At 39.7% G+C, this 69,442-nt stretch overlaps 9 protein-coding genes and 1 pseudogene across 11 annotated transcripts in view; 5 read left to right on the forward strand and 5 right to left on the reverse strand.

Moving 5' to 3' along the window:
• Window positions 1-1,858: 1,858 nt before the first annotated feature.
• On the reverse strand, window positions 1,859-3,229 carry LOC121764049. Its single transcript, XM_042160138.1, has 2 exons — window positions 2,720-3,229; window positions 1,859-2,461 (listed from the first exon to the last, which is right to left on the reverse strand). The coding sequence occupies exons 1-2, from the start codon at window positions 3,227-3,229 to the stop codon at window positions 1,859-1,861; spliced, it is 1,113 nt and encodes a 370-aa protein (XP_042016072.1).
• Window positions 3,230-9,401: 6,172 nt separating this feature from the next.
• On the forward strand, window positions 9,402-10,614 carry LOC121764654 ((-)-isopiperitenone reductase-like). The gene is made up of 2 exons (XM_042160675.1): window positions 9,402-9,697; window positions 9,768-10,614. Exons 1-2 carry the CDS (start codon window positions 9,440-9,442, stop codon window positions 10,434-10,436), a joined length of 927 nt encoding a protein of 308 aa, XP_042016609.1. The 5' UTR covers window positions 9,402-9,439; the 3' UTR covers window positions 10,437-10,614.
• Window positions 10,615-17,728: 7,114 nt separating this feature from the next.
• Window positions 17,729-18,885, forward strand: LOC121764656 (annotated as a pseudogene).
• Window positions 18,886-20,817: 1,932 nt separating this feature from the next.
• On the forward strand, window positions 20,818-21,993 carry LOC121764655 ((-)-isopiperitenone reductase-like). Its single transcript, XM_042160676.1, has 2 exons — window positions 20,818-21,194; window positions 21,256-21,993. The coding sequence occupies exons 1-2, from the start codon at window positions 20,934-20,936 to the stop codon at window positions 21,904-21,906; spliced, it is 912 nt and encodes a 303-aa protein (XP_042016610.1). The 5' UTR covers window positions 20,818-20,933; the 3' UTR covers window positions 21,907-21,993.
• Window positions 21,994-31,036: 9,043 nt separating this feature from the next.
• Window positions 31,037-34,825, reverse strand: LOC121763614 (FT-interacting protein 7-like). The gene has a single exon (XM_042159673.1). The coding sequence runs from the start codon at window positions 34,393-34,395 to the stop codon at window positions 31,231-31,233; it is 3,165 nt and encodes a 1,054-aa protein (XP_042015607.1). The 5' UTR covers window positions 34,396-34,825; the 3' UTR covers window positions 31,037-31,230.
• A 4,120-nt stretch (window positions 34,826-38,945) lies between these two features.
• Window positions 38,946-46,095, reverse strand: LOC121763711 (chaperone protein dnaJ GFA2, mitochondrial-like). 2 transcript variants are annotated; one of them, XR_006042464.1, is made up of 19 exons: window positions 45,933-46,095; window positions 45,753-45,846; window positions 45,584-45,661; window positions 45,199-45,281; window positions 45,033-45,116; window positions 44,899-44,937; window positions 44,331-44,426; window positions 43,096-43,140; window positions 42,933-43,020; window positions 42,751-42,815; window positions 42,526-42,600; window positions 41,893-41,965; window positions 41,055-41,146; window positions 40,875-40,946; window positions 40,337-40,393; window positions 40,071-40,119; window positions 39,857-39,923; window positions 39,501-39,673; window positions 38,948-39,273 (listed from the first exon to the last, which is right to left on the reverse strand). XR_006042464.1 is itself a non-coding variant. In XM_042159771.1 (18 exons), the coding sequence occupies exons 1-18, from the start codon at window positions 46,005-46,007 to the stop codon at window positions 39,559-39,561; spliced, it is 1,347 nt and encodes a 448-aa protein (XP_042015705.1). In that variant the 5' UTR covers window positions 46,008-46,094; the 3' UTR covers window positions 38,946-39,558. The 2 variants fall into 2 exon arrangements, 1 of the variants encoding a protein (XP_042015705.1); XM_042159771.1 differs by having other exon boundaries at window positions 38,946-39,673; window positions 45,933-46,094.
• A 790-nt stretch (window positions 46,096-46,885) lies between these two features.
• Window positions 46,886-59,716, reverse strand: LOC121765806 (clustered mitochondria protein-like). 2 transcript variants are annotated; one of them, XM_042162048.1, is made up of 29 exons: window positions 59,561-59,716; window positions 58,748-58,969; window positions 57,723-57,784; window positions 57,331-57,520; window positions 57,092-57,232; window positions 56,825-56,981; window positions 56,517-56,710; window positions 56,311-56,412; window positions 55,902-56,037; window positions 55,667-55,795; window positions 54,842-55,235; window positions 54,461-54,565; window positions 53,916-54,034; window positions 53,426-53,534; window positions 53,188-53,334; window positions 52,160-52,288; window positions 51,914-52,084; window positions 51,656-51,742; window positions 51,297-51,431; window positions 50,798-50,953; window positions 50,645-50,713; window positions 50,028-50,186; window positions 49,611-49,667; window positions 49,486-49,526; window positions 49,219-49,338; window positions 48,244-48,553; window positions 48,039-48,146; window positions 47,857-47,928; window positions 46,886-47,598 (listed from the first exon to the last, which is right to left on the reverse strand). In XM_042162048.1, the coding sequence occupies exons 2-29, from the start codon at window positions 58,959-58,961 to the stop codon at window positions 47,176-47,178; spliced, it is 4,236 nt and encodes a 1,411-aa protein (XP_042017982.1). In that variant the 5' UTR covers window positions 58,962-58,969; window positions 59,561-59,716; the 3' UTR covers window positions 46,886-47,175. The 2 variants fall into 2 exon arrangements, with proteins under 2 accessions (XP_042017982.1, XP_042017980.1); XM_042162046.1 differs by having other exon boundaries at window positions 52,160-52,294.
• A 3,223-nt stretch (window positions 59,717-62,939) lies between these two features.
• LOC121763922 (nucleolin-like) lies at window positions 62,940-64,476 on the reverse strand. The gene is made up of 2 exons (XM_042160014.1): window positions 64,078-64,476; window positions 62,940-63,846 (listed from the first exon to the last, which is right to left on the reverse strand). The coding sequence occupies exons 1-2, from the start codon at window positions 64,223-64,225 to the stop codon at window positions 63,050-63,052; spliced, it is 945 nt and encodes a 314-aa protein (XP_042015948.1). The 5' UTR covers window positions 64,226-64,476; the 3' UTR covers window positions 62,940-63,049.
• Window positions 64,477-67,981: 3,505 nt separating this feature from the next.
• On the forward strand, window positions 67,982-68,642 carry LOC121763608 (histone H3.2). The gene has a single exon (XM_042159667.1). The coding sequence runs from the start codon at window positions 68,065-68,067 to the stop codon at window positions 68,473-68,475; it is 411 nt and encodes a 136-aa protein (XP_042015601.1). The 5' UTR covers window positions 67,982-68,064; the 3' UTR covers window positions 68,476-68,642.
• Window positions 68,643-68,750: 108 nt separating this feature from the next.
• LOC121763607 (non-specific lipid-transfer protein 3-like) overlaps window positions 68,751-69,442 on the forward strand; it is a 783-nt gene continuing 91 nt past the window's right edge. The window contains exons 1-2 of the mRNA XM_042159666.1: window positions 68,751-69,251; window positions 69,335-69,442. The exon at window positions 69,335-69,442 is cut by the window's right edge and continues 91 nt beyond it. Coding sequence (XP_042015600.1) covers window positions 68,867-69,251; window positions 69,335-69,351 — 402 coding nt within the window. The 5' untranslated portion in view covers window positions 68,751-68,866 and the 3' untranslated portion in view covers window positions 69,352-69,442. The remainder of the gene's footprint in view (window positions 69,252-69,334) is intronic.

Raw genomic sequence — 69,442 nt, forward strand, 5'->3', positions numbered from 1 at the left:
GATCACAACTATATATATATATATATATATATATATATATGAAAAAAGAGAAAATATGCAAAAAGGAAATGAATATATCCCTATATATATATATTTTGTATATGCAAACGTAAAATTACATGAGGATTAGGTAGCGTAGTTGGTTGGAATTAATGTCTCTTGTCCACCATGCCATCATAAAATTAGTTGGTTGGAATTAATAGTAATTTGGGCCCATCGTAAAATTTCTGGCTTTGCCACTGTATATACTCTAAGGCTATGTTTGGTTGTCAGAATTCTGTCTGGGAAAGTAATCTGATTCTTTAAATTTTAAATTCATGTGTTTGTTTCCGTTTTTAATCAAACTGAGAAAGTAATCAAAATCTTGAAACAAGGAAAGTTAGTACAACTTTTCAGGATTCTGAATCCTAACTTTTCTTAGGTATTCTTTTTCTCAGTTTAAGGATTCTTACATATTTAATGTAATATAGTACAGTTTATTATTATTATTATTATTATTATTATTATTATTATTATTATTATTATTATTATTATTATTATTATTATTATTATTATTATTATTATTATTATCATCATCATCATCATCATCATTATTATTATTATTATTTATTACAATGTTTTAAAAATAATTTGAAAGTATAAATCATACTTAATTTCAGGATAATAAATAACTATAATTCAAATTATCATAATTATAACTATATTATTAATATTTATATTTATTTTTTATAATAATAATTTATTAAATAATTAAATATAATTATAAATATATAATGATTATTACTTTATAAATTAGTAATTAACAATAAAATTGTAGTGAAATTTTAAATTATAAAATTTATTCGATTAAAAATTTAGTAAATAATAATAATAATAATAATAATAATAATAATAATCTTATTTGTTATTATATTATTATATATTATGATGTATAATCCATATTTAAACTATCCATCGTAATAATAAATAAAATAATATAACTATTATCATTTGTAATTAATAATTTATTAAATAATATGTATTATTATTTTTTATAAATAAAAAATGATAAGTATATTTTAGTTTAGTGTTTAAATCAAATATATACTTTCAAATCTTGATATTTTCCAAACACGGGAAAGTAAAGTTATTAGGAATCATATTCCCGGGATTCATTTTCTCATGAATCATTTTCCTTGTCAACTTTACTTTCCCACCAACTAAACATGGCCTAAGGTCCTTTTTGAAATGATAGAACAGAATGGGGAATGAGATATATTATTTCTATTTCAATTCCATTTCTACAATTTTACGAGAAAAAATTAAACCCTTAGGGCTGAAATGATATTTTGGTCCAAAAAAAGTCTAAAAAGTGCGAAAATTCTTCCTTTAATACTATATATTGATTCAAAATTCAGAGCCATGACGATATTTTTTAAAAAATAAGACCCCCAGATTATATTATAACAAAATTTAAGAATTAAAAAATTGATTCTCTCTATAATAAAAGTATGATTAATATTTTTATTTATGTGAAGCATGCATTTAGATTTACTCGCCTGATTTTTGACTGTTATGTTTTTTTTTATAACAAAAACGCTCTTTGTGGGCGGGAGGTTTAGGCAGACCTCTAACCCGTAAATAATATCAAAATAAAATGTTCTAACAATATGATCTTAGCCCAAAAGTGACTAGGATCTAAGCAAGAACATGAAGAAGCCAAATAGAGGTCCCACAAGTCGGGATCATCTGTGCTATCAAGTGGAAAAAGCTGACTAAATACCTATGAGTGAGAAACGAAAAATTATCAAAACTAACCACCAAAGAAGTTGGGTCAACCGACATCTCTACGTCGGAAACGGAAGTTAGGATATCCCAGCTAGTCCATCCTAACCAGCACCTGCAGAAACCGAGGCGCAGAGGTTGGATCATAATAAGTAAAGGCAGGGGTCTGAACCCCCCTACCTGCAAGAAAGTCAGCAGCTCGGTTCCCTTCTCTGTAGATGTGTGAGAACCGAACATGCCGCTGAGCAGTCATACTCCGGATCAAAGCCATGTGATGTCTGAAATCCGCAGCGTCAAGCTGTCCAGATGACAACAAGGTAACCAGAGCCGCTGAGTCAAGCTCAATCCAGATGTGTGTCGAAAGCTCCATAGCCATCTCGAACCCCCGAATCAGAGCCAACAGCTCCGCCTCAAAGCTCAATGATACAGCTATTGGAGCACAGAAGGCACGCAGAAGTCCTCCATCAGGGCCTCGAACCACTCCTCCCTCCCCCGCCTCCATTGTCGATGTAGAGAAGGCACCGTCAGTGTTTAGCTTTACCCAAGGGGCATTAGGGGGATGCCATAGGACCATGAGTGACCGCAGAACACGCTGTCTGGGGGAGAAAGGCATGAAATCAACCAACGGCGAACATCCCCTCCAGTGGGTCGAGGTGATCTTGCCAGCCAAGACAAGCACGTGCAGGTGGTGAGTGACCTGCCAAATAACATGAGAGTGACGAAAAGGACGACCGCCATGCTTGCAGTCGTTCCTCTCCGTCCAAAGAAACCAAGCAATCAAACAGGGTACAAGAAAACTAATATGTAAGGCGGGAGCCCTCTGGAAAGAGGACCTCCGCCAGTGACCTAGTCTAAGTGCAAAATCAGTGCTCGTGTGAATCGGTGTGTGCGAGGAAGGAAACCAGGCATCAAAATACTCCCATGCAGAAAACGCCGACTGACTCAAGAAAAAGACATGGCTAAGAGACTCGACTGAAGGAGACCGACAACACTGACACCTAGACGCTAACTCAAACCCCCTCCTCTGCAGCTTCTCATCCACCGGCAACCTACCAAATAACAACCTCCAAATGAACACAGAGATGGCAGGGGTCAACCCTTGGTTCCAGATAAGCCAAAAAATCTCCTTCTTTGGCAGTCTAGTCCGAATGCTCTCCCAGGCTGAGGTTACAGAGAACTCGCCATGGCTAGTCAGACTCCATCGCCTCACATCCTTCGCCCCCAACTCAATCGGCGTGGCTCTGATCTGGTCTATCACATCTGGAGGTACGCCAAACCTGAAAGATAAACTCTGCAGCATATCCTCATCCCATGCATGCTCATGCCAATATGATACAACGGCCTGAGATTGAGGAGGATCATTTCCCGGGACACACAGACTCCGGATGGGGTTAGCCCCAAGCCAGACATCATCCCAGAAGCTGATCTTCCCCTCACCCAAGGACCAACGAATATAATCATGCATGTATGACCAAATACGACGCAAACGACGCCAAGTAGGACTATCATGTGACCCACAAGAGGAGGTATGCTGATGACAGGGGAGGATACTGTACTTCTGGATCATGAACTGAGCCTAGAGAGAATCCTGTGCCAGAAGTCTCCACTACAGCTTGAAGCCAAAAGCCACTGCCACTTCCCTGAAGCGGCGAATGCCCAAGCCACCCTCATCAAAAGGCAAGCAGATCTGTCTCCAAGAAATCCAGTGCAGCTTCCTCTTCTCCCCAACTGTGCCCCAAAAGTATCTAGCCAGTATCTGCTCCAACTCGTCCAGAAAGCCAAGCAGAGGGTTCATGACCTGTAAAATATGAAGCGGGATGGCGGCAAGGGTGCTCTTAATCAAAGCTAGACGACCCCCAAAGGCAAGGTGACGATGGGACCAACTGTGTATCCTGTCCATGAGTTTCTGCCTAAGGGGCAAGAGGTGATCTGCCTTCCTCGCTCCTCTAAAGATCGGGACCCCAAGATATGTGAAAGGCATCACCCCTCTCTGAAATCCTCCCACCTCCTCAACACTGCTAGCGAACTCCATGTGCTCAGTCGCCAGATAGAAGTGTGTCTTTCCATTATTCACCTTCTGACCAGAAACAGCAATGTAGTGATCTAGGCATCCAACCAACCTTCCCACTGCCTCCCTATGCGCCCTAGAGAATATGATGATATCATCCGCGTAGGAAAGATGAGTAATAACGGGAGCCTTTTTCCGGCATCTGTAGACCATCTCTCTATCCCCCTTGATCAGTCTATCAAGACATCTCGAAAGGTAATCTGCTGCCAAAACAAAGAGGGAAGGCGATAGGGGGTCCCCTTGTCTCAGCCCCCTGGAGGATTGAAAAAAACCTGCCGGACCACCATTCACCAAGACAGAGAACCAGCATGAAGAGATGCATCTACTAATCATACCCACCCAAGCTGGTGAAAATCCCATCATTTCCAAAACCTTGAGTAAAAACGGCCACTGGACTCTATCATACGCCTTTGCCATATCCAGCTTGAGGGCCAGATTGGGCGATCTCCCTCTACTTGAAAGTTCTTTCCCCAGGTCATGTATCAATTCTTGGGCTAGAAGAGCATTGCCACTAAGCAGGCGGCCCTTGATGAACCCACTCTGATTCGGTGCAATGACAAGGAGAAGTAAAGATGCAAGTCTCGAAGCAAGGATCTTTGTGATGATCTTGTTCGTAACATTGCAAAGGCTGATCGGTCTATAATCTCCCCACGTGACCGGGTTAGGCTTCTTCGGGATGAGAATGATCATGGTCGCCGTGAAACTTCGGGGCATAAAAGCCCCACTGAAGAAGTCTCCAACAGCAGCAATCACATCATTCCCCACAGTGTCCCAGCAGTGCTGAAAAAACAACGAAGTGAACCCATCCGGCCCGGACACACTATCACCACTGATCCCAAAAACTGCATCTCTAACCTCCTTATCCTGCGGCGCCTAACACAAAGCCTCCTGATCAACTGAGACTGGGAGTGTATGGATAAGAGATAAGTCAGGCTCTGCAAGTTCCCCAACATCCGATGTCAGAAGCTGCTGAAAGAAGGCTGTCGTCGATTCCCTGATCTCGGTCTCTGTTGTCAGTGCATGCCCCTCAAAATCAACCGTATGTATCCTCGACTTAACTCTCTTCTGTCTGACCCAGCCATTAAAGAATTTGGAGTTTCTTTCTCCATCACTAGCCCACCTAATCGCCGCCTTTTGTCTCCAAAATTCTTCCTCCATTTTGGCTGTGATTATGAGCTCTGCAGACACTCTACTAAATTCGGCTCTATGTGCTGGGGTCGGGTCAGTATCATATAAAATCTGTGCCTCAAGAACTGCCTGCCCTGCATTCTTTAGGTTCTTGATGATGTTGCCAAATACCTCTATGTTCCAGACCTTTAAGAACTTCTTGGTCCTGATGAGCTTGAGCTGGAGGTTCACCATTCCATTATACCCCGTGTCTGCTTCCCACACTCTAGCAATCTCGTCCCTAAACGTCTCATGTTTCACCCACATATTCTGAAATCTGAAGGCCGGTCTCGTGGTCTGGACAGAGAACTGACTTCTCACCAAAAGTGGTGCATGATCAGAGCTAAATCTCGTCAGATGTGTCACTCGCGTCGTGGCAAAAACAGATGTCCAAAGCTCTCCAATCAATATGCGGTCCAACCGCTCCCAAAGTCCCCCTCTGTGCCACGTGAAGATCGGGCCATCAAAACCCAGGTCAATCAGCTGACATTCGGCAATAGCATTGGCAAAATCCATCATATCTCTGTGTCTGTCTGTGTCACTCCCCTGCCTCTCTTCATTGGTCAGGAACATGTTGAAGTCTCCTCCCACTAGCCACGGCCTGCCCTCAATAGTCAGCGAGATGTCTCCTAACTTTTCCCACAGTTCCTGTCTCGTCTCTCTCGTATGCCGCCCATAGACAATGGTGATGTAGATCGGAAATGGTAAAACTGCGGCAGAGACCTTAACGTGTAGAGCCTGTCTAGAGTTATCAACCACTTCCACTGTCCAATCATCATGAGCAAGTATCCAAATGTGACCACTTTCATTAGATCCCACAAACCGAAGGCCATGAAAGTTCCTTCCTAGAGCTGGCGGTGTCCTCTGTGGTTCAATCACTGCTGCAAACAAAATCTTGTGTTCCCGAATCAGATATCTCAGATGCCTCTTGGTGCGGGCATTCGCCACACCCTGCGCGTTCCACACTAGGAACTGGCTCGTCATGAGAAAACAAATCAGTTTATGCGCGAGGTAGAAACCCTCGCCTTCTTCGTTGGTGCTTTGATCTCAAGTCGTCGATCCCCATCACTGGCGATCTCCAACGGCAGGCTCCCATTTCTGGCAGCCTCATTCCTTACACCCTTTGCCCTTCTAGCCTCATGAATAATCTGAGCGTCTGCAGTCCCGTCGTGCAGGACCAAGGCCATGGACGTCTCTGTCTCGAGATCATCATCCTCCAAGATAGGGACACGGTTCTCCCTAACGATAGGTGAAAGTGATCTCGGTCTGTTCCCTGATTCACCCCCGTCGTCAGTCCCAAACTCTGATCCCTCGGTCTCTGACATGACTCGACCCTCAGTCTCCTCTAGCCTCCTCGACCTTCTTTTCTCTCTATATCTCGCTCTACTTTCTGGGCTTCTCTTCTTCTTTTCCTTGCCCTTTCCCGAAGTGGGTTGGTCAAGCATGCCCGAGTTCGGAACAAAAAGAGGCTTTCGAACTTGTATGCTGGTACTAGGGTTGTCATTTCGGTTTGCTACCACTCAGTATTCATACCTTGCTGCCTGACCTCCCTTGTTCTGTCCCATCGCCACTGAGTCCCTCACAATATTGTCGTTCTTACCCACACGGTTCCAACCTAATTTTGTCTCTGTCTACGCATTTGGTTGCTCTCCCCGGGGCTGATCTCCTTGCTCTCCTCTCATCTCATTCTGCTTCTGTTGTGCCGGTCTGGAGAAGTTTTTCTTCGGTGGGGCCGGTCTCTTTCCAAGTGCATAACAGTGGTCCTCTGACTGGCCCACATGTTTGCAGGCTGAACAGTAGTGTGGGATCTTATCCCATCTCACCAGCAAAGTCACATCTTTTCCGCCAAGTCAAAGCATGTATTTTTCTGGCACAGGCTTTGAGATATCTATTTCAATGCAAATGCGTGCATATGACAAGCGTGCACGTGTGATAGTGTCATGATCAATCTGAATAGGTTCACCAAACAATTTACTAATGGAAAACAACATAGATTCCTCAAATAGATGAATGGGTAATGCATGCAAATTGCACCAAACAACAGCAATCGGAGTCTCAAAATACAAATCAAAATCAGCAGTCCACTTAAACATTCTCATCGGATGATGATCAATAAACCAAGTATTGTTGTTATTAGCACCACTTAAAATTTTCACATAATCATCAATCTCAGAAAGGGTAATGAGGATATGCTTAGCATTGATGAAGTTCCAATTTAGCATACCTTTCAGTTTGAAATTCGTAAGGGCCTTGCGAATCGAGTGGGGGGTTGGGATGGAGTGTGAGAACTTTCCAATCAGGGCGAGCCCCATGCGACCTGCAAGCTCGTTATTATCAGTGTCAGGAAGATCAAGGCAAGGGATACCGTCGTGCTGGGTCGTCGTGCCCCTTTGCTTCACTTTATTGGGGTCCAAGATGAATGGTACATTCGATGGCTTTGGCTGACCCTCCTTAAGCATATCCGCCATGGTCTTATTTCCCTTTACCCAAGGATTTGTCTTATCATTCTCGGACCTCTGCGAAGTATGGGAAGGGCCTTCTTGGCTAGGTTCCTGTATGACGTTGCGATCCATCATCGCCATCCATTCCGGGGAGGGTGTGAGAAGATTATCATTCTTTTTGGGTTTTTGGCTATGTGATGGGGGTTTGAGAGTTCGGGTGTTTTTGGATGGCCTAGAGGACCGGGTGGAATTAGGATTGGACATGGGTTGTTTTGTAGGTGAAGGTTCGGAAGAAGGTAAAAAGAGGTGGGTATTTTTGGGGTTGATTATGGTTTTCCATGGTTTGGGTGCAGCTTGGTTGGAAGATTTGTTGGTATTTAGGCTTTCTTGGGTGTGGATTTTGCGGAAATCACGTACCTTAAGTTTAGAAGCCGGTCTAGATGTGGGTACGATTTTAGCCACCGGAATGGATGAAAGAACTAGTTCAATTTTTTTCCACGTGCCAAAATGTCTTTCAATTGAGCCCGATCCCGCCACGGTTGTTCTAGCACGGCTGATCTCGAAGTTCGCAAATTTCACATCTTCAGTTTGTAGTGCACGTGACTCCTCCAAGTCAAATGAAGCATGTATTTCATGAGGAATAATAGTATTACGTAAGGTTATTATTTCTGATACCTCCAAATTCCCCGAGCTGTCATGACGTTCAGTACCAGCCCTTATCTCATCTTTCTCCATGGATTCCGGCGAAGCAGCCGGCGGTTCGCGGGAGAGGTGCGTCAAAGTAAGCACCGTGCCATCGCAATCTTCCAGCGCTCCCTCAGTCCGGGACGGCGTATCGCCGTCAATCCCTTCACCACCACAATTCAGCCGTGCTGGTCGCTCATTCCTCACCGCCAGCACGTCGCTGCGTTCAGCCTCTCGACCAAGCGGTTCCGCCATGGAGGAGCCCTAAAGAAAAAAGGGCAAGCCGCCACACCACCCCAGCCGCCGCCCCACCCTTGAGCTCCGACCTCGTCCGAAAACCAGACTCCCAAAAACTCCGACTTGACCAAGAACAACCGGGTCTGGTCGGACAAACCAGGTCCGGCGACCAACGAAAGAGAAAAAACGAAAATCCTAGAAAAACCCTAGATTGCGCCGCCGGCCACTACCGCCGCCACAGGCCTCCGCCGCCTAAACCCCGGTCACCACCCGAACCAGGAAGACCTCCCCTACTCAACCACGACGACCCCTCGCCGGAAAGGCTGCCCGGCGACCAGAACGAAGATGAAACCTAAAACCGACGAGAAACCTAAAACCGACGAGAACAACTCTAAACCTAATCAAAACAGAAAAGGGAAACGGTAGACTCAAAGAAAAAGACACGAGGAATCCGATGAAACAAACGGGACCGAATTCCGACGGGTAAAACTCAAGATATCAGCGATTTCTGCATGGCAGAAAGCGAAAACATTTCTTTTCCCTCAAGTCTGATTTTTTTTTCACTTTTTTTATGGTTGTGTTTTATATTGATAAACAATTTTGACTGTTATGTTTGTCGATGAATCATTGCATCATATGTTAACAAACACGCACACAGTACAAGTGTAATAGAAAATGGTAGTAACATTTTGGGAATTGGAAATTTTTTTATTGATTTTTTATTTAATTTTTTTTTCAAAATTTCCGAATTTTTAAAAAAAATAATTAAATCCCAACTGTACATGGTGGGGGCCTGTGGAGCACTGCGTCGATAATCTCCTCTGTCTCCAACATTATTGAAGAAATTATTTACATGGCTACAATTTCATAGTACTGCTACTATATGTTCCTATCAGATATAGGTAACAGGTTCTGTCTAAAATTATGAGTTTTTGATAGATATGAATAGGCTGGGGGCCTTATCTAAAATTATTGCCTCACCCGAATTCCTTTGCTACATATATAGTATGTTTCTGAAATCTCATCAGAGCCACAAAGCAAAAGCAAAATCTCATCGAACTAACTAATCTCACTATCAATGGCAGATGCAGGTTGCAGGTATGCATTAGTTACCGGTGGGAACAAAGGAATCGGATTGGAGATCTGTAAGCAGTTAGCTTCCAAAGAAATTAAGGTGATTTTAACTTCAAGGGATGAGAAGAGAGGCCTTGAAGCACTGCAAACCCTCAACCACTCCGGCCATGTGGATTTTCTTCAACTCAATGTTGTCGACACTGCAAGCATCGCTGCTGCTGCCCAATTCGTCACCACAAAATATGGGAGGCTTGACATTCTGGTATCATTGTACTATCAATAAATTAACACCATATATCTTCATATTCATTTTGAAAGCAATTTTTGTGCAGGTGAATAATGCAGGAATAATAGGAGCAGGAGTGGAGGGAGATGTTTCAATTCTTCAAGAGCTAGTAGAAGCAAATACTGCTACAGTCTTTGCTAACTCAGAGGTTGAGACTCCACCGCAGCTGAAAGCAAAAGGAACTATGATTCAGACATACGAGGCTGGAGAAAAGTGCATAAAAACAAACTACTACGGTGTAAAGAGAGTGACAGAAGCCCTCATTCCTCTCCTCAAACTATCTGCTTCACCAACTATCGTCAATGTCTCCTCCATCTTAGGCCACCTTCGCCTCTTGCAGAACGAGCGCGCAAAAGCCGTGCTGGGCAACGAGGCGGGCCTGACGGAAGAGAGCGTGGATGAGGTGGTGCGAGAGTTCCTCAGCGACTTCAAAGAGGGGAGATTGGAGGAGAGCAAGTGGCCGAGTCATGGTGCGGCGTATAAAGTGTCTAAAGCGGCTTTAAATGGATATACGAAAGTGTTGGCTAAGAAGCACACGGATTTCATCATCAACAGCCTCTGCCCTGGCTTTGCAAGAACGGATTTAACCGGCAATCTCGGCGCCATCAGCGCCGAGGATGCTGCTCAGAGGGTGGTTAAGGTGGCGCTGCTGCCTCGTGGTGGGCCATCGGGCGCCTTCTTTTATGACGAGGATGTGTATGGTGTTGCTACTTGATGGACAGTGACTGTGGTGTGTGTGTGTGGAAGACTTGGCATCACCATTATAGTAAAGGATGCAAATGCCTCTCCCTGTAATAAAAACTACTATTACATGCTTATGTTCAAGAATCAAAATATTACTCCGTATTAAGTTGGTCTTTAGTATTGGATCCAAGCATGTACTATTTTCTACATACCAGCATCCTCTGCCCAATAGACACCATTATTTAGCAGTCTTCTGATACGCCTCATACAAATGATCTAATGAATAAGAAAAACACAGATATCCTAGTTTTTTAAACTCAAAATTTTATTACTCCCTCCCTCCGTCCCATAAAAATATATGCACTTTACATTTTCATCCATCCCACGAAAATATGTGCATTCCATTTTTAGAAAGTTATATCAATTTAATAATCACTATCAACCAACACTACTTTAGTTACCATTCTCCTCTGCTTTCCAGCGGCGGATCCAGACTTTTTGAATTGGGGGTGTGAATTATATAATAAAATAAATGCATACGAATTAAAAATTAAATAATATTAAAAATAATATATCTAAAAAAGTAATGTAAAAGTTTAAAGTCCCATAATCATCTAATATCTAAAAAACCGGATGAAAAATTGAATATTTTGAATTCACGCCAAAAAAAGGACGGAAAATTGAATATTTTGAATTCGCGGCATGTTTTTAATGTTAACTAACATAAATTGAAACTACTACCTAATATCTAAAATATAAATAGAATAATAAAAAAATACTCCCTCCGTCCCCGATTAAGAGTCACTCTTTTCCGTTTTGGGTCGTCCTCCATTAAGAGTCACTCTTCATTTTTACCATAAATGGTAGTAGTCTCACATTCCACTAACTCACTTCACTCACATTTTATTATAAAACCAATATAAAAAAAGTGGATCCCACGTTGCACTAACTTTTTCAACCAACTTTTCTTTACATTTTTTAAAACTCGTGCTCGATCAAAGAGTAACTCCTATTGGAGGACGGAGGGAGTAACGGCTGCCTAAAATCTGCATAAAATAGAATAATAAAAAAGTAACATTAAAAAACTGCCTAAAATCTAAATATAGGTTGATGTGATGTAAAATCTGCATAAAATAGAATATAAAAAGAAACATTAAAAAACTGCCTAAAATCTAAATATATAGGTTGATGTGATGTAAAATCTGCATAAAATAGAATATAAAAAAGTAACATTAAAAAACTGCCTAAAATCTAAATATAGGTGATGTGATGTAAAATCTGCAAACACACGTGCAGGTCTCGAACTCGGGTCTACACTGCGTGGAATGGCTTCACTACTGCTAGGCTATCAACGCGCTATTTGTAAAATTCTTCTCAATAATAGTAGCTAGATCAGCCGGCGGCCCGGCGCCTATCTTTTATTTTATCATATCATTCTCCTTCTTTCTATTACCTTATTAATTTAATCTTAATTCTTATATCATATCCAGTATCCATATTTTTATAGGACAAAAAAGGTATTAATAATATTCATTTCAAACTAAATACAGCAGATTAAAATTCACTATTTATAAATAGTTTAAAAGCCCTTAAAACTCAAAAATATCATAAATAAAATTATAAAGATAAAAAAAATAAAGCCAGAAACTATACAATAGCAATTTTACCCTTTATATTATGTCAGATGGTCAAATTTAATCATAAATCATAGTGTATCAATGTCTTTAAATCTTTAGTTCATTTCGCAGATTCAATGCGAATATTAAGTTATTGTCACACAGTTGACGATTTCGGCATTGTCAGCATCGTCTACTGGACATAGAATTGTCAAACAGGCTGCCCGCCCCCAGGCCCACATCGGGACATACAATTTTAGGGCTTGACCCAACACTAGAGCGGATTGTGTTGGACTAAGTTTTGTTTCATAAATTCTGATTCAGGGCAGGCCAGGCCCATCCCATCTTACGGGTCAGGCTTAGGCCAACCATATTGGACTTGAGCCGCCTTGGGATGAGTCAACTCGAGCCAATTGACAACTTTAGTTGAACTACATCACTAAGATCCCAACAAGGTGAAAGACGTGATCAACAAAAAACTAATGAAATATGTAAAGCTTACTCAATATTAAAAACTAAATATGTGGGTGTGAGTTGACCAAGTGGTAGAGTGGTAAATTATCACTTATAATCAACGATTCAACTCCTGCCCTATTCTCTAATATTGCTCAGATTATCTATCGACGTTTTTACCCAGAGACGGAAAGTTTGAGCACCAACTTCTCTACTATTTTGTCTACAAAGGTTGGATTATTTATCTGCGGATATATTTTCCCTCTTGTAGATTGGTGAACACAAAATATATGATCTAAAGATGATTCATCTAAACAAGTGAAGAAAAGCGAAAACAAAGTGGCAAGCAACAACTTAAAATTTTCCTTATTCCTATACAACACAAATGGAAAAAAACACAACACTAACAAACTGAATCTCAAAGCATAGAGTCAGTCCTGGCAGTCAACCTCCTAAAAAAAGTTACTAGGAACCGAAGGCAGCTTGCTCCTAAACCTGGGATGCCTCATCACATACAACCACCCTCACCGGCGTAACATCTCTATCATTTTAACTAGTTAGATTAGTTAATCCAACACAATGTCTATCATTTTTGTACACCATGTTGTACAATTGATGATGGTATTGATTATTTATCATAATTTCAGACTACAAAATATTCGGTGGAAAACAAGAAAATAGAGAAGAGAATACGTAATTCTATGGGTAAAACACCGTTAGATATCTTGGACGACAGCCCTCCTAGCACAACTAGAAGCTTTTCGGAACACATTAGAATCTTGTTAACAATCATCATTGATGAGTTTGATCGTATGTTACGAGCCTATTATTATTATTATTTAGTTTAGATATATTAGGGATTTGCATATCTTCTTTTCTTATGTTTGTTTCTTATTCCGTAAGTTAGGGTTTAGATTATTATAAATAGGGTAGATTGTTATCTTTCTATTCATTGGAAAATAATGAAGAAATAATTTGCCCACATTACTTGTGCAATACTCCTTATCAAACCTTGAAGACTGCCGACGGAGGAAGTTCTCCGCGCCAGCCACGAATTGAGCCGTCGACCCCAACGTTCGGGGCGCCGGATTGGTGTGTTGCGAGTGTAATCGCAGGATTTCTTCGTTAAGAGAATTGCGCTCTTAACAACTGGTGCTTTCATCCCGTACTCTTCCTCCGCATCACCACCAACTCCACCTACCAAACCAAAATCCACATTATTCAATCCATTATTCGATCCCATCACCATAGCTAGCCTTTTTTTTGTAATCTACAAAGTGGAAGGACATCGGCATCCAATTTTTTCCCATTATCAGCGCCACTGTATTCTCGCCATAGCTCTTCCTACATAATGTCACGCACCTACATCGATACAGCGTGGACGGGCGACCCCTTGTCGCTAGGGTTTGAGAAGATCATGGCTCGATTCGATAGATTGGAGTTCCTGTTGGATTTGATGGATAGGCGCGTTGATAAGCTGGGGACGCCGAGTATCCCTTACCCGGATCCACCCTATTTTTCGGATGAGGCAGACTTTGACGGGCATCGTTCCCAGCGCGACGGGTGGACGGCCGAGGAGGATGCCCCCTGGCCCTTCAACCACGGCTGGCGGGACAGTGGTAGGGGTATCCAACGTCGGCGTGATGATGCCCGCGATTTACACAACCGAGGGGGCCGTTTTCCGCAGTTCGGCGTGGCGACTGCACCCTATCGCTCGCGCCCGGATATGCGACCGCGCTCTAGTTGGGAAAGGCCGACGGATCGCTACCCACAGGAGCTCGATCGGGGGTCCCAACACCCTACTCATTTTCGCACCTGCTACGAACAGCCTCCCGGCTGGCCACCACCGCAATGCTCACCCCCAAGTTGTTGGCCCGCACAGCGGCGTCAAGACGCCTATAGGCAGCAACACGAACCTGTTGCTGCACATATGGAGTCCCTCAATCGGTTTAGCAATTCCCCGGCAGCCACAACCCAAAGCCGATCCTGCCACGAGCAGCCCACGGTTGTGTTGCAGCCGCTGCTCAGTCCGACAAGTCTCCAACGCTCAGCAATACCACCGATTGCATATGTTGCTGTCCCACCTCCCTCCTCGCATCTACCAATTATCCGCCCGACGACGCAGCTTGTTTCTTGTGAAGAGATGCCCTTGGGAGTTGAAGGTGATTCACGAGTGTTAATTCAAGTTGACTTGCGGCTCAACGAGAAGAAAGTAGTAGATGAGGAAGTACGAGCTATAGAGGTGGATAAAATTGTTGAGGATGAGGGTCATCATGATTCAAGTAAAGCTGCAGCATTAAATTTCGATGGTTGTCTCGCAAAGATATATGTGAAGGGAGTGAATGCAGATACATGGTCCCCCGGGTCTCCTTCAATACCAGAGAAGCTCCATAATCTGTATAAAGATGAGCTACATGATGCTTGTGAAGGTACGATTAATGGGTTGAAAGACATGTCAATATACTCTCGTATGGGTGTGAAGAGGATGGGGGAACTTGATAACAAGCCCTTTCATGTTACAATCATGAGGAAGTTCGTTGAGGAGGTTTACATCGAATACACAATAGTAGGTTATTGGAGATTGAAACAACAATCGTGTCCGTTTGATCCAGGAGGAGATAACTTGCCACAGCTTCGGCGTTCGACTCTTCGTTGCTTCGTAGTCTCCACCTCGAGGACAAGGTGGATTTTAACCGTGGGGGAGTTGTTACGAGCCTATTATTATTATTATTTAGTTTAGATATATTAGGGATTTGCATATCTTCTTTTCTTATATTTGTTTCTTATTCCGTAAGTTAGGGTTTAGAATATTATAAATAGGGTAGATTGTTATCTTTCTATTCATTGGAAAATAATGAAGAAATAATTTGCCCACATTACTTGTGCAATACTCCTTATCAAACCTTGAAGATTGCCGACGGAGGAAGTTCTCCGCGCCAGCCACGAATTGAGCCGCCGACCCCAACGTTCGGGGCGCCGGATTGGTGTGTTGCGAGTGTAATCGCAGGATTTCTTCGTTAAGAGAATTGCGCTCTTAACATCGTACCTCCCAAGTTGACAAAAATGACGATGGTGGTGGCGGTGCTGATAGCAACAGTGGCATTCCAGACCACCGTCAACCCACCAGGTGGCGTGTGGCATGATGACACGGCAGCACACAAGGCTGGTGATGCCATAATAGCATATAGTAATCCCAAAGATTTTAATGCTTTGATATCAGCGAACACCTTAGCATTCTTTTCATCCATCGCCACGCCACAATTTTCCTCATTGTCAGTGGATGGACAATGATTAGCCGTTTTTTTCTCGTTTATTGTCTGGTCTTTTATGTTTGAAGCATCGAAAAGGTTGATCACTAGCAACGGAAAATCACTCGGGATCAGTGGTAGGAGTTTTTTAAGAATATTCTTTGCGATGCTTGCAGTCGCAAAAGGCTTATTCGATGCGCTACAGTGGTACTTGTACCTGAAGCGAAAACCACGGCGGCAGGAATTGCTTACAACCGGTCATGTACTTGGTCGCCTCCTTTATCCCATTTTTCTACGTTTGGATACATGGTGTGTTTATGTTAGAGGAAAACAAAGTTCATTATAAGCAAAGATCAAGTACAAGTTACCCAAATTAGTTAATACTTTGGATTTATGTAATATAGCGTGTAATCCTCTTTTGTAACAACACAGCAGAATGTAGTATCCACCATTTTTGCTCAATCTTAATACAATGTTTATAATATCTTACATCTCTTTCTATAATAGTTTGACACCTTATATGTATATAAAGCTTTTGTTACTTCTAATTAGTGCTGTAGTAAAATAGTACGTAACTGTCGAAGGCATGAGGGCCCAATGGCCCTACCAATTTAAACTGTTTATGCATTGTTGGGTACAATAGTAACTCATCCCACGTCGGATATCGGATGAGTAAGGGAAGTTGGAAGCTGTATATAATTCATGTTTAACTCTAATTAGTTTGAGATTTTTTAGGAGTGACCCAAAAACAATAAGAACTATAAAGAGAGTAAAGTAGGTGATAGGATAAAGTAAAAGGGACCTATGGAGTATAAGTACCTATTAGAGAAATTATGAATAAAAACGATAATAAATAGTTACGGTGGAGAATTCTTAAAATAAGAGAGAATAATGTTGTATAAGTACCTATTAGAGAAATTATGAATAAAAATGATACTCCCTCCGTCCCACAATAATTGTCACACTTCATATTTTACCATAAATGTTAAATAGGTCTCACATTTCACTAACTCACTTCGCTCACATTTTATTATAAAACCAATATACAAAAAAGCGAGTCACAAATTCCACTAATTTTTTCAATCAACTTTTCTTTACATTTCTTAAAACTCGTGCCCACAATAAGAGTGACAGCTCTTTACATTTCTTAAAACTCGTGCCCACAATAAGAGTGACAGTTATTATGGGACGGGGGGAGTAATAAATAGTTAAGGTGGAGAATTAGTAATGTAAGAAAGAATAATGTAGAGAGTAGAAAAGTCAAAGTGACTCCTACTATGGACGGAGGGAGTAGTTATTGCATGTGTTTATTTCCCAACACGTCCCAGCCTAAATGATACGTTTCCTTTTTTGGAAATATTAACTCACTCATCTCTCTATTTTATCCTCTTATCTCTCTTATTTTATTATTTCTTTCTTTTTCTTACTTTATCATTCTCTTCTTTATTCTTCTTTCTCTTTTTCACTTTATTATCTCTTTTATTTTACTATTAATAATTTATTTAACCAAACACTACTACTTAAATTCCTGCGCCAAAATAGAAACGTCTCATTTAAATCGGGACAGATGGAGTTTGAATTAATACCTATCAAAGAAATTATGAATAAAGAGAGTTAGAGAGATGAGATTGGCGTGAATAAGCATCTGTTTCTAGGGAGAGATAAATCGGTTTCTCCATAAGAGAATCATATCCTAACTAAAATAAATAAAATCCTAACCACTATAGAATTGTAAATCAAATTATAATAATTAAACAATAAATTATAATAAGTTGAATAATTATACGGAGATATTATAAAGAAAAGGTTTAGGTCCATAATAATAGTAATTTTTTGGAGTGATCATGTGTGTTCACTGTTCAAGAACACGACATAGTTTACTCTATTACTATATAGTATTGGTTCCCGCTATACTTATTAGCATTTGTGAGCTATGCTATGAATAGTCTAGCCTTATCTCTTGAATGTTATGGTCAGCTATGCAATGCCTCACCCATTTCCTTTTTGCTACATATGTTGATCATGAAATCTCATCGGATCCACAGAGCAAAAGCAAAGAATCATCGAACTAACCAATCTCACTATCAATGGCAGATGCAGGTTGCAGGTATGCATTAGTTACCGGTGGGAACAAAGGAATAGGATTGGAGGTCTGTAAGCAGTTAGCTTCCAAAGGAATTAAGGTGATTTTAACTTCAAGGGATGAGAAGAGAGGCCGCCTTGAAGCACTGCAATCCCTCAACCACTCTGATCATGTGGATTTTCTTCAACTCGATGTTGTCGATTCTGCAAGCATCGCTGCTGCTGCCCAATTCGTCACCACAAAATATGGGAAGCTTGACATTCTGGTATCATTGTTTCAATATATGTAATCATATTCATTTTGAAAGCAATTTTTTTGCAGGTGAACAATGCAGGCATACTAGGAGCAGGACTGGATAATGTTTCAATGCTTCAAATTGAAGAGGTGGTAGAAGCAAATACTGGTGAAGTCTTTGCTAACTCAAAGGCTGAGATGGAACTATGATCCAGACATACGAGGATGCAGAAGAGTGCATGCAGACAAACTTGTACGGTGTAAAGAGAGTGACAGAAGCCCTCATTCCCCTCCTCCAACTATCTGCTTCACCAACTATCGTCAATGTCTCCTCCGTAACGAGCGCGCAAAAGCTGTGTTGAGCAACGAGGCGGGCCTGACAGCAGAGAGCATTGATGAGGTGGTGCAAGAATTCCTCATTGATTTTAAAGAGGGGAGATTGGAGGAAAACAAGTGATTGAGTCTTATTGGTGCGGCCTATCCAGTCTCTAAAGCAGCTTTGAATGCCTACACGAAAGTGTTGGCTAAGAAGCACACGGATTTCATCATCAACAGCCTCTGCCATGGCTTTGCAAGAACAGATTTAACTGGCAATCTCGCCACCATCAGCGCCGAGGAGGCTGCTCAGAAGGTGGTCAGGGTGGCGCTGCTGCCTCGCGGAGGGTGTATGGTGTTGCTACTTGATGGATAGTGACTGTGTGTGGAAGACTTGGCATCACCATTATAGTTAAGGATGCATACGCCTCTCCCTATAATAAAAACTACTAGTACATGCTTATATTCAAGAATCAAATTTAAAGAAATATATTGTCAATCCTATTTTTATATACTATCTACATTCAAAAAATTAATTACTCTCTCAGTTCCAATAAATATGAAATGTTTATTGTTCGGCACGGAATTTTATGTAGAGTTGTTTTGTGAATTAATGTGAGAATAAAGTATAAGAGGGAAAAAAATAGTGATGATGTTGTTTCCATTATAGAAAACATTTCATTTTTAATACGACAACCCAAAAAGGAAAACGTTTCATTTTTAATGAGACATGATGAGTATAGTACTTTTTAGCAGTCAACTAAAATTAGTACTAACATTTTTTTTATTTAATGAGTTTGGTCTAATTTTTCACTAACAACTACTCCGTATAGTTAAAATTCATGTCACCAAGCTATTTTTAATGGAGAGGTAATGGTAATAGTAGTTTTATAGTTAAACATAAATAGAATAAACTAGAATTTATTAAAAATAACAAAAATGTAAATAGGAAGATTTAATTATGGACATTTAAAATGACAATATAAATATTTAATGGCGAACTGAATAGTTAGTTAGCCTCCAACATAGTGATCACATCTTAATCATGTCGATTGAAAATTTGAATTAATTAGACCAATAGTACTTAAAAAAAACCAATCTCATTTTTTGTTTTTGAAAAAAAAATACCTATCTTTAGGTCTACACTAAACTCAAACCCAAAAGTTTTTCAAATTTTGTGAGTAGAAAAGGCATAATATAAAGAATATTCTTTTAATTTTGAATTTAGTGTAAATGGTTGGAGTAAAATTATATTTGATATGACATTTAATTACATTAAAATAGGTTTGAATTTAGTGTAAATTGTTAGAGATGCTCTTATAATAATGGATTATCAACTTAGAAATGGTATATTAAATGCTAAATCCTGATGTAAATATAGGAAAGAAAACAAAATAGGAGTACATGTCTACAAGCTATACATCAATTAAGAACAGTACGTACGTAACATGTTGTGATTGGTTCACGATTCGACTTTTTGGGAATTTTGTTTGGACACGAATGTTATTGTGTTTAGAAGAACACTTGTATTTTGTAATTTTTGTTGTGTCTTTGTTGGTGTTGCACCAACCCTAGTATTTATAGTGATATTTAAGACTCACCAACTACGTCAATAAATGAGAATTGAGGTTCTAGGAACTTACACCAATAAATGTGTTCTAAGTACTCTACGATGAATGGTGGGCGGCTGATTTATTCTTTGCTTTAATTATAGATTTATAGTAAGGGCACTTGTAGTAGCGCCTATAAACCCGCCCCACTCAATCATTGGATTTATCAGCGCTATTGCAGTCGTCCGCCCTAAAAACAACATTGTGGCGGCCGACCTAGGGATTGGCGGTCATCGTGGCTCCACGATTTCCTCGACTCCGATTGGCGCTATTGCGGCGGGTTCTGCTGATTTTTCTGCACTGTCATTTTGATTTTTTATAGTATTTCCACTCTATAAACACTCTTTTTCTCACCTCATTTCATCACTCCTTCAGTCCAATCTCTTCTCATCTCATTTACATCTCTTTCTAGAAAGCAAAAAGTGAATACTGGTGGTTTCCAAAATATCCCGACGAAACTCCGATGTTCCTTGTCGTTCCTTCTCTAGTGATCCTTCCTTTGTAACTTTTTTTTATTAAATTAAGTATGTTTTGGTGTTCTCTTTAATTTTTGTTATTTTGCTATTTTATTTTATTTGATAACACAAAAAAAAATTTAATGAAAAAGGTGGTGAAGTGCCATTCATGGTATTGAGGGTATTTTTTTTCTAGAAAAAGTTCAAAACAGTGAAAATGTAGCGCAAATGATATTAATTGAAGTTAATGAACCTCGAAAGCCAAAATTAATATTCCCTATTTTTTTTTCCGGAGTTTGTGTGTTCACTGTTCAAGAACACAGCATAGTTTAGTCTATTACTATAGGTCACTAGATAATATAGGTTCCCACTATAGTTAGGAGTTTTTGCGAGATATTGCCTAATCTCTTGAATGTAGTCAGCTATGCAATGCCTCGCCCATTTCCTTTAACTACATGTGTTGATCCACATAGCAAAAAACAAAATCTCGTCGAACAAACTAACCTCGATATCAATGGCGGAGGCAGGTGTCAGGTATGCACTGGTCACCGGTGGGAACAAAGGAATCGGATTGGAGATATGTAAGCAGTTAGCTTCCAAAGGAATTAAGGTGATTTTAACTTCAAGGGATGAGAAGAGAGGCCGCCTTGAAGCACTGCAATCCCTCAACCACTCTGGCCATGTGGTTTTTCATCAACTCAATGTTGTCGATTCTGCAAGCATCGCTGCTGCTGCCCAATTCGTCACCACAAAATATGGGAGGCTTGACATTCTGGTATCAATTCATTGTATCAATATATGTAATCATATTCATTTTGAAAGTAATTTTTTTGCAGGTGAACAATGCAGGAATACTAGGAGCAGGACTGGAGGGAGATGTCTCAATTCTTCAAGAGGTGGTAGAAGCAATTGCTGCTGCAGTCTTTGCTAACTCAAAGGCTGAGACGTCGCCGCCGCAGAGTGGAACTATGATCCAGACATACGAGGATGCAGAAGAGTGCATGCAGACAAACTTGTACGGTGTAAAGAGAGTAACAGAAGCCCTCATCCCTCTCCTCCAACTATCTGCTTCACCAACTATTGTCAATGTCTCCTCCATAGTAGGCCACCTTAACCACTTTCGGAACGAGCGCGCAAAAGCTGTGTTGAGCAACGAGGCGGGGCTGACAGAAGAGAGAATTGATGAGGTGGTGCGAGAATTCCTCAGTGATTTCAAAGAGGGGAGATTGGAGGAGAACGAGTGGCTGACTCATATTGGTGCGGCCTATCAAGTCTCTAAAGCAGCTTTGAATGCGTACACTAAAGTGTTGGCTAAGAAGCACACTGATTTCATCATCAACAGCCTCTGCCCTGGCTTTGCAAGAACAGATTTATCCGGCAATCTCGGTGCCATCAGCGCCGAGGAGGCTGCTCAGAAGGTGGTCAGGGTGGCGCTGCTGCCTCGCAGAGGGCCGTCGGGAGCCTTCTTTTATGACAAGGATGTGTAAGCTGTTGCTACTTGATGGATAGAAGACTTGGCATCACCATTATCTATAATAAAAACTTCTATTACATGCTTATATTCAAGAATCAAACTATTAGTTGTATTAAGTATAATATATTTTAAAATGTGCAAATACTACATAAACATAGTATTATTAGGTGACGTTCGGTTGCCATGACTAATATCATAAGACTATCCATCTAGGATTAAGTTGTGGGATTATTTTAATTGGAGGGGGGAGGCTATGACTAATTATCATGAGACTATCCATCTAGGATTAAGTTGAAGGGTTCAATCTTATGAACCAAACATGATACATATTTAATCACGAGATTTAATCTTGCCAACCGAACACTCCTTAGTGGTGCTTTAGTATTGGATCCAAGCATATATTTTATACTTGTGTTTTATATACCAACATCCTCTGCCCAATAGACACCATCATTTAGCAGTCTTCTGATACGCGTCATAGAAATGATCTAATAAAAGGGGAAAAAAACACAGATATTGTAACAACCCGCTAAAACGATATTATTAGAAACAATATTATTAGCTTGATTATCTATATAAGTGACTTTTATGCGATTAAAGCCGAACTACGATAGATTGTCGTTGTTGTTTGTTTTGACGTTAGGCAAGTAAATAGAACACGTAAATGTATTACACCTATATGAATATACTAAATTTAAATAAATAAATAAAGTCCCATAATCAAAATTTTAATGTCTGGTACATCCAACAAAAGTTCAACAAAATTTAATTTATACATCGTATGTTTTAAGAAAGCGAGTACTTCAACGTGGACGGCCACGAACTTAGAACCAATTATACCTACACCAAATTAATGCTCAAATAATTAATTGATACAAAAAATTTAATATATATAATCATGGGCATGAATCAATTGTCATTTCGGCCTTTAATGCTGCATTAATGAATTGTGGAAGGAAAGAATGATGCATTAATGAATTATAGAAAGAAATCCTCATCCGTCATCCTCTAACAGAATATTTGCAAGATACGCCACTTGCCATCTTTTATGTATAGGTACATTTATGCAAATCACTTTCTTTCACTATAACACATCACCAGATATCCTAAATTCCCTTCACAAACCCTACATGAACATTGACTCCACGTCAGTCTCACAACAAAGCTGAAGTAAGAGGAGGAAGCAAATCCAGCCGCTCTTTTTTTTCACAATCACACAAAAGCGCAAATTCAGCAACTCTCTTTCACAATCAAACAACTCAATAAAGGAGTCAGAGTCAATCGGACCCCGGAGTGTGAAGCGAGCTTTCAACTCTTGAAGGAGAAATTGACCACCGCGTCAGTGTTAGCTATGCCGGAGCCTGGAGTGAACTACGTAGTCTATACCGACGATTCGAAGGTGGGACTAGGATACGTGTTGATGCAGAACAACAAAGTGATCGCCTACACGTCACGACAATTGAGACCGCACGAGTTGAACTACCCAACCCACGACTTGGAGCTAGCTAGCAGTAGTACATGCCCTAAAGATTTGGAGGCACCATCTTTACGGAGTTCGATGTGAAATCTTTACGGACCACAAGAGCCTGAAATATTTCTTAAAGCAGAAATATTTGAACATGCGACAACGAAGATGGCTCGAATTAGCAAAGGACTACGATTGTGGCATCAACTACCACCCTGGAAAAGCAAATGTAGTGGCAGATGCTTTGAGCCGAAGGAACCTTTCGCAAATAGCTGCTTTTCTGACGGAAGAGGAAAGTCTAATACGAGAGTTTAGTAAAATACAATTGGAAGTGGTAAGGGCACCTGAAACAGTGGAAGGCCGAACTGCCACCTTAGTGGTTGAACCTAATCTAAGAACGAGAATCGTTGCAGCACAACGGATGGATACGAAATTTGGAGAAATTCGAACTAAAGTGAGAACTGGCAAATCTGAAAGCTTTAGTGAGGAGTCCGACAATGCCATCATTTTTTAAGGGAGACTGTGCGTACCAAACGACGTGGAACTCAAGAACGAAATCATGAGTGAAGCACATGAGACTCCTTACACAGCTCACCCGGGGAGTACGAAGATGTATCAAGACTTGAAGAAGTCATTTTGGTGGAATGGTATGAAGAGGAATATAGCGGCATTTGTGGAGCGCTGCTTAGCCTGCCAGCAAGTGAAGGCTCTACATCAGCGACCGTACGGAAAGTTGCGACCACTAGAATCTCCCGAGTGGAAATGGGAGCACATCGCCATGGATTTTGTGACGGCATTGCCAGAGACGCAAAAAGGGAATACTGCCATATGGGTAATTATAGACCGACTCACCAAGTGTGCGCATTTCATACCGATTCCCGTAACGCATGAATCGAGCAAGCTAGCTCAGATCTACATAACGGAAATAGTGCGACTGCATGGAGTCCTAGTGACATTCACGTCCGACCGTGACCCGAAATTCACTTCAAGATTTTTGATGAGTCTGCAACGCGAGCTTGGAACTCGATTGATTTTTTTTAGCACGGCGTTTCACCCGCAGACCGATGAACAATCCGAGGGGGTGATCCAAACTCTCGAGGATATGTTGAGAGCCGTGGTGCTCGACCGCGGAGGAAGTTGGGAATCGGTGCTACCGCTGATCGAATTCGCTTACAACAATTTCCAAGCAACGATAAACATGCCGCCGTACGAAGCCTTGTATGGAATAAAGTGTAGATCGCCGCTCTATTGGGATGAAGTTGGCGAACGAAAAGTACTTGGACCTGATGCAGTTGAAAAAATGATTAAAATTGTTGGACGAATTCGTGAAAAGATCAAAGAAGCTCAGGACAGACTAAAGTCGTACGCGGATGTCCGACGAACCGACTTGCAATTCCTAGCCGGCGACAAAGTTTTCCTCAAAGTATCCCCGTCGAGAGGGATAACACGTTTTGGTGTTAAGGGAAAGTTGAAATCACGATTATCAGGCCTTATGAAATTCTAGAAGGAGTAGGACCCGTTGCGTACCGACTGGCGCTACCGCTAAGTCTCGGAAATGTTCATAACGTCTTTCATGTATCACAGTTGCGGAAATATGTGTTCGACCCAAAGCATGTGATTCATTACGAAGAAGTTGCGTTGAATTCCAACTTGAGCTACGAGGAGAGACCCCAAATGATCCTTGACCGAAAGGTTCAGAATTTGAGAAAACAAATCGAATGCTAGCGTAAAAGTGTTGTGGAGAAACCACGGGCACGAAGAGGCCACGTGGGGAGAATGAGGACAAGATGATAGAATTGTACCCTGAACTCTTCTCATGAGGGTACCAAATTTCGGGACGAAATTTCTTTTAAGAGTGGTAGGATGTAACATCACACTTTTTGAACCCTAATTTTCGAACCCTAAAATTTTTGCATTAAATGTTTTAATGCCGTGAAGTATGTGGATTAATTGACGAGTGAATTAATTGCTTGATTTCTATGTGACCTAATTGTGCTTTGGAGTTGAGTTTTGGTTTGAATAGTCAACATTGTTGGAAAAATGACGTGGCCGTTGAATGGTCAATATCGTTGAAGACGTGACGAGAATGTGGAATGGTCAATCTTGTTGAATTATGACGTGACTGTTTGAATATTTGATGCGGGGTGAGATATATTGTGGTGAATTATTTTTCTAAGGGTGAGTGAGATTAAATAGGATCATCAATAATTACCTTGCCCATTTTATTTGAAACTTTCGACCCCTACCTTATTCCTAGGGAGATTTCGAAAATTCCCTTATTTAAGGGAAGAAGGAATTGTTTATTATATATTTTGATCCCTTATTTATTCCCTTCCATGAATAAATATAAATATTCTAGCAAAATCTTACCATACCTAAGGAGATCTTGCCATATCCTATTTTTATTAGGATTTGAGTTTAATTCCTTGTGGGAGAAGGAATAAAATCGCCTACTCCATATATTATTGGGAGGATTATTATTTTTATTCCGCTCCGTATTATTTTATCCTACTCCGTGAAATACCAAATTAAATCATAGGCTAATTAAATAGCCTAGATTTCGAATTCCTCCTAATTTTCTCTCCTAATTCTCGCCAACTTCCACTCTTCCATATCTTTTCAAATCTTTAATTTATTTAATTAAAGATATTATGTTTTGCACTCTACAAATACATGAGAAACCCTAAACCTATGAATCAAAAAAAAACACCTCTTTCCCTTTCCTCTCTCTCCCACACGATTATTCTCCTCCATCTCTCCTTCTCCACCAATTCTTCACCAATCCCTTGTTCTTGCATCATTTTGGAGTTGGAGATTCCAGATTTATTGAAGAATCGAGCCACTTTTCACTTCTACCGATTGTTTTCGCAAGGGAAAGGTATACTTGAATCATCTTTCTCGCCCTTACCTTTGAATCCCTGTTTCTTGATTCCCTCATGCATATAATGAGTGTAGGAATCGTAGATCTAAGAATTTAATCGGGTGGGAAGAATGATTTCATGAGAAAAGTGTGGATATGCATTTAGGTATGTGTATGTGTAAGTTGGTGGATGACTTGTTGGTGAATGATATGTGAATGTATGAGAACATGGTTGTGAGATCCTTTTGAAGTATGAATATATGTGTTTGGGTGAATGATAGATAGACCCTAATTCGAAATTGTGAAGCATGAAAACTTGGTGTTTGGACAATAGATTCCAATATGTATTTGACCGATCAAACGATCTTATTTTGGCACGAATTTTTAACTGAGTAAAATTTGAGATGTTCTATGTGTCGTGTATGAATTTCAGCCTCTTTTGACGAAAGATGAATTTTTAATGAAATTGAAGTCAACTGCGCAGAATTTGTATTCTCGACCATTGAGTTTCGTTTTTTATTTGACCGACCTAAACACGTGATTTTGATGTGAAATTTTACCTGGATGACCGTTGATGTGTATACTGGGTTGTGGTATAATTTCAGCCCCAACGGAGGTCGGATGGATTTTTAATGATTTTTACAAAACTACTGCGCAGTTCTGCCAGATTTCTGTTATGTTTAAATAATACGTGTTGTCAAGTTTGAATGAAATACTTGATGCATGTGTGGCTAAGGAACGTATCTTATGGCGAGGTTATGTTTTATACGTGGAGGTATACTATGGTGTGTTTCCTTATGTTGGTAAACGTTTGGGATGGGTGATTTAAGAAAACGATGAAAGAAACGATAGGACTTGCATGTTTTTGAGTCAATGATTGAGACCGAATTGTGTTACACATAATTTAAAGGTGATAACTCACGCTCTCAGCGTGATAGCAAAGGGAAGGAAGTACTTGAGATCTAAGCAGTAGAGGTGGGCTCTCTTTTAAATAAGGACGAGGTCCTAAATATTTTTTTATCGATGGGAATGAAATTGTGTTTATCATGCCTTATTTGATTTTTAACGTGCCTATCTGATATGGCTTTATGCCATTATTATCTAAATCGAATTCGGGTCCTCGTAGGGCCGCAAACCCTACTTGGACTAGTGTACACCTATGGTAGACCGTGTGCTAGCGTACGGGCTGGCCGATCTAGTGACTTGGTTTGTGGCCACATTACATGTCATGTATTGGCAGATATGGCTAACGTCTATGGGAAAATGACTGATCAATCGACTTTTATAATGGGAAATGATTTTGGTACCTCGGGCCTTTCTAAAAATAAAACCCCGATGGATACTTGAAAAAGGCATGATAAATAAATATTCTTTTGATGAACTGTTTTCGGCGTTAAGTTCACTGAGTATTATTATAGTACTCAGCCCTGCATGTGTTTTCCTTATGTGCAGGTTGAGCGGCGACGAGTAGTTGGCGGTGTTGAGCAAATTAATTAAATTGATATGATTGTCTTGAAACTCCTAGTGTCGTCGTGTCTTCACACATGACTTCACTTTTCTCTTGGATGCTTCCGCTAAAACATGATTTTCTTATCTTTGGGTTGATACTGAAACTATTGGATTCTTGTTTTGGATATTGAGACATGTTACTTTTTGGATTATTTTGATCCATGCCCTTTTGGCCTAAATTATGTTAGTCATTCTTTATTGGATTTCATTGCTAAAGCGTCATTATTTCTTATACTTAATTGTTCATTAAATACTTTGGTCAAACCTCTTTGATGAAACCCTAGCCTATTTTCCTTGTTGCATTTAAGTCCGTTTAAGTCGCGATCGCCGCAGTTATTCTACCCTAGAAAGGCGGTCGTGACACTACCTGTCGGGAATCGGCGTCGGCGACTGGGGGAGGTCCTCGGCGACGGCGGTGGAGGCGGATCCACAGCGACGACGGCGGTACGGTGAAGGGGGGGGGAGAGAAACCGACCGAGAGATAGAGAGGGAGTGCAGACCGCTGCTGTCCGGATACGACCGGACTTCCTGGAGGAGGACGGCGAAGCCGCCGCCTGTGCATGTACAGTGGCGGCTGCGGCAGATTGAGGGAGAGAGAGGGGGCGGGGGCGTGAGGCTGGAGAGGAAGAGAGAGAGGGAGAGAAGGGAGAAACAGAGGAGGAGGAAGAAGGACCACCGCTGGAGGTGGCGGTGGCGCGACGACGGCACCGGAGGGAGGCTGGCGACGGCGGCGATGTGTGAGAGGGAGCGAGGCTGCTGTGCATTTTTGTGAAATGAGGGAGGAAGACAAGTACTAGTGTATTTGAGTGTGTTTTTTTTATTTGGGCTCCTGATTTAATTAGTTGGGCCGTATGAAAAAAAATATTGAGCCCAACTACTTGTGAATAAATTGGTGCAGCAGAAAATAAGTAAGAAGGGCCCAAATTCGAATTTAATTTATTTTGGGCCTAAAATGAAATGTTTAAGAAAGATGAGATATTTAGTTGCGATCCGAGTTGTTATAGTTTTACGTAAAACTTATAGTGACGCATGGAGTATCAACTTAGTCGGAGCCAGAAATAGCAAACGGACTAGTAATAAATAATGTAAGTTTTAGAAACTTCTTAATAAATAATATAATAAATAACAATAATAGTAATAATGTTAAAAATAATAATAATAATAATAATAATAGTAATAATAATCATAATAATAAAAATATATAATAATAATAATAATGATGATGATGATGATAATACTACTAATAATAATAATAATAATAGGGTTAAACCTTGAGATTTTCTTTCTAATTTAATTAGATTAGTTCAAAACTAAATTAATATTTTCCTATTGTGATATTTTCAAAAAGGGTACGTTCGCAAGTAAAGTCGGAATGAAAGATTCAAGTTAAGGGAACTAAACGATCAAGGTGAGCTTCCTTATACTAAAAATACAAATTATATTTTATGAAAACATGAACACATGTTCGTGATTTTTAAAGTACAGGAAAAAGGGGTTGCAGCCCAATGGGAATATTTTTAGTAAGCTCGGACCTTTTCAATAAACCCCATGAGTGTTACTGTGATGATGGCTTGACAATATTTTCAAATGTATATTTGTATTTTTCGGTAATGTGTTGACTGAGTACTTTTGTACTCAGCCCTGCATATATTTCTAAATGTGTAGGTTGAGCAGCGAAGTGGTGCAGGAAGTGCTATTGAGACAAGACATTTAATTCAGTCAGATTTTGACTCTCGGAGGTTCATGTCTTCATACATGGAACCGCGTTCATTTGCTTCCGTTGTGCATCTTAAAAGACTCAAGTCTATTTTGTTCAAAACTATGATATTCTGAAATTTTTACAAATAATTAGTCGAGTTTTCATGATCGAGTATCTTTTCTTTTATGTATCAGCACTTGATTAGCCATGTCTCGCAACCAATGTTTGATTTTATTTTCCCTTAATTATTTTCCCGCTTCTTATACCCCCGCCCCTAGTCACGGTTTTCCCGACTATGTTATCCTTAGCAAGTGCGGTCGTGGCAGATATCCTAGTTTTTAAAACTCAAACACTACTAGAAAAATTGCTTCTCACTACACTTTTTTTATCACACTTTATAAAAAGTGTCAGCATAGATGTACTATCTACACACTAGCTTTTCACTGCACTTTATAATATATTGTTACTGCACTTCAACATAAAAAGTGTCATCATAGATGTACTATCTACACACTACCTCTTACTACAGGTACCCGGTGCTGCACTTGCATAAGTGCCATTATAGATGAAGTGTCAGCACAGTAATTTTCTAGTGACAATTTTAAGTGTCATTACAAGCCAATTTTCTAGTAGTGAAAATTCTATTACTAATAATATTCATTCAAAACTGACGGTAGAAGATTAAAATTCACTATTTATAAATAGTTTAAAAACCCTAGAAACTCAAAAAGTATCATAAATAAAATTATAAAGATTAAAAATAAAGTAAAAAAAATAAAATAGCTATTTTACCCTTTAAACTATATCAGATGGTCAAGTTCCATCATAAATCGTGATGTATCAATGTTTTTAAATCCTTAGTTCATTTCGAAAATTCAATACGAACATCAAGTCATTGTCACACATTTGACGATTTCGGAGTTGTCAGCATCGTCTATTTGACATAGAATTGTCAAATAGGTTGCCCGCCTCCGGGCCCACCTTAGCCCATACAGATTAGGGCCTGGCCCAACACATGCCCACCACTAGAACAGATTGTGTTGGACTAAGTTTTGTTTCATAAATTCTTATCCAGGCCCCAGGCTAGACCCATCCCATCTTATCGGTCGGGCTTAGGCCAACCATATTGGACTTGAACTGCGTTGGGATGAGTCAGCCCAAGCCAATTGACAGCTCTAACTGGAACTGCATCACCAAAAAAGTTCAACAAGGTGAAAGACATGATTAACAACAACAAATGAAATATGTAAAGCTTACTCGATATTAAAAACTAAATATGTGTGTGTGAGTTGACCAAGTGGTAGAATGGTGAATTATCACCTATAATCAACGATTCAACTCCCACTCTATTCTCTAATATTGCTCAGATTATCTATCAACTTTTTACTGAGAGATGGGAAGTTTGTGCACCAACTTCTCTACTACTCCCTCCGTCCCAAGGAAGATGGCCCTTCCTTAGGCGACACAAGAATTTATGCAACTTTATTTTATTTGAGAAGTGGAGAGAGTAAAGTAAGAGAAAGATAATAAAGTAGAGAGAAAAGTGTTTCCATTTTAGTAATGAGTTAGTTGGAACAAATCAAAAAGTAAAGTGAGTCGACCATCTTTAATGGGACGGATGGATTATTTATTTGTGGATATATTTTGGCCCTTGTAGATTGATGAACACAAAATATATGATCTAAAGATGATTCATCTAAACAAGTGAAGAAAAGCGAAAACAAAGTGGCAAGCAACAACTTAAAATTTTCCTTATTCCTATACAACACAAATGGAAAAAAACACAACACTAACAAACTGAATCTCAAAGCATAGAGTCAGTCCTGGCAGCCAACCTCCTAAAAAAGTTGCTAGGAACCGAAGGCAGCTTGCTCCTAAACCTGGGATGCCTCATCACATACAACCCCCCCGCCAGCACCACCACCCTCACCGGCGTCACGTAAAGCACCACCGCCGCACACAGGCAGAACACCAGAAACAAGCTCGTCGCCCTCGGATCCCTCCACCTCAGCACCGAATGCAGCCTCTCCCCCTGCGTCGCCACGTCCCCCACCACCGTCTGTATCCTCCCCGCCACGCTCCTCAGCCTGTCGTACCTCATCCGCACCACCTCCCCCTGCCTCGACGTCGGGAACGTGTCAAACTCCTCGTCCAGCTCGTCCGGCTGCACCGCCTCCGCCCATGACAGCCTCGCGTCCATGTGCGCCGGGTGCCTCTCCCGCAGCCTGTAGTTCCACACCCCGATCACGAACGCGTATAAAAACAGCGTCGGCAGCATCAGCTCCGGGTACCAAATCAGTATCAGGAACAGAACGTGCACCAGAATCGACGTCACCGGATTCTTCCAATCGCAAACCTCCTCGAACCATCGCTTCATCGACGTCAATCCTGATAAAATCGCCATGATCCGGAAGAAATTCGCCTTGCTCCGCCGCATGCTCCACATGTGCGAGTCTACATCCAGCATGTACTCCACCACCTCCTTCCGCAGCGGCGGCTCGGCGCGGGCCAGCCGCGCCGCCACGATGTTCATCGCCTGGTACCGTAAACTCTCCACCTGATTCACGGTGAAAGGGTGGAGGTAGTGCATTTTGGGGAGAAGCGGCTGGCCGTAGATGTAGATTGTGTTGGCGAGTGAGAGAGGTGTGAATCTCACCGCGAGTGAGATCTCCCCCATCTTCTTCACCCCCGAGGGGTGAAGCATCAGCAGCGGATACGCGTGCGTGTAAACGCGCTGCGCTTCCAGCGTTGAGAGGCGTATCCTCACCTTCCCCATCCGCGCATCTCTACCTCCTCCTCCGCCTCCGCCGCTGCCTAAATTGAAGTTGTCGAACACGCCGAGAGTGATTACGGTGCAAGGATCATAGACTTCCCAAGTGTATTGCTCATTCCACTTAGGGCTAAAGCTGTCGAGTATCGTCCTCGTCCTCACCCATTTCTGGCCGTATTTCGCAACGCAGTAAGCGTCGGTGCTTCCTCTCCCTTCCTTCATCTTCATCGGCAGAAGCCCCTCCGCCCTCACGATCCCCACCTCCACAACTCCAATCGGAGGCTTCCACAGCTGCTTCGCCGTGGGGCGTTGATCGCTAATACACATCGTCGATTCGTCGAGCACGTGGTAGCCTCCTTCCAAACACACTCTCAGATGTATTCTGCTGGAAAATCTAACCTCTCTCTGCTTCTCCAGATTGAACCAACGAGATCGCACCGGACGGTGATCCAGCCGCTTCTCAATCGAATCCAGAGGAACTGTAATCCCTCCAAGAACATCGTCCTTCGATTGATGAATCTGGTCCTCAACGGTCAACACGAGATGCTCTTCAAACGGCTCAGCAACGACGAACACTAAATCCTCGTTCCAGATCGGATTCGCCGTCCTGCTCGGGCAGATCCCCGTTCTCAGCACCTGATTCCCGATCTGCACCTTCACCAGCACCTCCGGGAGGCGGCTCCGGTCGTTGGGAACCAGATCCTGAGCCTCGATGATGTTCACTCTAAGGTACCACAGCTTAGGCGAAACGTACACCTTCGACCTTATGTTGAACACGCCCTCTCCGTAAACAGAGGCGGCGTCAGCATGCCACGCCTCTGTAAACGCCTCATCCGCCTGAGTTCCCATCCACACCGCCACCATCACTTCGCCTCTCACCTTCCCCTCGCCGCGCCGGTCCTCCATTCTGTACCACTGCGGCGCCAGGGGGCTATCCGGAGGGACTCTCGTCGGAATCTCATTCAGATCAAACACGACTCCGCCGAGGCAATCGTCCCTCCCGATCATGTCCTTGTCTTTCACCAGCACTTGGAGAATTGACGATTGGATTCGCTCTTTCGAGAAGGCGAAAACCTGGTTCCACTCAGGGTTCGGCCTCCTCTCCAGGTGGCGAGTCCTGCCCTTGTAGTTTCCGAGCTTCACCTCCACGTATGGGTCGGAGGAGGCGGCGAGGTCCCTGGCCTTCACGACTCGGATGTAGAGGTAATGCATCTGCTCCACGAGGTCTAATGTGGCTGCCATTCTTTCGCCGCTCATCCACACTCTCCCCGTGTTGTTAGGCCACTGCTCGCCGAGGTGGAGGCTCGCTTCTTTCACCTCAAAGTCGTTGTCATTGCTGCTGCTGCTGTTGTTGCTGTTGTTGTTGTTGTTGATGATGTTGATGTTGTTGTTGTTGCTGATGTTGTTGGTGGTGGTGTTGTTAAAGTTGTTGTCTCGGTGAAGTGGTCTGGTGGCCTCGTGCTCTGCTCTCCTACGCAGCTTAGGCCCGGTTTGGTTCTGCATTGTTGGGAGATGGACACCGTCGGCTCTAGTCAGCAATGTAGGGATTGGCTGCTGCACAGATTGATGCTTGTGGATTTGGTGAGTGGTTTCTGATCTCTCTTCAATCACACTATCAGCTTCTTGGATTGGAATTTTGCTAGGACAGGCTGTTTCCGCTGGATTTGTATGAGTTCTAGTGTTTCCTTTCACTTCAATCAACTTGATAGAATCATCAACAATGGGGGATTGAGTTGTACTACTAGTGGTAGAAGGAAGAGTATGAGGAGGAGGTGTTGGAAGGGTGATTTTAGGAGAAGAAATATGAATGTTTGATTGTGATAAAGTGTAGGTTTTGAGGCCAATCTCACCTTTGACAAATGAAAGGAGAGACTTGCTCTCAAGCTGGAAAGACTGATAAACCTGTTCGTCTTTAGTGACAAGATTTGAGCAAGGAATCCTAACCCTCCCAAGAAAGCTCCTGCCCGGGACAGGCCGCCTCTCGTGGTAGACAGAGACCTCTATGCTACAATGGTGGCTCTGTGTCTTGTCGAAATCGAACAAGAGTTTCTGGTTCCAAATGGGGTTGAGGTTTTTGGGGATGGTTTTGGTTCGACTGAGCTGGTTTTGGAAATCAACTTCGACGAAAGGACTGGCTGATCCGAGGCCGTCTTTGGGCATGAGATCATGAGCATCTATAACTTCCACCACCAACTTCATGATCCTTAGCTCCTATGTCAAGTTACTAGGAAGTTGGTGGTCTCAAGTAATCCAAGAAACTCAAATCGAGTTGATGATATATGATGTGAGGCACAAGGTACTGTTGCAGCTTCATAATTGTTGCAAGGAAAGAATGATTTGCTCGAGAAGCTGTGTGTTTTGTTTATGTAGCAAACGAGTTTGGGGGTAAGGTATCAAGACTTTGTGTTGGAATTCGAAAAAGAGACAAAAAAATTAGCAGTTTTCTGCTGCATTTGTTAGAGTTTTGTACAATCTTGTCTTGGTGATAAAAGTGATTATTTGTTTGTCTGATACTTTTTGAGAGACATTCCATTCTTCTGAATGCAGCAATGCCTATCCTATGTAAAAGAGGAGCATTGTTTGTTTTTCAACTTATTAAGTTGCCCAAAGATGCCTTTCGTAATCTCTTTCTGTTTATCGATGAACGCATTTTATTATTACAAATTATTTTTTCTTTGTTAGACAGGTTGTGAGAAAAACCACTGGTTGGTTTTGAAACATTTGGTTATTCGGATATCTGAAATTTTTGTCACAATTATATTTAATGAATTTGTTACTGCTTTCAAATTGCAATTTTTACCCCGCGAATGCAATCGACTAATTAGTGTGTATAAGATTCAATTTTAGTTTTTGAAAGATACCTTAGTTTAAAATCAATGTGTATATAAGTAGATTGTTTAATTTGGTTCTAGCGATTTGATTAAGGAAACATGAAAAAACCGAAAGATAAAAGGAATTTGAATCATTCACATTCCTCTCACACTTAGAAAAAAAATGACATCTAGTGTGAAAATTACACGACTAAACACATCTCCAAAAAATCTGAAGAAAACTAGGAGAAGAAGAGGAATTTGATTCAACAATATGGCGATTGAAGCCCTCATTTTGGAGCTCTCCGAATTATTATTGGCTGTAAAAGTCTAAGCAAGAGTTCCTTTGCCAATCCCAAATATTTGTGTCGATATTAGTATGTCGCAGCTGTTGAGAAGGCATTCGATGTGATCCCGGAAGTGGATCCTCTCAAATTTGAACAACAATCGACAAAGGTTCAACATAAGGAGTTAGTTTTGTTTCATCAACACATGGTTTTGAAGAAACAAATTTGTGTCTTTTTATTGTAGATTGCTACTGGTGTTTATCTTAATTGGAATCAGTAACAATCTCCAACAACATATATGGCACAAATTTGTTCATTCAAAGCCAAGTTTGGATGAAACAAAGCTATCTCCTTGTGTTGAAGCTTTGTCAATTATTGTTCAAATTTGAGAGCATTTGCTTCCCCGATCACATCCCAATGCCTCCTCAACAGTTGCGGAATACTAATATCAACAGAAAATGAACTCTTTTTTTGGCTTTGGCAACCCATAATGATTCAAAGAGCTCCAAAAATAAGGGCTTGGCGACTATCCCGGGCTTGAATCAGATTCCTCTCCAATTGTTGTTTTCCTTCGGATATTGGTGATGTGTTTAATCGTGTACTTTTTCGGCAAATGGGATGAGGCATTGGGAAAAACATACTATCTCTGTATTTTGAAAATAGAAACTATTTCATTTTAGGCCGTCTCTTAAAATAGAAATTTTTTAAACTTTCTATTTTAGGGAGTGGACCACCTAATTCACTAACTCTATTTTTATCTTCCTCTCTCTTATTTTACCAATTCTTTTCTCTTATGTTACCCAATGTGAATTAAAACTCATGTCATTTCAAATGTTTTATTTTCAAATTCGGAGGTAGTATTGAGTTTTATTTAGATTGCAACATGGGATGAGATCCTCTGCAGTGTAACAAAACACAGCATTTGCTGCTGTGCTCTAAACGCAGTAAATAATGAACAAAACGCGACTCTTTGCTTTTATTATGATTTTTTAAAATATTTTTTACGTTTTAATTAACATTTTAATGTAGATTTGCAAGATTCCTTATTTTATGCATTTAAATATAATTCAAAAATAAGATTTCAGTTACTGATTCGAAGGAGAAATTATTACTCTAAGATAAAATCATTAGCTTTGAGATTTTAAAGAAAAAAAGTATTTTAAAAACTAAATTGATAAAAATATTAAAAAATAAATCATGGTTATAATCTGATATGATAATTAATGCGTATAAATATGATAATTAGGAATCTAATTAAATTTTATAATATTATGTATAAATAAAAAAGTGATCCACAATAAAACTTTAAAATATCATAAAAAAGCAATTAAGTAGGGCTTAGTTATAATCAAATGCATAAAATGAGGAATCAGTAACAATAAAAAAAATCATATTGAAAAGAAAGTAAAGAGGTCAGCGTTTTATTCATAATTTTCAGCGTTTAGAGCACAGCAGCAAATGCTGTGTTTTGTTACACTGCAGAGGATCTCATTCCTTGCAACATCTCTATAACTGTATGCATGACGATAGAAAAAGCTGATGGCGTACCTGTTGAAATATGAACACAGTTTAAACAATCACATAAAAGTTAGAATCGGGATCTCATTAATTAATACATTGGGAATTATTGAATGAATTTTGGGGGGTTACATCAGCCTCTAAAGACTATACATAAACAAACATCAAAATTTTCCCAGCAGAGTAATGAATATTTACAAAATTCATGAGCTAATCCAAGCCAGATAAATATGATCTTGAACAAAGTTGATGCCTTAAATATATATATATATATATATATATATATATATATATAGGGTAGTGATCTATGGCAAACACCCCTTAACTAAATAACTAGAGAACAAATCATAGTCACAAGATCAAAAAAATCAAGGGCTAGTATTAATTTTTGAATTTAAGGAGAAATTAGTTCCCTCAATCACAAATTTACTCCATAATAACAAAGCGGGGGTATTATGGTCATTGCATAGCCAAAATCAGGTTTGGAGAAGAGTGGCGACGAGCTTGCCGACGGGGGATGCAGCGGAGGTTGGGGAGGGAGAGGTATTCGAGGAGGACGTGGCAGCGGAGGACATCGGCGAGGTTGGGGGAGGAGGGGGTTGGGGACGGCGAGGAGGGGGGCCTCTGTATTTGCCACGACTTTCACTTCAGCTGCCGATAGTCTTGCTGAGAAACCAGAGAAAACGTGGTTATAGTGATGGAGAAGACGTGACTGGAGCTCGACATTGGCTGCCAAAAATGAATATTGATTAATATTGTTGATTTGTGGGTCGATTTGGACGATGTACGTCTCTAGAGTTTCTTCTGCTTTTACAAAATTGAATAAGTAGATCACAAGTAGAAAACATGGGAATCTCATACTTGTAAACTGCTTGCAATTATTATTTTAGTGGAAGAAGAGATGAAGCATATATAGAAGCTGATGATGATGACCATATAACAAGACTGAAGTAAAATTATGCTAAGAGTGATGTGTTTTGTAAACAAAAGTGAAGTAAAATAATGCTAAGAGTGATGTGTTTGTAAACAAGAGTGAGGTAAAATCATGCTAAGAGTGATGTGTTTTGTAAATAAGAGTGAAGTAAACTCATGCTAAGAGTGATGTGTTTTGTAAACAAGAGTGAAGTAAAATCATACAAGAGTGATTTGTTTTGTAAACAATAGTGAAGTAAAATCATAACAAGAGTCATGTGTTTTGTAAACAAGAGTGAAGTAAAATCATAATAAAAGTGATGTGTTTTGTAAACAAGAGTGATGTGTTTTGTAAACAAGAGTGAAGTAAAATCATGCTAAGAGTGATGTGTTTTGTAAACAAGATTGAAGTAAAATCATGCTAAGAGTGATGTGTTTTGTAAACAAGAGTGAAGTAAAATCATGCTAAGAGTGATGTATTTTGTAAACAAGAGTAAAGTAAAATCATGCTGAGTGATGTGTTTTGTAAACAAGAGTGAAGTAAAATAATGCTAAGAGTGATGTGTTTTGTAGACAACAGTGAAGTAAAATAATGCTAAGAGTGATGTGTTTTTTAAACAAAAGTCAATTAAGATCATGCTAAGAGTGATGTGTTTTGTTAACAAGAGTGAAGTAAAATCATGCTAAGAGTGATGTGTTTTGTAAACAAGAGTGAAGTAATATCATGCTAAGAGTGATGTGTTTTGTTAAAGTAAAATAATTCTAATAGTGATGTGTTTTGTTAACCAGTAAAATCACACTTTTACAATAAGAATTTTTTTTTCTTTTACAATAGGAAATTGTACTAAAAATGTATGTCAGATTTTTATTTCTAATAATTTTTGCTAGGCAAAATAGACAAAAATTAAAATGAGCCAAAATTAAAGTAGAGTGCAAGTGTATAGTGTATTTTATTAGAAAGTGTTTTATGTGATATAAAAAATGATTAAATTTTTTTAAACTTGCGTCCATCTCTCTAGCCACAGAGAATAACACGGATATCCCACCATCACCATCTCCTCATCGCACCAACGTTTCAACTACGATGTACATTTCATGAATTTCTTCCTTCTTGGCAATACAAACAATAATATGAAGATTGTTCAAATAATAATGTACATTTCATTAAGCAATGAGAATTCCAAAAACTACTACTACTACATCAGTAAATATGAAAATCTTGAACAAGATCACAACGCAGCAGCAGCAAAGTTTAAAATAAAATAAATGAAAAGGAAATAAGATTACATTGAAGATGAGGCGTGAGGTGAGACAGAGAGAAGAACTCGTAGAAGCTCCCGAGCTTCGGAGAAGTGTTGCTCATCTCTCATTCTCGATCAACCGCAGCTGCAGATCCTTCCTTCGCCTCCGACTCCGCCGCCGGCGGCGGAGACCTCTCTTTCTTACTCTTAGCGCGGGGAGACTTGATCGCTTTCTTAGAAACCTTGCCGCCTTCAGGGGAAGAACTGGCGCATGTGCGGAGGCGGCGGAGAGGCCGGCCATGGCGGTGGCTGGAGGGTCATCATGTTGATGGAGTTCAGCAAAATTGCCTCTTATGCATTTCATAAATAGATTTCCAAAAATACCCTTAGCCTATTTTATATTATTAAAATAAATAATATTTGTTCTATTAAGATGTGTGGCTGAGATTTGTTCTCTAGTTATACACTTAGTATTAGTTATATCTTGATCACTAACCTATATATATATAAGCTTTTCAATTAAAAAACAATTGCACCTCCACAACTGACGAGGCTCTGTAGTTTCTTTTTCTCTCAACAAATACAAAATACAACTCAAGCACTTGCAACGACTGCCTCTTCTTTATCATCTTCGTCTTCTTTATCATCTTTCCCTCGCTCTTCCTTAGCAAGCTCCTCCACCAATTGACGTTGCCTTTCGGTCAAGTTTCTGATACAAGAATTAAAAAAAAAGTGTCAATTGTAAGGTCAAGTTTCTTGAATAATTCTCACGCAGTCCACATAATAGTTCTAGTATGAAGTGACCATGAAACAATCCAATCTAAGAAATTGTGGAACAGGACAAGTCAAGAGTAATAATAGTATAGAACTTGGTCCAGTTTTGGGTACTTACGTTGGAATGCTAACTTTAAAGTGGACGTATTCATCTCCAAGGGAAAACGAGTTTCTTACTTTGATCCCTGCACAACACATTTGAGGAATGTTATTGCGCATTTAAGAGTTCAGGAATGTAAAGATTCTGCGAGTGCTAATAGTTGGAATAAATCAGAATAGAATGCCGAAAACTGATTATGTAAGCCAAGAAACACTTCCAGGTGAAATTTTACCTTTTTTCTTCAAAACAACCTTCTGTCCAGGTTGAGTGCCAGGGCGTACCTACAGATGGTTACGAACAAAAATAGATAGTCAGCTTAATTAATACATTGTAGCGCATCTCTCATATAAGAAACTACTGAACCCCAGACCATCCATCCGACCCAGACACATCAGGAGAGGAAACACTCACGAAAAAAATAAAATATGGAACCGAGTTGCTAGACTATGTTCCATTTTTGTACTTGTTTACATAAAAAGGAAGTAAATTTAAACAAACCTTTACAACAACTTCTCCAGTCAGAGTTGGCACCCTAATCATTCCTCCCAAAATTGCCTGAAAATAGGAGGAAGCAAGATAAAGGAGATGCACTAATAAAAAAGAGACATCCAAACAACCATCAGCATTTCATTCCCAAACAAAAACAAACTTAATCGAACAATATTTCCTGTTACAGTCATTTGTCTACCAACCCAGTTTGAAAAATATTAATATGTAATTTTGAAAAGTGGCCCATTTGTCAGGTTACGGCATGTAACCTCAAAGGAGTCATCATGCTCATCAGATAGGAAGAGGAAACAAGCATGAAATGGTTGCTGGAAGCAGCGATAACAAAAACTAAATTCAGTTTTAACTGGCTCTCTATCTTTAGAATGTTATGATTGCAGACCTAGCTTTCCATGAATATATTAGATAATGATCAGAAACCAATATTTTTGTTTTAGCAGCTAGTACTTATGTTCCACCGCATTCAATCTAAACTTCATTTTAAGCTTGTTTGTTAGATGATGTCAGACTCAAATTCCATTAGTAATACCTGAGTGATGCTCAATGTTGCATCAACATGGATATCGGCACCTTCTCTACGAAATACTGGGTCTTCTCTGACCTGTAAAATACATCCAGCATGACAACTGAGTGTAACTATCAATCAAATTTAAGCCACTTGAAACAAACACACCCATTATAGGGATATTTATGAATCTAATTATGTAACCTTGATCTTAACATAAAGATCACCATGCTGATTTCCGTCAGGATCCACTCCCCCATTTCTCGGCATCTTAATAGTCTCATCATGGCCCACCCCTGCATATGCAGATCATGAACATACAGTACTCCAGAACAGATCTTGCACAAAATTAATAAAGTTTTCAAACCATTTAATTCCGAAATCATTTTTCCTATTATTCCTTTAAACACTAACCGTCCACCACCAGTCCCTCCTCAAGTGTCAGGGCCCCCCTGAGAGTTCAATACATACACACACACACACACATAGGGCTTGGTTCCAATAAAAAACTTTTTATAGTGAGAATATGAGAACTTATAAAGTAACTGCTTAACCTATAAAATAACTGCACTAAACTCTACACTCAGCAAATACTTTGAATTACTTATAGGTCCTGCAGTTAGTTTATAGATTCGGTATGCAAGAATTGTCACATTCTCACAAAAGTTTTATTTTGAACCACTTCCCCCTCCCACCACACACACGCACATAAGAAATTTCAGAGAAACAATGCAGCGAGGACTTATCATTTCAAGGAAAATGGTGCAAGTAGGGTTTACGGTTAAGGGATCCTATACGAGACCAAACATCAATAATTGATAAGAGTAGAGTAAATGGATGGAGTGAAATTATTGCAAAGCTAATACATATCTTCCCTGCTACTTTAAAAAAATTTCTTTTTCTTAAAAAATTCTTTTGAGATTGAGGCCGTCGAATGTTTTAATCTCAAAGTTTCCGGGAACTGCTGGAGTTGTTATAACACACCCACAAACTAAGTAACCAAATAGAACATACAACAAGAACAAATTCTGTATCAACTGACCTGCCATGACATTCAACTTCACAGTTTTTGTGCCTCTGACTACCCGCCTACCCTTGCAAGATTTGCATAAGCTCTGTGACAACAGCATAAAAGCATATTTATAGTAACCATCGGACCATAGTATTTTTTAATATCCAATTCAGAAAACTAACTAGTTTTACAAGCCAAAAACTAATGCAAGAACTTCCTTTAACAAATTAATGTGTTGTCAAGCATTCCCTCTTCGGAGCAAAGCTACAAGAGCGTGCTTAATGCTTCATCAGCAATTACTTTAAAAGCATGAGTTTCTAACAATCAGTTTTAAGAAATAAATGCATGTTCAAAACTTTCACATCCTAAAGATGCACATAATGTAGCTAATAGAGTTTAATTTTGCACCCAAGTCTTTACTTCAATGTGCTTTGCTAACCAGCTTTCTTTAACAAGGATGAGTCTGATTCCTAGGAGGAGATTCCATGCTGATCAACCACTGAGATTCCTCCCTACCACTCTTAAGTAGACGCAATTACGATTCAGTTAGCAATTAGTTTGTGATAGCTAACTTGACAGTCATCTACTGGTTTGTCTATTCACTGTCCACATGAAGATATTCAAGCAACCAGTAGCATATACTGGAATGTAAAAACTACATACCGATACAATTTTTCCAGTTCCTCCACAGTTTGGACAAGTAGATTGTAGTATTACATGCCCAGCTTGAGATACAACCTGTCAAGGAAAACCAATATGTAGGTTTCATCAATCCAACAAAGACTCATGCTATATATCAGCCAAAAAAAAATGTTGCACACAACCTAGACAACTTCAGGAGGTTGGGGAATGAGTAAAAAACTCGTAGTGGTGATATAAGGTGCTCACCATGCCAGAACCTCTACAGCGTTTACAAGTTTGTGGCTTGTTACCTGGAGGAACACCAGTTCCACCTAATAATGATCTACTGTTAGAATAATAGAAGAATTATCAGAGTAAATTGCACACAGAAAGTGTATTGATTTTGAATAATTTTGGTTTGAGCCTTGAGGAAACATGTATCACAGTACCACAAGTATTGCAACCCAAATCCGTCATGATTGACATTGTTTTGGTGCAACCCTGGACGGCTTCCATAAAGGAAAGTTCAATCGAAGCCTGTAGTCAGTGTAAAGAATTTGTGAGAACTAATCCATTGAGAATACAACATAAGCAATGGAAGCAACTCCTAACCTTCACGTCCTCGCCACCCATGTCCCTATTGAAGATGTTGAAAATCTGATATCCAAACAAGGAATGCCACAGTTAGTTAATAGTATTGAGAAGATGACACTAATACACAGCCCCTAAGCAAACAAGAATGTGTTAGTTCAGTGAGCCAATAGGCTAGGACGCTACTGCCAATTTGATATGTGCCCATAGTTCTAATAACATATCAAGATATTAAATTTATATAGCCTAACACCCGCCATAGCTAGCCATCACATCACAATACTACTAAATCAGAACTTGGCGTAAACTCAGGCCTCATTCGATATTGTTCTCCATCCCTTATTCCATTCCAATTTGTTCTCTCAAAATCTAACCAAAAGATCATAATGTTCTCCGCTACACTTTCCATATAATAATACAGACATTCTCCAATAAATTTTCTCATTACATTTCCTCTTAAAACACAAATATTTTTAAAAGACATGTTTCCCACACTTATAGGGATGCTTAATCCACTTTTTGGTTCAGCGCATTAATATTCTATAACTCTTTATTACGTTGCTATTTCTCTAAATTATCTTTCATTTTAATTATTTATATGCTAACCCACTTTGTTAGTAGAGGTGCAGTGGTGCACACATGCATATATTATTGACGAAGGGTAACTTAGTCTAGTAATAGATTCAAAACTAAACTTTGAAATGGATGTCAAGCACTTCCATTCTCATGGACTTTGATCTTTTAAGCAGATAGATATTATGTTAGTAAGCATATCTAATAACACGAATAAAATATTGTGTAACATGCATATCTACTATCATTCTCTGATTCAAATGTAGCAAACAGACCTTAACTTCATGACCAGACACTTTGTTTGAGGCTAGAAAATGAAACTTTTTCACATTAGTGAAGTAGCAAACACAGACAAACTAAATGATAAAGAGAATGAAGAACAAACTGTGTAAAGGCTCCACCAAAAATACATCTCCAATTAGAATGCCTCTTCCTTTCCCACCACAGCACCTTACAATAGTTACTAACATTCCTAAACAAGCTACTTTAACATTCTTGCATGTCAATATGGCATTAGCTACCACCTTTTCTAAACAAGCTACTTCACTGCATAGCATCAATATATCAGTGGCCTCACACCCTCCCACTAGTTATTAGAAGGGTATTCATTAAACCATTCATAAACATTCAATTGTTGTATCTATCAGCACCAGCAGGGAGTACAGATATAACCTCACACTTACATCAGAGTTTTTGAATATATCATGGAAAGAATCTCCAAATGGATCGAACCCAGGACCTTCACCATTACCAGCATGTTCAAAAGCTTCAAGCCCAAGCTGTTAACAAAAAGGTTATGGCAGAAAATTTTGATTGAGATAAGACTAACATACATGATGCTTGCGGAAAACCAGGGAATGAAGCAAAATCAAATCGGACTAGTTTTTTCTTCCAGGTCCAGGCTTGACAATATCAATAGTTACTTTGAAATTCTTTCAGTTTGTAACGTTTCTCCACCTAGTTCAGAATATAGCTCTAGATTATGTTCCCTAGAGCTCAAGTAGGATGTATTAAATCAAACAAAAAGAGCTTGCGATCACATATTTATGGCCTTTTCATAAATCATCCTCACAAGTCAAATAAACATGAAAGACGATCACTGTGATGTTCAGATAACGTTATGTATCTTTAATAAGTACTATGACATTGTTAATATAAGTGAAATTCCTTTTACACCATGGTATAGCATGCATATACATGATCTCAAAATACAAAATTCACACTCTTGGAACTATAAGCAGAGATGTACACCTGATCATATTGCTGCCGCTTTACTTCATCTTTCAAGACCTGTGAAGAGTGGGACCGCATAACACAATTAAACACAGGCAAAAATATATCATCGGGGTGTTTTACTGAGGCAAACTCATAACCCAGTCACATACCTCATATGCTTTCTGAACTTCTTGGAATTTCTTTTCAGCTTCCAGATCATCCTTATTTGTATCTGGATGTAACTTCTTTGCAAGCTGCACGTTAAAATAAATCGTATAGGTTGGGAACACTTGGACAGACGGTTTTCGGGATAAACATGACAGAACAATAGCATACCCCATAATAAGCTTTCTTGATTTCTGGAGCAGTTGCACTTTTACTAACTCCAAGTAAATCATAATAATCTCTAGACAATTGAGCTGAGCAGAAAAGAGCAATAGAACAACAAGAAGTAAGGGCAAAAAGAATATAGCTGAGCATTAAGCTTTTTGACAGTGAGCTGTGAGCACATGTATATGCGTATGTATAAACAAGATTCTATATATTTTTTACTTTGTTCGGTTCACTTGCCACTTGGCTTGCCATACATGTTACTATAGAATATCAACATCGTGTATCTTCGCACTATTGTACAATCAGTGCAATGAACTTAATTGGCAAACCACATCACAAAATCCCGATCCCAAAAGCAAACTAGAATAAGGAGAAAGAGAAAAATTACCAGTGCTGTGAATTGATCTCGCAGCACCCAAATTATTATTGAAAAATAGCAGCTTCAGCCAATAATTCTCGCTGCCCACTGTATTCATAGAAACAAGAGCATCCGATTCACTTAATTGAAAGATGAAGAAAAAAACAATGAAGCAATTGCTCATACAAATTTGAGGTACCATTTCCTGATTTGGAATTTGAAAGAACACTGGATTGATAGGACCGCGAGGTGCTGAAACTTCTGCACGCGCCATCCAAGAGCGAATCACACAACTGCAACCATTTACAATAACAATGGTATGAATTGTCGATGCGCTAAAGCAGCCGCGTAAACATAAAAATACGTATAGCTATAGTACATGTGAATGCGAGTAGCGGAGAAGAAAGCAAGAGAGGGAGCGGTGGGCGAGACGGTGGCCTTGGAATCGCGCCATTGCTTGATACTGCGAAACCGAAAACAGATGTTCTGTAAATTCCCTAAAACCCTCGATAAACCCTAAACCTCTATATTAAATAATTATATATTTATATGACTCGTTTCTTTTTACAAAAGTTAAATCATTGTCCACATGTTTAACCTAGACTGATTACTAAAAATATGAATTGAGAGAGTAATTTATGTTTGTTGTAATGGTAACATAAGCTTAAACTATCTTAATGTTTCTATTTATGTTGGTTGTAATGGCTCGGGATTATTTATATTTATTCAAGTAGTGTTTGGGTTCCAAGAAAAATCGTACAAAGATTTAATCTATGATTGAGTTGTGAGATTACTTAAGTAATAGAGGGTTAGTCATGACTAATTATCACATGATTATTCATCTAAGATTGAGCTGTGGAATTGAATCTCATGAACCAAGCACACTACAAATTTAATCTGAAATACAATTTTGCAAACCGAACACCCCAATGTGTATTGGGTTTAAGGTTGTATTAATATTAATGATAGGTTGTCTAGTAGCCAATATGTATGTGTATGATTAAGAAATGGTGGGCAAAATGAGGTTTTGTATGCTCAAATAAAAAGTCATAAGTTGGTAAGATAGGATTCATATAATGGTTATATAAAAATTTAGAAAGTGTTATTTGATGATGGAATTGCAAGTAAATAGTTGTGTTCAGTGTTAACTCAAAAGAAAAAAAAAATGAATAAGATTGGAAAAGCACAATAGGAGTAGATATGACATTAAAGTCTAGATAAATTGTTTAGATGGAAACATGGAATTACAAGCGAATACATGTAGCTATTTTTGGTGAAATATGGATTCAGGAGAAATAGTTAAATGCAAATTAAAATCTATGGAAGTACATGTACAAAAGAGAAAAATGAGATTCAATTTAAATTCTCTTCAATTTTGATCAACTGTAGATGTGAACTAGATGTAAATACTTACATTTCTGAATCAACTGCAGAGAAATGCTCTCTAGATGCAAAATTCTCATAGCACACTTATTAAAACAACTTTGGAAGAGTACCGAATGCAGCTGTAAACTAATCACGCTTCAATGCAGAATGTATAACTCAATTGTAGTTGTAAAACTTAATTCAGACTGACCAAAACCTACACCTAACAAAAAAGAACCAAAATGCAGCAGCCAGGCTCAGTTAGATAACTCGGCTTTCGCTTTCCCTTTGGACTTTGTTTTCCGCTTCTTGGCGTCTAAAGCAACCAATCCCGTGCCTAATCCAACCGGAGCCTGATCTTGCTGACCTGGCTTGGCTTCATGACCTAGCACTCCATTTGAGGATTCGTCAGATTCTTTCTTCCCTCCATTAGTGGCCTCGTTTACAGCAACCTCGGGAGGAGGCGGCGCTCCTGGGTTAGTGATGTTAGAGGTTGGCAGTGAAGCCTGTGCAGGACTACCATGCCTACTTACTAAAAGAGCCTTTGCTGCTGCTTTCTTCTTCGCTCTTTCATCCAAACCCCTCGCACCATTTAAAGATTTCTTTCCAACAACACTAGTATTACTAGAACTCCCAGCAACTGCAGCTGCTTGAAATGCTTGTAACAAGTCTGGATGCGCCTGACATTACAGATAATGTCTCAGTATACTCATAATAAATGCTTGTATGCATGTGCTCTCTCAATAATGCAAAATACTGTTTTACCCCAGAAAACAAAATCTATAACTTGTTTTGCTTCCTAAATTTCTGGTAGAGAATGGTCAAGATCCAACAGAACGACAGTTACATAATATTTGCCTCAAGTTCAATAATAGGAATCTGATCTTCTTTCCGAAAAAAATCAAAGTAAAAAAGAATTCTCTCACAATTATGAATACCTTAATCATATCAATAGCCTTCTGTGCAGAATTTGGATCCAAAGCCTGTCCTTTCTGCTTTTGCGCATTAGCCTGTAATACAAACAATATTTTATGTTCTCTCGAAAGGTAAGGATATCAATTGGGCTAATAAAAACAAATAAAGCAAATGACTTCCAGAATAAACTAGAATAGATCATTACTTGCAGTTCACGCATTTTGAAAGTATTCATCCAGTTCTGAGAGTCCTTCGTCCTAGAATCGTCCTCACCAAGTTGTTTGAGAAGAATATCATATGTTTTCTTTTCGTGCTGCCATATAAAAGATCAAATAATATTAAGGAATGTTCTTACACTTCAACGCATCAAACGGTCCTATAGATATCAATCTTTGGCAGTCGGCACATACCTGGTGACAAAGCTTAAATGCTCCCATACAGTTAAATGCAATTGCCAAAGCATGATAACACACAGCAGTCTGAATATGTTCCTCTCCTAGCAGTAGTTCATTCTTTTTCAGCGCTTCTTGCAAGTATCTAAGGGCTGTATCCATTTTCCCGATATCTTGGTACATCATGGCGACATTTATGAATGTAGCAGCAACATCAGGGTGATCTGGGCCAGATGACAAACTTAAAAGAAGCAATGCCCGTGACATATGACGCAATGCAAGCTCTGTTTGGTTCAGACCATGGTAAAAGAGAGCCATGTTCCCGTAACTGCAGAAACCACCATGTGAGCATGGATGACAGCAGATTAAGGGTGCATAAGAGCACCCCACCACTAGAGAAACTTCCAAAGATGATAATAATAGACACGCATGAAAACAAGACCCACAAAATATGGAAATTCATTTTAGTCAATCTGTCAGTGTAGATCAATAAAGATTACCAAGTCCAAAATAGGTCCCATACATTTGTCCAAAAAACTTTTTGGCCCTATACATTAGGTGTGTTAAGCTTCTGGTCCAAACAATACGTTTTGGTACATATTTAACGTTTATGTAAAAATTATCAGTTAACCAGGTTTTGACCTGATTGATGAGTTCAATATAGACCAAAACATATTATCTAGGACCAAAAGCTAAGTAGCTAACATGCTTAAAAGGTAAAAGACCAAATAGGTGTTTTGTGCAAATGTACGTGACCAATTTTGGACTTTAAAACGCAGTTGATGGCTAATTTTTTATGAAACAATTAAATATGAACCAAAATTTATTGTGTAGGACCAAAAAGTTTTTTTAGCAAATATACAGGACCAATTTTGGACTTAGTCGTCAATAAAATACTACATTATGATGCATGAAATAAAGCCTAGATATCATGTACGGACAATAAAACTAGAACACAAAAAATACGATAGGAATAAGAGGAAAGATTTGTGCCTGTGAGCAGTATCAGGGTGGCCTAGTCCAAGGCAGCGTTCATTTATAATAAGTTCCTTGTGCTGTTGCAGTATCGCTCCAGCCATGTCTCCAGCGTGATACAAGACCATGGCTAAGTATCTGAAAACAAAGGTGTGCAGTAAATTAATTAACTTATAAAGTGACAAATCTGATGATTTGAAGTCAGCTGTCAAGCCACATTGAATATTAAGGACAAGTAAAGCAATAATCACAAAATTAATATATAAGCAAGTATCAGTTAACTACCTGCAACAATTTGCAACCTCTCGATGCATTGGACCCGTAACCTGCAGTTTTGTATCTGAAATTGGTTATCCATTCTAAGAAAGAACACTGAGAGATCATAGAAAGACTGATAATATATATCGGACCTGCTGAAGAATTGTGAAAGCCTCCGAAAAGAGCACATATGCCTCGCTAAGCATTCCCTGACAAAGCAATGAAACATCATTAATATAACGAGAATAAATTCATAATCAAAATTTGTGTAACAAAATTTGCAATATTCGGAGATTAAGTTAGCAAGCAATATGGTAATGATCCCCGCAGATAAACATAAAACATCCATAATAGTATTGCAAGCAGTTAAAAAATGAAACATTGTACTAGCAATCTAGCATACTTCCCAATCAATTTGAATTTGAGATTATTCATTATTCTGAGTAAACACACTATTTCTAAAGGATTAATTACTACGCTCAACAGCAAAGATGGATGCATCTATGATTGCATGGCAATTGAGATGCTATTAAACCCAATTGTCCATGTAATAAATCTTAGTAGCATACCTCTGACAATTGAACTTTGCCCTTTTCAACCAGATCTTTGGCTTCTGAACTGATTGGAATAAAATATTTTACCACCGGTTGCATATTCAGTATATCAGAAACTTGGAAAGGTGTGGCAGCACCAAAATCATATTTGCGAGCAGTAATGGTGATTCCAACCTGATCACAGAGGTAAAATACGTAATGAATGCAAACAACCTACTACCAAAATGAACTTAATCCCAACAACAGTTAAGGAAGCCAACAATTATTGTTTTTATCAACTGAATGCCATATTATGCCATTAAGAGAAGACATGTGAATAGCAACTGAACAGAAATGGATATAATAGAAGATGAAATTCCTCCCAGCACATGCAATACCCTGATTATCATGGCTGCTTCCACATCTTAGACAGAATAATAAGAAAAGGCAGAGAACCTTCCAAATAGTCAGTCACCTAGATACCCACATTAACAATAGCAGTTCAAAAAACCAGCAAATTAGAGAGCCTATTCATTTGTGCAATCATGGTAATATATTACAGCACTATGCTAAAATTACTTGTAGGGAAACTAAGTTATCTTTTATGAAGGATGTTAAGTTAGGTTTTCAGAGTTTACTCAACAAAAGATTACCTTTTGGCAAAGATTTCGTATTACTGAAATTTTCTTCACCTGGTTCCTTGCATCCTCCGGTAACTCAAACTGAAGAAGATTGCGTGCAACAAAATAAAGACATATATTTACCAATAAAGAATATAAATGAAGTCAAATGATATCACAAGAAACCTGGTACTTGACTTTTGCAAATTCCTGAATGTCAGCCCATAAACTTTCCGAGGTAAAGCTCAAAAACAAGGAGTGCTTCTTTTTCATATAATCGCCACTTTTTGACTTAGCTTGTGCTTTGGAAGACTTTCCTGAAGCATGATGACCTGATTGACCCTGTAAATAAATATAGTATAAATGTCAGCCTGGCACCAAATCGAATAGTAAAGATTCAGTTTGTTCAACATCAGAATGAAATTGCGACATGATGAGAATGACATTCATCTTCCTCAGTTCAACTGTTTACAAAGATCTTTCTAAATCCAATGCAAGGATGTTTTTTATGTTGTCAATTGAAACTATTATGAATCTATGAAATTGTACAACTAAAGCAGAAGACTAAAGAAGAAGAAAATGCTCATGAAATCTGAGCTTTTCCATAAAGCAGAACATCAATGTAGAATAAAAAGAAAAGAGTTCAACAAGATATTCAAAATAAAGCATTAAATCGCATGTATACCTTTTTGTGGTTTTTGGTGTGTGTACTGTTTGCAACACCTTTGGCAGACATACCCTGAACTTTTCCAGCAAAACAGTTCAAATAATGTGACACTGCATGCCCGATATCATGATCTGCTGTGTCTCTTAAAGCATCCTGCATATCAAAGTGGAAGACAACTTAATGTAATGCCCGGCAAAGTACACATAATATGGCAGATAGTTTCATCTGACAATCTTGTAATAAAGCACTACAAAGAATGCCCATACTGCCACATATTAAAGTAGAGACACAAAAGAAACCACAAAACTAACTGTAAATATCAGGATCAACTACTACTTGACAAACTGACCAGTGCATGAGTAGGGTTTGTTAGTCACCTTAATAACATGCTTAGCAGATCTGACGACAACCTCATTGGAACAAAGATCCCACAAATGAGGCATATGCCTGGTCCCCTCAGCTACCTGCAACACCAATCAAAAGATAGCCTCATTGAGTAGACAAAGTGACGCAGGTTTAATAACAAATAGCCTTCTGAATCGGTACAAAAGAACATAAGATCCAGTTTCAGTTACAGAATACAAGGGGGTGCAATATGAAAAAGGGATTATAATTCATTTTGAGTTTGTTCATACCCGTCCGATATACCGAACATTAATGCCATGTGCATGAAGTGCTTCTGTCAAAGTTTGTCCATCCATAGGTGAAACTTCAAGGGTGCAAAGATCATGTATGAATTTAGGTAAGGCAACATCTTTTAGATATAAACTTGCTTTCCGCACATTTTCTTCGTCTGCAGCTATCTCCTGGAATGGTGAAAATTTTAACAAAATTCTAAATGTGCAGGGGATGAGGCAAGTTTGAAGGATCAAATAAGCTACCTCTGGATTCCCAGATAGCTTGAATTCAGTAAAGACATTAGGATTGAACAGTATCTCCTTGGTTACATCTTTTCCATTGAAGTGACAACCACATTCGTCAATATTCTGCTTTTCACCATCTACGGCATCCTGTGACTAAAATATGGTCAATAAGCGTAAACAAGCAAGCAAAACAGAGAGCCGAACAGGCTGAGAGTAACAAGTGTGACAGCAACAATAAATAGTTCATCATTTCATGTTATGCAAGATATTCTAGCTTGTGACAGCAACAAGTGTGAACAGTTCAAATCCCAATAATTGTTATAGTGGTCACCCCTTCTCAATTTGTTTGAAGTGGCAAATATCAGGGCCATCTTAGTCAACATAGGAAAAAATATAATAATTTATTAAATAACTCAATCCTTTATAATTTAGAGCAACGAAAAACATAGAGAATAAAAGCAAAACTCCAATATACTCATTTGACCAAGGGCTTGTATACATAATTTCAGGAAATTACAAATTTGTAAAAGTTTCCAGCTCCAACTTATGCAAGCATGTACCGCAATAAAGGGTAAATTAGAAAAGTAAAAAATCAATTACATTTTGTATTTATATCTTTAATTGCATAACACACCCTGGACGTGCGATACACAGATATGAAATCAAACGCATGTGTGAAAAATGTATGTCAGGCCATTCCAATTTCTCTGGGTTTTGATAACTTAGGCAAAATATAATTACGAAGCATCTAAACAGATCTAGTACCCCCTATATAGAGTAACAAACAAGATCCAAGGGCACACAAATATTCCCACAGGATATATGGCTGCTTATCATGGTAGAAATGCTAAACTATGCACATCCAGAATATGGGCAAGCAATGTCAATTTAGAGTAGAAGTAGATTAATACAACCAAAAAGAATATTGCCGGTGCATTAACATGCAAAGAACCAACTTGGGACTAAATAAATTTCCACAGTTGAATCACATCTTGTAAAAGCTATGTTTCAGTCAGCATCTAGACGATATTTTTCAAAATGATCACCTGTAACTGTGAATCAGTTGTTGCTGATTCGGCATTTTCCTCCGATTTCACAGATTCGTCACCATTATCGGCACCCAAAGAATCAGAAGCAACAGGATTCTCTTCTTGTGATTCACACCCAGGGCTTGACTTCTCACCTGCCTCAGCCTTTTCATGCATAAAGGAAAGGATAGTATGAGAATATATATTAGTCAAAACCCTTTCTGCACTGATATTAGAGTGGAAAGCAAAGTCTTACATGGCAAAACGCAGTTATAAGTTCAGGCCTCAAAATACAAAATCTGGAACCAGGTCCATTGTAGTTTGCATCACGAGGAGTGACCCTCATCAAATCCAGAAGGTAGTGTCTGGCATAGCACAATTTAAAACAGCATAAAATTTTAAGACAAAATAGATCAAAAGTTGCATGTTCACAGTAATTAGTTGGAATAACAGCTCAAAGCAAGCTAAAATGAGGAAATCTGTTTCTCCAGTTCTACAGGGAAGTAGCACTTAACAAGGATCATAAATTGAGGTCGTGTGACACTTTTTACCTCTAACAAACTTATCTACTATTTCAACCAAGGAAGCAGGAATGCAGGGTGATATATTTAAAGAATGTCTGCTTGAAGAAACCTCCATTACTAAATACAGAGTGATTTCTAGCAACATGGGAAGCCAAATAATAAAGAAGGTAATTCAACAAGACTAATGACAGAATTTGCAAACCAATCTGAATTCAGAGTTACCTGTCATCACTGCCAACAATGCCCTTACACTCAACTGGAGCAGCTAGCTTGACAGCATTACCAGACCCATCAAGTACAGTGTGCTCCTTCAGATGAAGTCGTTTAGAAGCTTCCAGAACCTGAAAAATGGTAAAGAAAATCAACCAATCAAATTAGAAGAATGTGGCACTTAATAGTAGTAAACATTAAGTCCTTTTGAAAGATTAAGACAGAATTAAAAAAGTAATCAAGCATGGTTCACTGATAGCAAGTCTAAGATGTGGTTGCAGGAACTACTGTCACAATGTCTATTAAAGCACCCATAAAAGGAAAGGTAACGCACCCAATCACCAGCAGAAAAATTTAATAGTCTTTTAATGTTAGGCCTACTTTTTCTCCAGCCTAAAGGATTTTGAGGGGGCAGGAGGGGCAAAAGATAAGTAAATAGAGAATAAAGTGCACACATGTAACTTAAGTGATTTTCCCAGAGCGTTCAAAAGTAACAAAATAAAAGTTTCTGGAGAAGGAGATGAAATATCTCTTTACCAAATATTTCTCATTTCTACCTTGGTATGAAATTCTTCACTCCAGCAAATTGTCTTGCCATTGTCAACAGAACCATATAGAAGGGAGTCTGATTTATCACCTTGGAGAATTCCGGGCAAAACACTCTGGCAAGAAGAGCAAAATTATATGCATTAAGTAAAAGAATCACAGTTAACTGACATTACTGACACATGAAGAATGTACCAGCTGATCCGTCAGTCTAACACATAAGATCAATCATACAAATGAAGGGCCATAATAATGACGTCACCACAATAAACCATACAGTAGAAAATGTTTAACACATTAAATAATAGATCTTAATCTGCTCGACGTCACACCCAAATCCAAAATTCAAATAATACTTGTATTCTGTTGGAAAATAGGTCTTAGCACCACACCTGTGCTACCACCCTGTGACCTCTGTAATCAATAATGGCCATAGCAAGACTGTATAACCCAGGAACATTAGCTTCCTGGAATGCCTTTGTGCCTTTTAAATCATTATTAGCACTTGCATATGTGGCTTGCTCACTTTCAGCCAATGGAGTCTCTGCAGGCACATCAGGGGATGCCTCAGTGCCATTTACAGTTCCTGCATGTGGAACAGAAGATCCACCCCCAGTTGATTCACTCAACGCTGCTTGTGTTAGAGTCTCCTCATTTTTATCAGAATAAGTCTGACATTGAGCTGTGCTTTCAACTTTACGGAGCTCTTCTGACGGCCGCCTTTGGGCCAACTCCTCAAGGTCCGCATCAATAGCAAAACTGAAGAATATGTTGTTGTGAACATACCTGAAAACCAATAACAAACAAACATTAGATTAACACAACTGTAGACTAAGACATTACTAAGAAGTTGCAAGAGATATAATTTCAAAAATATGGTGGTCCGGGGCATTGTCATTTCAGTTACGAAGACAGAGGGGTTCACTACGCATAGGTAGAGGAAAAATACAGCAAGATAACACAAGAATGATAATGCATACAGTTCAAGTGTCCCATTGATACCTAAACAGCTAAACTTGAGTGTTCATTTGGTGATTTTGGTCACATTATCAATGAAAACAACAGTAAATGTCAATGATTAGCCACAAAGCCTAGAGAAGTAGATGGCATATCCAAAAGTAAATCTAGAAGAACAGGCGGCATAAGTTCACAAAAAGTAAAACAAATATCAATGAAATTGAAACATTAGAAATATCAATATTTATCGGCTTACTGACATATGAAAGCACTCCGGATCTGTTGGATTAATAGGTGGAATGCATCTGCTAATCACTCCAATAGCACCGCTAGTAGCCGCATCAACAAAATCAGAAGTAACTTTGTAAAGAGCTCTATCTCTCAGGATCCTGCAATATAAGCATAACAAGTACGAAAATATTATATAATGAGTTTACACTGAGGATACTCTGACTGGCAATAGACTTATAAACTATAAAGATATAAAAGGTATACCTCTCCTGATGGGTAGCATGGGGGAACTCCCGGCAAGCCTGCAGCTCTTCATTCCAATCTCTCTGCATGCCGATCAACTCACTTCCAAAAGAAAGTGTCAGAGAGTTTTCTGCTCTGGCTGCATCACGTTTGTGTTCTGAATACAGAATCACCCATGAGAAGTTATCAGATTAGAAATAGGGATGAAAGAAAAAAAAATAGGGAAAGAAGGAATTAAGGAATACAAAAGATTTGAAGATTGACAAACTGTTAAATCCTGAGGAAGACAGGAAAGTTAGGGAGATGTACAAATTGAATAAAACAATTGGACTAAATGTAGCACCTCACAAATGCAAGCATATGATGATGACTAAATGCTACTTATGTGATATATTTGTATACATTGTGGTAAGGTATCACTTGTACTAACCAGGGACAGGATACAGGCCAAGCCATGTATCTGGTGGCAACAGAGATTGAACGTTCTCAAAGGGATGTGCCAAGGCCTTCCTCTCCAAGGTTTCACGGAAAGCTTCAAAATAAAAAAATAACATGAGTGATTTATAACAACAAAGATGATTCTTACATTTGTGAGCAAAAATAGTAAGCTAGTTGGATACCATATATGCTTGTTACCTTTTTTGAACTTAGGACTAATCTTTTGCAAAAGACCAACAAGGGTTGTAGCTTCTGAACCAGCTCTGTTGGGCCTTGAGTCAAGAATATTCTCAGTGCTGGAGTTAACATAGAAACTTTTTGTTGTTCCTGTAATGCAATATTTATTCCCTTCCAGTATTACCACGTCCAAATAAATCAAGTCTCCAGAAAGCCTGATAATCAGATTTAGAAATTAGGAACAAAAAACATTAACCAACATATAAAGCAAAACAATGAAGATACAGAATATCAAGTCATAAATATATGAAAATGATGAGTTAAACAACCTTCTGTAGCTTGGAGGTGGATTAAATGAAGAGAAAACAATACTTTCAACACATTTGATCTCTTTGGAAGGAGATGACAACAAACTGTTAAGTGAACTGGTAACATTCTCCATAAAATCCAAATTATCAAGCTCTGGCACTACAGCTTTCACAGTATCTATACACAGAAATAGGTGAAAGAAGTTACAAGTCTGCTCCAAAGCAAAACTCACATATAATTCAACTAAATAAAAGAAAAGAGGTCTATATCTTGAAACAAATACAAACCTGCTTTATTATTAGCTGTGTTTCGACCTGTTTCATGTTGTAGTGCAAGTGTTGTTGATAACGAAGAATGTAAGGTCGAAAGAGAAAGTAGGTCCCTTGTTCGATGAACATGAGCTCTGATGGATCGATCATCATATAATGCTAAAGAGGGAAAGGCACAAACACACATGCACATCAAGAATTAGTCTCACTTATTGAGTATCTGCTAGCAACAACTGACTAGAGTGTTTTAAACATACCAGCAACCATTTCCAAGAAGCAGCTCCCAGAAGTAATATCAGCAACCTCGGAGATCTCGTTGTAATCTTCTAGATGGTGAACAGAACCTTCCTTTGCGTGCAGTAACAAGTCATAGCAAGTCATAAAACATGTTTCTGGGGCATCAAGAAGAAACTGCCTTACATCCATTACAGAATCTCCAGGGCTTAACTGCAAAAGCCCATTGACCGAATCAATGATACCGATATTCAAATAAGAGAACAAAGTAGAAATAGATCTTCATATCAGATGATCATTGAGTAGGAATCAACACATCAACACATAATATAATATCCCAGTGGTGCTGCATAGAACGCAAACTAGATCTCTAAACCATATCCAAATATCTTTTGAATTGGCAATCTCAGCTTACCTGCAGCTCAAGCTTCTCTCCTCCTTGTGTTTTCACGGGAACAGGATATATGTGAACCTCAGCTGCAATGGAAGGAAAATTAATCATTTAGCATATACTGTCACGTAGATTCGTGAAATGTTAGTCCATGTGTATTCTTCATGTTTGCACTTGTGCAATTTGCAGAATCGAAATTACCATTCAGGTGCATTCTCAATCTAGAGAAGAAAATCATAAGTCAATCCAAAGAATAAAAATTATAAGGAACCAACGAATTCAACAGACAGTTCTACCAAGCCAATTAGAGGTATAAATGCCAGTGTCTAATTTTAGAGAAAATACCAAAAAAAATATGCAAAAGACAACCAATAAAGAAAAGCTATGAATGAGAAAAGACTCTGGATAAATATCATGCTATAAGAAAAACAGAAACAAAAACTGCTAGCCTTTCCTCAGCAAGGTTATACTTCTAGGGTTAGTTCAACAGATACTCACACCTTATAAACATGGTATACTACTTATACGAATATTCATTTTACTACTAAATCAAATTGAGACTACCAAGCTTCAGAAACTCAGTAGCAGTCAGCAGAGGTTAAGAGAAAAGAAGGTCGTCATTTTGGGATTTTACATACTAGAATATCATTGAGTATTAATTATCAAAATCACAGTATAAATCACGTTGCCAAGACCAGCATAATTCAGTAGTAGAACAAACTGCTCCACATAGCTTAATCTGAGCATAGATCATAATCAGAACCATGCTGCAACTTTCCAGTTCATATATTTTGTGCAGCTGTCTGATAGATAATCAGGAAATATTTGGGTTTAATATAATTTCAAAGTGCTGGGAAGTAATTAAAGAACTGAAATTTTTAATCAGGCTGTTGTGAAAGATTTCTCTAAGATTCTTTTTATCGGCATTACTACTTAAGGAGGGCAAAAAGATTTCTCTAAGATTCTTTTCATGGCATTATTTTTTTAAAAAGAGGAAGTGAAACTACAGATAACAACTGATGACTTAAAACACAGAATGAGGGTCCCACCTTGCTTCGTTTGATGCTGCTCTGATGTGTTATCCTGTTCCTTCACCTCCGGCTTTGTTTCTAGTGATTCACTCAAGCTTTTATCTCCATTGGCCTCTGAAGCAGGGGAGCTATCATTTATGGGAGCATCCGAAGAGATAGGCGGTTCTGATGGATTCTCAGCGCTTTGCTGCGACCCTTTACGGTTCTTTCCCCTATTCGACTTTCCCGCCATCTTTGACCCTTACATCAGGAAACAAACACTAGTATTAGGAAAATTAAACGCTAAGCTCACATGTAACAGCAACTTATGAGATTCCAAATAAAAACAAACACATATAACATGTATATAGATGATTAAACTACCAAAGGACAAAAAAATCGGGTTTTTCTTCTACGGACTAATGTTACTATTCATGGCCTTGCTCATCCATGCATACAGCACAACACAATATGCATTCTAACATTACAAAATGGGAAAATTTCACAGTCAAAGCACAAACGAAATTGATTAATTCTCAATTATATTCGTGGCAACGGCAAATATGATCCACAAGCGATAAAAATAAACCATTTTGAGAAGATTGACGAATCGAATGGATGAAATACAAATAATAATACGGACAAAAAAATGGCGAAAAGCATGTGTAACTCCAAGCTGAAGATAGCAAACCACAAACCTCAATCCAAATCCAAATCCAAATCCAAATCCAAACATCAAACAATTTAATGCAAATCAATAAAGCACTAATAATTATATACGGATAAAACGATTTGTAGTTGGAGATTTACAGATAGTAAGTAGTGAGTAATCTATATTGTATTGAATATTACCAATCCAAGAAGGGGGGAGAATCGAAAGCTCAATGGATTGACAAAACCAGTAAACAGTGAGTTGATGGCAGAGGGTTTTGGCTGGTGGCTGAGGTTTAACCTTTATGAAATTAGGGGAATGAAATGTAGGGAGTGTTTCTGAGAGACTGAGAGACGGCGGATTCTAATTTCTTGAACAAATTTATATTTCTAATACTGGACTATTTTTAATCTTTTTATTATAGTAATTTCTATAATGGGCAATCTCATCTGGCATTTACTATTTGTTTTTATTTTTGACAATCATGTGCAATATGCATAGATATTAGCAAATGAAATTGTAAGGGTGTCCACTATAAGGTGGACACGCCCAATAGCCCCGCCCCAGTTTTTTGTCCATAGCCCCGGATTTTTGTCCATAGCCCCAAAATTCTATTTCCGCCACTATAGTGGACACCTCCAATAGCCCCCAAATTTTATAATCAATTTTCATTTTAAAAATAAAAAATTTTGCATGCGTCGACCGCCGCGCCGGAAGCTGCGGTCACTATGACCGCCGCGCCTATAGGCGCGCCTCACCCCCACCAGCCGCGTCCTCGCCCCGCACGCGGCGAAGCCGTTTCCGCCCCCCTCCCCCGTCCTCAGGCGCGGCGGCCACCCCAGCCACTATGACCGCCGCGCCTCCCGCCTCGCCCCACACCCCTCTTCGGCGACCGCCGAGCCGCTCCCATAGTGGACACCCTAATTATAATCTTATTAAATTCATTGATTGTAGCGTTAGGTTGACCTATAGAATTTCCAGCTTTCCTTTGTAAATTATTTATCTTTTATATAAGTTTATATTTAAAGTACTAGTAGTATAATAATGGTCATTTTTTATTTGGCAATGTTGTTGTGATGTTAATCAGGTCACTCAATTCGAGTTTCAAGTTTATTAGGTGTGGATTAATTGAATCGAAACTCTATCAGGTTAGACATTTTCGTCTCTAACCCTAAACGTATGGGGTTACATGCTAACGATAAAATTATTAAATTAATACTATGTGATTTATCCAATTCATAATGACAGAAATTATTCATATTTATATTTAATGTCAAATATATTGTGAGAATTTTGAAAGTATACTTAAACTTGTACATGATTAAATACTACTCGTAAAAAATAATGAAGTTTGATAAATCTTGAGTTATCAAATGATTTAATACATAAGAATAGGTTTTGACGAAGCTTGATATTTGGAACTCCAATTTAAAATTTGTAAATTAAATAAAACGTAAATACATTTCGAAACATGGCCAGTAATTTGGAATAATTAGTATAGTGAATTTAGAATTGTCAATTCATTTTTATGGATGGAGAGAGTATTATTAGCTTGTGATATCGATGATAAAATATAAAGGTAGGCAGAGCCATTCAGACATACTCCATTTAGAAAGAAGCCATGACGATAAGAATCCTTTTCTAGCTCCATCAAAAAGCTATTTTCTGTTTTCCAATTCGATATCAAAGGTGCATCTATCTAAGAGCACCCGCAACGCGGGCCGTTCCGCCGGAACGACTTCGCAGCGGAACGCGTTGCGGTGCATGGTGTCGTCGAGGAGTCGTTCCCAAGCCGTGCCGGGTGCTGACGGCACGACCCGCGGCACGGTCCGTGCCGCCACGCGCTTCGGCGACGTGGCTCTCCCCGCGTCGTGCGTGACGCCCACTCGCCGGCCCGCGAGTGGGCGACGTCACGTGCTGACGCAATAATTTTTTTAAAAAAAACGTTCGATTTAATAAAAAAAAATTAACGGTAATATTACCGTTTTTTTATACCTTTTTTAATTTTTTTTATTATTTTTTTATTTTCTTATTCTATAAATACTCATAATTCATCCTCATTTCACACACAACTACACATCTATTCTTCATAAATCAACTTCATTTCCTCTTCAATTTTCATATTCAATCTCTTCACAAAATGTCCGGCGACGGCAACTACGGCGGTGGCGGCTCCGGTGGGTGGGATCTCAACGCGTTCAGCGATTGGGAGACCATGTACAACACACTTGGTGGTTCCAGTTCGTCAACGCCGGGCACCCAGGGGTCGCAACGCCGGGTGGGTACCAACCACCCACTTTCGATGTGGATGCATACGCTCGACCCGCCGCCTCGCGGCCTTCTCAGGGATTGTCCCAGATTCGGGAGGATATCCCCGTTGCACCCACCCAGGGAGAGGCCGAGGTGGTGGAAGCTCCAGGGCTGCGTCTGAGGCGGGCGATGAGGAGGAGGAGGAACAGGAGGATGAACCGGAGGATCTGGGTCGGCATCCGTACAGCAACGAAGAAACAAAGGCGGTGTACAACGCCTGGATCACCGTCTCGTACGATCTCATCGTCGGGAATCAACAAGCCGCCAAGTGCTTCTGGGAAAAGGTCTGTGATGTCTACCACCAGACTAAGCCGAAAGGGGCCCGGAAGCGGAAATATACAATGCTCCGTGCTCACTTTCGTCGAGTCGACGTACAGGTCAAAAAATTCTGCGGCATCTACTCGGCCGAAGCGGCGCAAATACCAAAGCGGAGCTTCGGGCGCCGACATTCTGAGGGCGGCTTTGCGCGCCTTCCACCAGGACACCGGTCTACATTTCAAATTTGTTGATATTTGGCAGCTCGTCAAGGACGAGGAAAGGTGGGCCGGCGGTGTCTGCTCGAGCTCGGGCTCAACCTCAAAGCGCACGAAGCACACAGCGACCGACAACTACTCGTCTGGTGACACCGGTGAGGCCAGCGAGGGTGAACCGCAGGTGTTTGGGGGTACGGGGTATCCAACGCCCGACGAATACGGGGGATCTAGCCGTGGGCGCCGTCGGCCGCAAGGGACGAAGGCGGCTAGAGCGAGGAAGGGCCGAGGCGAATCAAGCCAGCCGGCCTCGGGATCGGGCTCGCGGGGAGGCTCGGACACACTTATGGTGGCGTACATAACCGCCACAATGGTGGACACTTCCCGCTTCTCGTACGCCCAATTCACGACCTGGTAGAACGGAATTGTTGCTATGGCAGCACAACTTGGCCTTCCGACTCCCCCTAAATCTCGACCGCCTCCGGAGGATGATTCGCCGGCGGAGTAGTTTTTTTATTTTCCCACGTTTAATTGTGTGTTTTTTATTGTGTGTTTTTTATTTTTTAGGATTTTAATTGTATGTTTTTTATTTTTTTAAGTTTAAGTTGTAAAATTTTTTTTAATGTTGTGTGTTTTTTAATAAAGTGTGTTTGTTTTTTATTAAAGTGTGTTTTTTTAATTGAATTGAGTTGGAAATAAAAAAAAATGAAATTGAATGAATAGTAATTTAAGTAACGGTTAAGGAACGGAGGGTTGCAGGTTCCGTTCCTTAATTATGGAATGGAGTAAAAAAGTACAGTGGGGCCCGCAAATAGTAGTTTAAGGAACGGTTTAGGAACAGCGTTGTGGATGGCCAAACAACCGATGAGTTAGCAGTCCTTTTAGCTTAACAGCAATATCTTTTCCGTCCTATCGCCTTCTTGCCCTCCTGCGCCTCGATTCTGTTTTCATCCATTTCTTCCTTGACACTAGCTTGCTCTTCGGCTTCAACTTCAGCTCGGGTGAGAACTTGTAGTTTGGATCCCGCATTTTAGCTTGGATGTCCTTGAAAAATTCCATGTTTAACTTCTTAGGCCCACCTTGCCTGAGTTCTTCATATTCTGGTCCTGAGATGATGTTCTCAAACGCTCCAACGAGAATGTCCAAATCACTCATGACCTCCCACACATTGGTGTATCGCCCATCGGGACCTTTCTTAAGCTTCTTGAGAGCATTCTGCACAGCTTGCTTTCTAGCTAGCTTACCAGGGGACAACTCCTCCGGCTCCTCCTCCTCTTTCAACGCCTGGGAAAGTGTTCGATACTTGGGTTTCTCATCAAACTCAAACAAATGATCAATGTATTGATCGCTTCTCTCATTGGGGAAGGGCTCCGTAGGCACATCATCTTCATCATCTCCTTCGTCACCAGTCCAGAGGCTTTTCTCCTCATCACTCTCTGACCAAATACTGCGGAGCTCATCACTGTCATCAGCATCAATGCGATCAGACCGCTCCTTTGCCCGCTGCTTCGCCTTTTTTATCTCTTTCTTTAGCTGGATATGATCGTCCCTTTCGTTATCACTCTCGTCTTCGCTACCTGTCCAGAGATGATCCTCATCATCCTCCATTTTCTTGGCCCACTCCTTCCTGAACTCGGCAGCTTTCGGAACTTTGCCTCCGAAAAGATCATAACTTGGGCGCCTATCGCGGGCGTATGAGCGAGAAACTGAAAATGCAAGAGAGCATTTCAGAAGACATGAATTCGCAATCTGCGTTTATCTATTCTATACTGTGTTAAATCACTATTATAAACATTAACTATATAGACAGCATGTGGCAATTCGTCAGTTTGAATAATAAAAGTGAAGCTGGAAAAATACAAGGAAATTTTGGTTGAGTAATTTCGACAAACACGTAGAGTGAGTGATTAGATGAGCGATAAAAAACGCCGCCTAACCTTGAAACATGGGATGATAGAGGCCAAGAAATCTGACGAGGGAAGCATCCGACAAGCAGAGCAATCTACCGGCGGAGAGAGGAGTGTGGAATTGGGGTTTTGCGGCGGTGAAGAGAAGCGGCAGGCGGGAACACACCCTCCAACTCATTTCTGTGTATTTCTGCAACTTCAAGAATTACAATTGCGTTTATAGTTTTGGCAAACCCTTTTTTTTGTTCTCAACTGGTGAAATTAAATTGACTTGCATTGCTTTTTCATTTCACAGCTTACCAAGCCCTTTTTTCGGGAAAATGGAGAATTTTGTTGAAAAAATGGTAAATTTGTGGAGTAGAAGTAAGTATGATTTGGGAGACGAAAACAGAGAGGGAGACCAAGGTTAACCCTAAAGTGGAGGTTTCTATCCAATCTAATATAGAGCCACATTTAATGGCTGGCTTCACTGTGATGAATGAAATAGATAATGCAAATGGACTGATACTTTTTTTCTATTTGATTAGTATGAATTGTAAAATTAGTATGAATTGTAAACTTAGATAGTATATAAAATTCATTTTTTAATGGGATATGTGCCTTGCTTTCTCCTAGTATCTTTTTATAAATGAAAAATTGTAAGTATCAAGGTATGGAGATGGATTGAAAGAGAAACTAATACTCAGTGGAGTATTATTTACATTATGATGGAGCAAAGTATAAACTAAGATTATATTTTATGCAATGAAAAAGTAATAAAATGTTGTCATTATTAATTCATAAAAAAATAAAAATATTTATTAATAACTTGCAACTACAATAAATATAAGGACCAAGGCCCACTTCAGAATAATTTATCCGCAACTACAATTCCAATATACTAATATAAATAAATTGAATTTTTGGACATGTTAACTTTGAACGATAGTCTATACATATGAAATGAAGTTTTGGACTTTTGAAGTAATAAATTTATATAATCATGTTATAACTTTAGTAGTAGTACAATTTTTAATGCATAAAGTGAGAAGTCTTTTTTGGGTTTTAAATTTAGAAAAGTTAAAGATTTTTTGTAACTTTAGAGCATCCACAATGGCGCGCGAGCGGACCGGCTAGCCGATTCCCGGCGCTGGCCGATCCGCTCGCCGAACCATTGCAGCCGGCGAGCGGCAAATCGGCGAGAAAAACGGCAAGCGCACGCCAATTTTCGGGCGCTGGCTGATGCACTCACCGATCGGATGGGCGCCATTGCAGACTCCCGATCGGCGAGAGATCGGCCAGCCGATTTTTTTATTATTATTTAATTTTTGAAACACTATATATACGGCGACGGCCACGACGAGTGAGGCGGAGGCGGGGGCTCGTGCGTGGAAGAGGAGTTTTTTTTAAATTAATGTAATTTTTTTAATTAATCTACATTTTTTAAATTTAAATGTTATTATTGAATTTTCCCGTACCTGTATCGTAAATTTAATTCCGTATTTTGTGTGATTGGTAATTATTTATTTTTTATAATTTTGTTTATTGTGGCTAGCATATTGCTTGTCCAGTTGTTTGTTCTGATGATGTGACAGGAAGAGTTTTTAAGTACTGATGATGTGGCAGGAGGAGTTGTGGCTAGCCTATGGCTGGTTCAGAACCATTAGAGATGCTCTTATTATCAGTAGGGTAATGAAAGGTTCTGTAATAAGATCTTAATTCATTTTTTCATACTATACATCCATTCACTCACTATTATTGTAGTATATTCTTCATTCGGGTGAAACTTGATTCTAGAGTTTCATATTCTGCTATCATTACAACAGGTTTTATTTTGAGTATATTTTCGAGTTATATAAGACACTATTACTGTTGATGCATGTGTTGCAATTTATGTATCTAAAAGGTTTAAGAGCATCCACAATGGGGTGGACGATTCTCCGAACGAAGCATCGTCCGCACTATCGTTTGCCACTTCAGGTGGCGGCCACTGACACACCCCAAGGTCGCGCCCGATGGTCCGCGAACAATGAGCATCATCCGCCCTATCGTCCGCCTCATTGCGGGAGTCCATACAATAGGTCGGACGATGAATTCAGATTTTTTTTCCCTCTATTATATATCGCCATTTTTTTACATTCATTTCACACCTTTCACTCTACTCTATTCTCTCATCTCATTTTTACTCTAATTCAAGGATGAATCCTGACAATTTCCCAAATTCGAAAACCTCCGATGGAATGTTGAGATTCGGCGGTAGTGGTGCCAGGTGGCCGGGTACAAAACATAACGAATTATGGCCATTCGATACACTTGGTTCCGCGGAGTCCAATTGGGATCCAAGCACCCGGTACGATATGGATTTCACCACGGATTCGTATAGGCTCGACGACATATAGTTAAGCCCTGCCACCCAGTCAAGAAAGAAAAAAATGAAAGCCAAGAAGTTGCTGTATGTGGAGGCCAACGAAGAATATGCCCCAAGGGATGAACTACACCAACGAAGAGACCTTGATTTTGACGAGGTGTTGGATTGATATATCGGAGGACCCGGTGTACGCCAACAACCAAAAGTAAGTAACGTATTGGGAGCACATTGCTAAACGCTTCAACGCAAATAAGCTGCCGACCTTGTAAAAGTGCAAGAGAGAGCAGCTCCGCAAGCACTTAGATCGGTGAAAAAGGAGATTAATTGGTTCTTGGTCGAGTACACAAAGTGCTTGAGGGTGCGGGGCAGTGGCGAGAGTCTGGATGATGTACGCGACAAAGCGTTGATGTTGTACAGGTGCTTGAGGGATAACGGCCGCGTCCTCTGCGTCAAAGAATGCGAAGAACACCGCCTCTGGCGGCTACACGAGCAGCGACGGTGGAGCACCTCCGATGGACCTCAACGAGACTCTATACAAGAATGAAGTTCCGGCATACCATTGTCCACTGGTAGGCGTCCCATTGGCGACAAAGCTACCAAGAACAAGGGGAAAGAGAAGGCTACGGCGTCACAAGACCCCACCCGACTTTAGCTCCAACGCAGGCTTACGAGTACTTGGTCATGGTCGCCCGATAGAGGACATTGTTGGACACGCACAACGGCCTCATGCAATGCCAGGACCCAGATAGAGTCTGGTACCTCGAGAAGATGATCGATAATCTCCAACTCCAGTTGGGAAATGAACTAGACCAAGTCTCCTTGCCTTATCGTAGTGCACTTGTTTTTATTTCCACTCTTCCTATGTTTGTAACTTTTTTTTTTTTAAATTAAGTAAATGTAGAGTTTCCTTTAATTTGTGGTGTTTTGCTATTTATTTTGCTAATTTATATATTTGCAAACATAAAAAAAAACTATTCCTACAAAATAAGTAGTTGTTAAAAAGATAAGACATACTATAGGGAGTTCCACTGAACGAGTAAGGTCCGCCTAGACTATCAACCAACATTTTATGGGCTAATTTGAATGAAGAATTTTTTATTTTCTATTTATCATGTATTATAAAAGTTTAAAAATTTATTATTTAAAATAGTTACGTGTATCGCCTAGATGAAATACTAGTTAGTTATGTAATGCACCAACCATGCACAAGCAATTAAATATGGCTTTAAAAATTAAAATCAATGAAATCATCATTACTCCAACAACAGTTGCGAATTACCATAAATCAATGTATAGATAGTGAATTTATATTTAAACATAAATCAATGTATAGATACTCTATGATTTTCAACTCCCAATGAAAGCGGGAAGAGTCAAAAGAGAGAGCAACGAGCCAAAAATCAAAATATTTTAACAACCCTCCAGTGCACGTGGCAGATTACCATTGGCTAAGATTCAAAGTCGCGGATAGCAAAATGAAATTGAAGCATCCACCGTCGATCCAATTCCGCAATCAACAATTCCCAAAAATTCAAACGTCCCCCAAAATCTTCATCCCTCCCGCCCACTCTCCTCCCTACTTATATCCCCACCACCGCCCCTTCCAATCCATCACTCAAATCACCTACATACAATCTCCGTCTCTACACCACATTCCTTCATTTTCACCAATGGCTCGCACCAAGCAGACCGCTCGCAAGTCCACCGGCGGCAAGGCGCCGAGGAAGCAGCTCGCCACCAAGGCCGCCAGGAAGTCCGCCCCCGCCACCGGCGGCGTCAAGAAGCCCCACCGCTTCCGCCCCGGAACCGTCGCGCTTCGTGAGATCAGGAAGTACCAGAAGTCCACGGAGCTTCTCATCCGCAAGCTGCCGTTCCAGCGCCTGGTTCGTGAGATCGCGCAGGACTTCAAGACGGATCTGAGGTTCCAGAGCTCCGCCGTTGCGGCGCTGCAGGAGGCGGCGGAGGCCTACCTGGTTGGGCTGTTTGAGGACACCAACCTCTGCGCCATTCATGCTAAGAGGGTGACCATTATGCCCAAGGACATTCAGCTCGCTAGGAGGATCAGAGGCGAGCGCGCTTAGGCTGAATCGACTCTGATTGGGATCATATTCTGCTTAGGGTTAGGGTTTGGGTCGTGTTTGATTTCGTTTTGGGGAATTTAATGTAAAAAAAGATGTTTCTGCGTTAGGGTTCCTAGTTTGTTATCAATTTCAATTTCAATGAAATCTAATTTCAATTGATCTCGGCATTGACTGATTTGGATTTTTTCTGCGCTTTATCGATCTAATTCTTAGGTTTTGTTGTTTAATTGGAGACTGTTACAATTATTAGCAAATGCAACGATGAATAACTAAGCCGAAACACAACCATTTTCCCCCGATCTTGAAATTTTCAAATTATGTGTCTACCAAATATCCAATTTTTGTATATCTAAAATTAAGTTAACGTTCATGATTTTCATAAAAGTCATGAATGAAGTGTGATGGAGTTAGGAGAGAAGCACCAAAAGGCATCATCCCTCCCCTGCAGTATATATATGCCAAGAGTGATTATCCAGCCAAAATGAACACGAATATGAAATTAGCTTGCTTGATATTGGTGGTGGTGGTGGTGGCGCAGGAAAGCACAGCCCATCCCTGTGGTAGCACTTTCTTCTCGGCTCTCATTCAGCTCATCCCGTGCAGGTCAGCAGTCGCTCCCTTCAGCCCCATCCCCCCAACCGAGGCCTGCTGTGCTTCCATCAAAGCGCTAGGCCAACCTTGTCTCTGTGTGCTCGTTAACGGGCCTCCCATTTCTGGTGTTGATCGCACCATGGCTACTCAGCTCCCGGAGAAGTGCACTGCCAACTTTGAGTCATGTATATATATGCTGCCATCAATTGATCACTCTGCATTTTCTGTTTTGGGTTGATTTTGAAGTGTTTTTTTTTTTCTTGTGCAGGTGAAACGTCCAAGTGAGAAACTTCCTGTGGAGTGCTGCTATGAGATTGGATCAATGTCTGCATCTACTGTGTGGGGTCTAATAAGTGTGTGTGGCCAAATTGTAATA

This window comes from Salvia splendens, chromosome 14 (genome assembly GCF_004379255.2).
Source record: "Salvia splendens isolate huo1 chromosome 14, SspV2, whole genome shotgun sequence".
NCBI lineage: Eukaryota > Viridiplantae > Streptophyta > Magnoliopsida > Lamiales > Lamiaceae > Salvia > Salvia splendens.

Coding starts and splice junctions, on each gene's coding strand:
- LOC121764049 (XM_042160138.1), bottom strand. CDS start 3,229: ATGCATGATTATATTCGTTGGTCCTTGGGTGAGGGGAAGATCAGCTTC. Junction 2,462..2,719: donor CAGTCGAGTCTCTTAGCCAT/GTCTTTTTCTTG, acceptor GTTATTTGGCAG/GTCACTCACCACCTGCACGT.
- LOC121764654 (XM_042160675.1), top strand. CDS start 9,440: ATGGCAGATGCAGGTTGCAGGTATGCATTAGTTACCGGTGGGAACAAA. Junction 9,698..9,767: donor ATGGGAGGCTTGACATTCTG/GTATCATTGTAC, acceptor ATTTTTGTGCAG/GTGAATAATGCAGGAATAAT.
- LOC121764655 (XM_042160676.1), top strand. CDS start 20,934: ATGGCGGAGGCAGGTGTCAGGTATGCACTGGTCACCGGTGGGAACAAA. Junction 21,195..21,255: donor ATGGGAGGCTTGACATTCTG/GTATCAATTCAT, acceptor ATTTTTTTGCAG/GTGAACAATGCAGGAATACT.
- LOC121763614 (XM_042159673.1), bottom strand. CDS start 34,395: ATGAAGTTGGTGGTGGAAGTTATAGATGCTCATGATCTCATGCCCAAA.
- LOC121763711 (XM_042159771.1), bottom strand. CDS start 46,007: ATGGCGCGATTCCAAGGCCACCGTCTCGCCCACCGCTCCCTCTCTTGC. Junction 45,847..45,932: donor TCCGCTACTCGCATTCACAT/GTACTATAGCTA, acceptor AAATGGTTGCAG/TTGTGTGATTCGCTCTTGGA. Junction 39,674..39,856: donor TTTAAAGTTAGCATTCCAAC/GTAAGTACCCAA, acceptor TTCTTGTATCAG/AAACTTGACCGAAAGGCAAC.
- LOC121765806 (XM_042162046.1), bottom strand. CDS start 58,961: ATGGCGGGAAAGTCGAATAGGGGAAAGAACCGTAAAGGGTCGCAGCAA. Junction 49,339..49,485: donor GAGGTTGCAAATTGTTGCAG/GTAGTTAACTGA, acceptor CTTTGTTTTCAG/ATACTTAGCCATGGTCTTGT. Junction 47,929..48,038: donor TCAAAATGCGTGAACTGCAA/GTAATGATCTAT, acceptor TTTGTATTACAG/GCTAATGCGCAAAAGCAGAA.
- LOC121763922 (XM_042160014.1), bottom strand. CDS start 64,225: ATGAGTTGGAGGGTGTGTTCCCGCCTGCCGCTTCTCTTCACCGCCGCA. Junction 63,847..64,077: donor CTATCATCCCATGTTTCAAG/GTTAGGCGGCGT, acceptor TTGCATTTTCAG/TTTCTCGCTCATACGCCCGC.
- LOC121763608 (XM_042159667.1), top strand. CDS start 68,065: ATGGCTCGCACCAAGCAGACCGCTCGCAAGTCCACCGGCGGCAAGGCG.